Raw genomic sequence first — 72,089 nt, forward strand, 5'->3', positions numbered from 1 at the left:
CCTTCTCAGGCTCAGCCCGGTGCTCCCAGTTGACATTTTAAACAATCTTTAGCCAAATACAAATTTCTTTAGTACATTTTTTATCTGCTAAATTAATTCAGGAAATAGTTTTCACACTTGTTTCACCACTATAGGTGTTATATTTGCAGACTCCGATTACATACACTATCTTCACCAATTTTGCAGTTTTTGCCAATAATTTATTCATCATTGTTCAAGGCCCACATACCATGTGGTGTCAAAGCTAATTTCATACTTTTAGGATTTTATTATGGCAAGGACACGCTTGTAGTACTCAACTTTTAGTACGAGTGAACTTACAGAATGGAGAAGAAGACAGAGGATTACTGACAGGATGACGCAGAAAGACTCATTTCTACCTGCTTAAGCCAAACTACAGAAGGGCTGCCCATTAATTCATTCCTGTCAAACTGGAACAAACACTTCCGGTGACACACTGAAAGCTTGGTTTATGACTCTAATGGATATGATGTTTACACTTAATGAGATAAAGTGAGGTATATCAAATAAAATGCATCAATAATTTGATGTTAAGAAGGAAATACTACGAGTGACAGAATGAGCACCCAAATGATCCTAAAACATTGTTCCAAACAAAATGAATTTAAAAGAATGAACATACTGAAACTCTGCACTTGAAGCAAAACCACGCAGCAACAACAAGAAACACAAAACCACAGCAAAACATAACAAAAATCAAAAACAAGACATAAGGCATACACACACAAACACAGAAAAACAAAACTGAATGACTGCTTAGCATGTAACTTAGAAGAATAGATATAAAAAAGAACATAGAGCTATACATCCAAAATACTACTGTGGGAAAAACTAGCACTGAATTTTGAGGTCCTCAGCATCCACTAGCATAGTAACGACTGAGTAATTGTTGTTGTAAAGACACAGGTTTTTTTTAAACTAAGGTTTCCCCAAACATATTTAAATTCAGAGCAGTTGGGTTTTGCCTAGGATATATTTATTGCTGTGCGTTTCAGTGATTACTTAACGAAAGAACTCTTGTTTCTTAGTACATATCTACGATCCCGCCTTGGTTCATCTTCGTACCCATTTTGACATAGTGGGTTTCATCTGTATTACTGTTCAGAGTTTTTACAAACAGGTCTATTTATTTTCTGATCATATCAGTCAGTAGGAGGCCAATGATTTTACACAAAAGTAGAGAACAAATTGTTTGAATGTAATATTCAGTGCCAGAAGTGTGCCAATTCCACTATGACGTTTAACTAAGTGTACCTACGGAAGAATGGTTGCTATGTCCTTGAAAAAAGAATATTTTGCCCACTCTTGTATGCTGCCTGTCCTGTCGTGATATCAAACAAATAATATGTTCTTGGTAAATATTTTAAATGAATTAATGAGGTTGAATATAAGCCCTTTCCAAATTGACCTAATAGTTTTATTCCAGTAACATTTAGAAGAGCTTTATTAAGCAATTCAAGGATATTTTAAATACCAGTTGCTTTAACAAATGACTCCCCAGATTATACTCCTAGCTTCATATAAGTTCTCAGAAAATAATTTTCTCCTTTTGTATCTATATGTTATTTAGCATCACTTCTGTCTCCTTACAGCCTATTATAATCATGGTTCTATCATCACTTATCTCAGTTACAATGTACCTAGAGCCCAAAATGGGAAGAAAAAGGTCCATTCAATGTGGATTACAAGCCCTTCTGGATATGAGAAGGAAAGAAGTTTGAATATTCTTTCAATGATGTATTACTGGAGGTCTGCAAGTATTTATGTGGTAGCATGTATGAGAGTATGCATAAGATATTTGTCTTGGAATGCATGTTATGATATTTTTATATATCAACTTAAAAGAAAATTTAGAACCATGACATAAAATATATTACAAGTGAGAAGTGAAGCTTTATAAACTCCTGAATGATTTCTAATTTTTTTCTGTATTTTTATGTAACCCACAAAAGTAACTATCAACAAGATAAATAGATCGCTTGATTAAAAATCAGGTTTTAAATCATATGGGATTTACAGTATTTGTTGCAGTGATTTTGAAAGAATTGTGTAATAATACATTCAGTTTCAAGGAAAACGGGTAATAAATGTTCCAATTTGCCAGACTTTATTTACCAAAGAAAGCTATTAAATAAGAAAATCAAGAATTCAGTTTTAAGATTCTCACATTCAATTTAATGTCAGCAAGCTGGAGAACGCTAAACTGCCATGATTTCTTCCAGCAACGTAAACCTAGAATATCATGTAACTAAAAACAATAGTGAACTTTACTAATTATTTTAAATACTGCACATATAGCCTCTGCTAATTGAATATAAATGCTGTAAACTAAGATATATGGATAATACCTATTAAATAATTATCTTTGACATTGATATTAAGAACATAGTTGCAAAATGTACAGAATATGAATATATATACATATATATCACTTTCTGGCCTCATAACTTTTTATATTCTTGTCTTTTTGTAGCGGAAAAAAACTTCTATAATACACTTTCTTTTTTCTTTTCTCATTAAAAATATATCCATTTTGGAGGTACTTAAAAATACAGGAAAATGGAAAGAATGATGAGAATAATATGAGAGACATTCACTACTATGTTATATTTACCTTTAAAGTTTTTATTTTTAATTATTCTAAGGAAAACAATTACAAACATATTTGAGCTTTTCCAAATCTTTGCAACCAAATCTCCTCTTTCTTTTCCTGGAGAAAACGTTATTCATGAATAGTACTCCTTAAATGTTTTTGTTTCTATTGTTGTTTTTTAATAACATACTTATAATATATCTATCCAGAAATAAGTTCAAGTGCTATCTTGTTAGTTTTAAAATGTATCAAAAGAGGCCCTGTCTTTTTAGTCAACATATATTTTTTATCAACTTATTCTTTGCAATTAATATTGCATCATATTTTCAAAACCATTCATACTTTCCTCTAGCTAGATGGTGTCCTTTGATGCACAAAATTTTGATGAAGCCCAATTTATTTATTTTTTCTTTTGTTACTTGTGCCTTTGACATTGTATCTAAAAAACCATTGGTAATTGCAAAGTCATAAAATGTACCCCCACGTTTTCTTCTAAGTTATATTGTTTTAACAGTCATATTTAGGTCTTTGATCTAGTTTGAATTTATTGCTGTATTTAGCGAAATATGGATCTAACTTCATTTTTTGCATATGGATATCCAATTGTCCAGCACCATTTACCAAAGAAACTATTCTTTTCTTATTGAATGGTCTTGGCACCCTGTAAAAAACCAACTGACCACAGATGTGTGGTTATTTTCTTGAGTTTCAATTCCATTCCGTTGATTTATATGTCTATCTTTATACCAGTGCCACTGACTGGATTACCATAGATTTGTAGTAACTTTGGAAATCAGGATGTGCAGGGCCTCTAATTTTGTTATTTTTCAAAATAATTTTGGCTGCTCAGGGTACTTTGCAATTTCTGTGAGTTTTAGGATCAGCTTTACCATTTCTGAGAAAAGGGTCATTGGAACTTTTAAAGGAATGGCATTGAATAGGTACATTGCTTTAGGGAGTGTTGCCATATTTACAACATCAATTCTCTAAATCCATAAACAGAGGATATCTTTCTGATTGTTTAGGTTCTTAATTCATTTCAATAGTTTGTAGTTGTCACTCTACATGTCTTTTACTTCCCCAGTCATATTTATTCCTAAGCATGTTATTTATTTTGATGCTATTGCAAATGGAACTTTCTTAATATCCTTTTTAGATTGTTCAATGCTAGTCTATATAAAATGCAAGTGATTTACACGTGTTCATCTTGTATCCTTTAACTCTGCTGACTTTGTTTATTGGCTCTAACAAGTTTTGGGTTTGGTTTTGGATTTTCTTTTTCTTTTGTTTTTTTTTGAGGAAGGTTAGCCCTGAGCTAACTACTGCCAACCCTCCTCTTTTTGCTGAGGAAGACTGGCCCTGAGCTAACACCCATGCCCATCTTCCTCTACTTTACACATGGGAGGCCTACCACAGCATGGCGTGCCAAGCGGTGCCATGTCCGCACCCGGGATCCGAACCGGCAAACTCTGGGATGCCGAGAAGTGGAACGTTAGAACTTAACCGCTGCACCACTGGGCTGGCCCCTGGATTTGCTTTTTGAGTTTTGTTTGTTTGTTTGTTTGTTTGTTTTTGGTGTTTGTGCTTGTGTGTAGGTGTTTGTGTGTCTGTATTCTTTTGCATGTTCTATACATAACATCATATCAACTGTGAATAGAGATAGTTTTACTACTTCCTGTCCAAGTGGAGAGTTTATTTTTGCTTTTCTTCCTCATTCATCTGGTTTCACTATCCAATACAATGTTGAATGGAAATGGGAAAAGTGGGTATCCTTGTCTTATTCATGATCTCAGAGGGGAAAGCTTTCAGTCTTTCATATTAAGTATGATGTTAGCTGTGGGTTTTGTTATAAAAGCCCTTTATTGTGTTGAGCAAATATCTTTCTATTCCTATTTATTCCTTTCCTTCCTTCCTATTCTATTCTTTTATATCCTTTCTATCCCTAGTTTATTAGTTGTTTTTATCATGGAAGGGAAATAAGTTTCATCAAATTCTTTTATTGCATAAATTGAGATGGACACATTTTTCTTTTTGTTTTGTTTTCTATTGAGGTGTTCTATTATGCTGAGGTAGTGTATTTCAATTGAATCACCCTCGTATTCCTGGAATAAGTTCGACTTGGTCATGGTGTATTATTATCTTAATATGCTGCTGAATTTTATTTGCTTGTATATTAGAGGACATTTGCATGTATAGTCATGAGGGATATTGGCCTGTCATTTTCTTTTCTTGTGGTATCTTTTTCTGTCATTGATATCAGGGTAAAGCCAGCCTCATAAAATGAGTTAGGAAATGTTCAACCCTATTCTGTTTGTTGGATGAGTTTGAAAAGGTCTGATGTTACTTCCTTTAAATATTTGGTAGAATTCACCATCAAAGCCATCTGTGAAAAACTGTCACAGCCAAACGGAGCTTAAAGAGACATGACAAGTATATATAATGTGGTATTTTGTGTAGAATCCTGAACCCGAAGAAAACCCACACTAGGTAAAATCTAAGGAAATCTGAAGAAAATGTGGTCTTAATTAATAATAATGCAATAGTCTCTCATTAATTGTTACCAATGTACCATAGCAATAAGGGTTAGTAATAAGACAGTAACTGAGTGAGAAGGTATATGGAAACTCTCTGTATTATATTCAATTTTTCTCTAAATCCAAATTTGTTCTAAAAATACAATATTTTTAAAGAGCTACTTATCAGATGTGAAAAGTATCTCTATCATTTGCACATATACATTATTATTAATAATACTTTTATTATTTTAATCTCATATGTTCAACATTGGTGGTATCTCACTCAGTCTCAAATATATCCTAAATATTGAGCGAATGTAGATTTAAAGATGTGCTATAAATATACTTGACATGAAGAAACATTTGTTTTGCCTGTTGTGCTATAATGATCACAGCAATATAAAGTAGCTCAAAACCATAACTTCTTTTAATCAAAGAAGTGTTTCAGTATAATTTTGTAATAAAACAAAAGGTTATATATAAAGTCAAAATGGTAAAACACATTTTATTCCTTTTTAGTTTGTGAATGTCTTTGCCATAGTAAGTTGACCCAAAGTAGCCATGATTACTATAAAAATTAGAAACAAGATGTGCATTGTCACAATAATGATTGGATGTTATTGCAAATGTTAAGGATAATAATGTTTAAAAACAGTGCTAATTCCTGTGTGCTCTATAGGGAGTTCTTAAACGTACACACATAATTAAAGTTAAGATGCTTTTACACCACATGCTCTCTAAAGGAAAACACACAAAACATTTTTGATTAACGACTAAGGCAAGGCAGTAGTGTATACTGAATTCTACTATATTTATTCATGTGTCTATTTTAGATGATGTATTTTTTTGTCCCATGGTGAACTTAACATATACAAATATCTCCTCTTCCACTCCCACACCCCACCTCACACCTCCAGTGTCTTCTTTGACTTCATTAATGCTCTTCAGAACTAGTACACATACCCAATTCTCAAAATCCATGTGGCTTTTTATGATTTTGCCCTCCTCCTTCAGCAGCCCTGTACCAATCACCACTCTAACTCTTAATTTCACTAGTAATTTTGAACCCAAGTCAACAGAAGCATAATTTAATGAAGATATGTACACTTTGAAGTCAAATAGCTCTGAGTTCAAATCCTGCTTTGCTATTCACTACATCTGTGTTGAGAAAAGTTTCTTTAATTTTTCTCAGGAGTAGCTTCATTACTTTTTAAGTGAGAATAAAACTTTGGTTTATGATACTCAATCTAAAATGCCTACTACTCCAACTTTAACAAATGTCAGTTTCTTTTCCCTTTTCTTTTTTAAATCTATATTTTCAGCCCTAAATCCTAGATTGATCACATTCACCTATCATTGTTTTAGTTGTTCTTGCTGTTATTGCTAAGAATCTGTTAGATATTGCCAAAGGGAAGTACCCTGGGTAGCATTAAAGACCCATGGTCTTCAAACCAACACTCCTCTTTCTGACCTTCAGAAATCCTTTTATTGATCTCTACTTGTCCACCTAGCACATTCCAGGCATTTCCTACTATCTGCAAGTTCCAAGTGCTATCTTTACCCTTTCTTTTTGGAGATGATCCTATGTTGTACTTTACTGGGAGTTTGGAGGTCACCTGAAGAGATAACTTGAAAATTACTACCTCTTTACCTAAAAATGTATTTTCACTCATATTCACCTACATAAAAATGGCATTATTTCTACCATCTGGGCTTACATGGTGTGTGTGTGTGTGTGGCTTTGTTCTCTACTTCCGAAAACAATCTTGCCCTTTAGTATTAAAACTCTAAGAAAACTAGAGTTTTGTCTATTTTTTAAATTCATATATTCCTATGTTTAGGACCGTGCTTAGTGTGGAGCCAAGGCTCTGATTTTGTAATGACATGCCTATAGTTATTTACTTATATAATTATAAAAATTAGTTATACGTTTTAATAGTATACCTGTCATGTTTTCTCTGCTCAACCAACAGCTACAATCTTCATCACAAAAGAACTTTTTCTTTTCTCGTTTTAGCTCCTTTCTTTAGTTGAGGATTTGCTTGAAATACCAGTCTATAGTCACTTCTGCATAGACTTGAATTTATTAAGGTTTTGTAATCTGTTTTGTCTTCTGTATTCTAATAAAACTTCTCTCTCATAGTATCCTAAGAGGTAAAAACTAAAGAGTTTTCACAGATTTATATACTTTGACCTCTGCAGTTATCAAAACTTTTAAGCAGAGGGGTTGTAAGAAATAAAAATCTTTATGATAGAATCATTTTTGTACTGAAATTCATCAGTCTTTTCCTTTATAGTTCTTTCTTTAAAAATATGGAAAATTGTATTCTCTTTTTTATGTTTATAGTGAAGTTCTAAATTCAGTAGGAATTTCTTTTGGAGTATTGTACTAGATACAAACATGATTTTATTCTTAACCAAATTGTTTAACTGGTTGTTTTTAGAATTAGTAGTAATATTTTACAGAAAAGACATTCAAATACTTCTATTAATTAATTATAATATATAGTGCTTATACCTTGCAAAAACATTGAGGAAAGAATTATATTTATAATTCATAAATTATTCAATATTAATTCAAATCTACTACCAAGAGAGAACATCTTACTTTTCAGCTTCATTAGACCATAAATGGAACATAAGATTTCATTTCTTGTGTAAAAGCTGCCAGACACTTATTTTCAATACAAATGGGCAATGACAAAGAAACAAAATTTCGTTTTTGACTTGTCAGAAAGACCATCTTCTCTGGGGAAGATGTGTGACTTGAGTCCTATTAGAATTCTTGAACTGAATGGTCATACTTTCCAAACAGGTGTTATTAATTATAGATAAAGATATAATTGAAAACTATTATATTTATGGCAGGAGGAAAGAGAATTTCCTTAAAACAAACATGGTATAATTAAACATCAACCAAAACGCAATTAAAAATTTCAGAATTCGACACTTTTATTTATTTATGAATATATATTTTCTGTTGGTATTTGAAAATAATTTGCATATTTCACTGTTAAAAATCCTTGTCCAAAGATCAGTAAGTGAATTGATTTTTCTTTTCATGAGCTATAAAATTGAGTTGAAAGCTTTTTGTAAACTTCATTGTATTTTTGTTTTCTATTTTTTAAAAGATGACATTTTCAGGAATGTTTAAATGTAAATTTTATAAATAGATTCTTATTAAAATTTAAATTAAATTACCAGATGTTTATGGTTTTATATACAGATGAAAAATGCAAAAGTTATAAATTATTAATATTAAAAGCACTAAACAATTACCAGCTGGATCATATCTTGCTATTATAATCTGATAATACACAAAATATATACTTACATATATAGATATAAGTATAAAATAAATTTAATTATATTAAACAAAGGTTTCTTATATTTTTAAACCAAATATATATATGTAAATTATCTTTACCTTTTCTCAACTTAAATGAAAAAATACGTACATACATAAATAACATTTAAGTACTCAGAAATGAACCCATTCTTACTTTTTCCTTATTTTAATTCATGTTTATTTGTGATCATAGTGGCACAGGAATAGAATACAGAATTTTAAATTCTGAAACTTGAACATACAACTTAGCTCTGTACTATTTTTAGTGCCTAGCTTTTGCAGTACATATCTGATTTATGACACAAATTCTGCATTAGTCTAATCCACTAGACACTGACATAATACATAGGTCCCTGTCCCACTACAAGTCTCAGATTCTTCAGAATTGAGACGTAGCTAAAGTTACAAGCAAGTACCTATAGCATATGCATTTGGAGTAATAAAATGTCTATTAATACATTTTAGTAAACTTTTTCTTTAAGTAGGATTTGATATTTCAGTTGCTAACTTAGTTAAAAGGAAGTTCCAGGAAACCCACATGGCCTAATTTACAAATATAAGAAGGTTTGCTATGAAATGCAACCTTATTGCAAAATCACCCCCAAATGGGCAATACAGCTGGCATCAGGGCTATTTAATTGGGCAGTTTGAAGTAGACATCTCCACATACTGGCCCATACAATGGTACAAGGGTGACACATAAGAAATATTTGAATGCTTGTTGGATATACAGAGTCCTTATCTCCACTCAAAGTTTCTGCATCAAAACTTTGGGACTGATCATAATGTGTATATTTGGGGAGTACTTCTTTAGCAGACATTCTACCAGCATTTGGAGGGCATCTTAGAAAATATGTTATAGTATTCAAGTATAACTGTTTCTTGCATACTTATGTATTGTGGTAATTATGTCTTGTCAATCGTGTATCTCAATATTCAAAAAGTAGATGAAGAAAATATATGCGATATGCTATCTGGAGTGCTCTCTCTCTTTCACACATACACACACACACACACACACTCACACTTTTTTTAATGAAGTAATTAGTGGTTAGATTTTTTTTTTTTTTTTTTTGCTTTAATAACCCAACTGCTTATTTGGCATTTATTTCTGGATCTCACTAGTTATTTAAATCAAGGAGTATGTAGTAATACTCAATTCAGTCAAATTATCAACAGATCATTTTCTGAGTGAAAATTAAAAAGTTGGATATTTATTTGAAACAATTTAGTATAGTAGATATTTTGAACATTTTCAGTATCTCTGAAGAGATTATTTGTGATTATTATAAATTAGCTATTTACTATCAATGTTAACACATAGTTTGACAATACCAATTAATCAAGATTTCCTTTTAATCCATGATTTTGGAGTGTGTTTATCTCTTCATTTACAGTGCATAGTGCTTAGTATTATTTTGGCAAATATAAATATTCAAAGCCCTTCAGAACACCACCATAGTAAGGACACATCAGCATCTTTCAGCTTCGTTATCTCATAATTGGAAGAAAGGATGAGATAATCACAGTGGGCCAAGAGACAAGCAACCCTCAATAGTCTGACTTCTGATGTAAAAATATGACAGGCATATGTCATTGCTGGTATATTAAACAAGAGGTAATCATGAGGATTCGATGAGAAAAAAATAGTTGTTTCAGGTGAAGTAATCAACAATAAAGGTAGTTCAGCCAAGTGGAACAGAGAGAAAATTAGTCAAGGGCAACCCAGGCAAGAGCCAAAACGAAGTGAAGTTCATGAAGCTGAAGCTGAAAGTCTGCAGTGATAAGAAGTCAATCCTGCCTGCAGGTCATATTGGTAAAGGATAAAATCTCAACCCCGGGTTTTACGTAACGGTGATGGATGGTTGTTGGCACACAATGAGGGCGATGGGAGATCAGGTAAAATTAGTTCCATTGGAACATAACCCTTCATAGCGTTTAAAGAATCATAGTCTCTAACTCAGTGCCCTCAAGGTACCTAACTTCCATGAATGTATTTTGGTAACTCGGAGAAAAATGATTAGGTAAAATTGATCCATCAAGGAATTGAAAGAGCCAAATGTAAAGCCTAGCTTCATCTTCTAAATTGCAGAAAGGCTAATTGGATAATGGATGCCAATTGTCTTCCCTTGACTAAGAGCTATGCCTGCCTTTCAATTATTATACCATACCCCTGGTGCACTTTTTTGAGTTGATGCAGTTTTTTAATCACGTTTCTTTCTACGTGTTATATTGTTGTTTTAACTTAAGCAGTGCCTTCAGCGTCATTGTGAGTCTTACATGCGCCACTAGATTGAGCCCCAATCTAATACATCCAAAGCTAACTCTAATTGATCATCTTCCTCTGACAGTGTTAACAAACACTGTCCCTTGGGTACAGGGACAAACACATGGCCATTAAAGAGTTTTATGTTGTCTGCTAGTCCTCTGCACATATTTCTTATCACCTAATTCCCTGGTGCTTCTTTTTTTTCTTCAAATAATGCAGGTAGATTTTTTAATTTTCCCAAATAACACAAGTGTATTTTTCTTTTAGCATACTGGATACTGTTACAGACTGACAGGTTGAGTGGTCCAAAGCATCATGACCATCCTTTATTGACATGTTCATAAAGGGCATACTAATTTCATTCAACATTAACTTAACTAATATTACAACGGTCTCCTCAGAGCCAAACAATTTCATACCCTTGGAATATAGTGCTAAGAAGAAAGCATTGCCACTCATAATCTATTGAAAGAAACAGAAGATTTCCAATTAAAATACAATGCTGAGAGTACTAGAAAAGAGGTGTGCAGATACATGCACCTAATCCTCCCTCCAAATTGCTATGAATAATCATTTGCAAATTGCCTTGAATTTCCTATAGGAACTAAAGAAATTACGCTTTCTCCAATATTTTGTACAAAATAACATCCATACCATTAATCTTTTTCAGGACTTCTCCTCAGTCTTCTCTAAAAACACCTTTCTAGTACAATTTCTGTGCTACTTCCTTGCATAAACCTTTTTGTAAATCCAACAGTGGACTACTGTTCTCTATCTGCTTTCAACCCACCCCTTATGTTAATATATTTCCAAATAAGCATCATCCCATTGGGTCTGGCTCAAATGGTTACTTTTCTTGGAATCTTTTCCTAATACCACCTATTGCTGCCCAAATCCTGCTAAATTAGCTATACTTCTCTCTTGACACTTATCACATGCCTGTTTAATTACAGTTTTTTGTCTGTATTTTTAATCTAACACGGCATAACTTACTTAAATGTAATAATAATGATAATTTTAAAAATAATAATAATAGCATCAACTTTAAAAATAATACCAGCTAATCTTTATTGAGTACTTATCAGGGATGTGAAAATATTGTCGTTGGAACATCTAGAAACTTTACTTACGAAGTTCCCATATTAGAGTTTATTTAATCAACCCAATGATCACAATCAGTAAATGAGGAAACTAGGGTATGAAGAGATTAAATAGCTTCTCAAAGTGACATCTCATCACTTTTTCCATTTTCTATTAGAAGCAAGCCACAGGTTCTGCCCCCACTCAAAGGGAGAGGATTGCATATGAGTGTGAATACCAAAAGGTGGGGATAATCTGGACCATGCTAGAGTCTCTCTGTCATAGCCCATCATCTAACCCCCAGTGATCCATGTCCTTCCCACAGGAAAAATGCATTCACCTCCTCCCAAGGTCCCCAAGAATCCCATCCCATTAAACCATCTGCTCTAAGTCCAGATACTTATCATCTAAATCAGATCCAAGTAAGGATGAGGCTCCTTGGGTAGACTGCTTCTCAGCCTGTCAATCTATAAAACTAAAGAAACAAATTGTCTGGCCAACACACAGTGGTGGAACAGTCAAAGGATAAGAGGTATAGGCATTTCTGTTCAAAAAGAGTAACAATGATGATAAAAAAGATTTACTGCTCCACAGTGATTTTAAAATGGAGCCAGGGAAATGTTACGTGTTCTTTGATTAGATTTCAAACCCTGGGAATAATTCTCTGTGGTTCTCCCTCCTACCTCAGTGTTCTTCATTCCAGCCTCCCAGTCACCCTTTCTCTTCCATGAGAGCAGCAAGTATTGGTAGTGAAGTAGTTTCATCAGACTCCTTCCTGCCTATAGAATTTCAGAAGTCTGAAAGCCACTTTTCATTTTCCACTCTCCTTGTTCCTTTTAGGCTAAGCTGGTAGTGTTTTTGCTAAAATAATTTTCTCAAAAACTGCGTGGGTCTTCTGTGGATTTCATAGAAGTTCACTCCTTTAGACAAAAACCATACCCACAAATCACTCCTAGATGATCCCTCCTCTGTCTAGGACTAGATGCTGGGAGGACTGAGAAGCAAAGTGATCAAGCTTCCTAGAGGCCCTATTCTTAGATGGAGAGCATCTATGAGACGAAACCTCAGACTCTCTAAAGGACCAGTTCTGTGACTAAATGCTCAATTGATCTTTTGAGGTGTTAGCAAAAAGGTGGACAGTCACACCCTCAGGTTTTCCCTAGACAAGGTTTTATCTAAAGATGATGCTTTCCTGACAAGTCTTAGAGACAATTTGTTAATTATAGCACCTTTCCTCATCTGGAATAGCTCAGATTTTTCAAAATTATCAAGATCTTTTTAAAAGTTTTTTCCTCAAATTATCTTTCTCTTCTCCCATTTTACTATAAGCACAAAGAAGAAACAAGATAGCATCTCCCACCCTTTGCTTGGAGATACCCCTAGCAAAATAACTAAGTCCCTCACTTACATGCTCTGCTTTTCACATAACTGCTGAGCGTAGTTTCCCTAAGTTCTCTTCTAGTACTTTGCAAGGGTCTCCCTTACTCTACTTTCTAATAAAATGTTCTTCACTTGTTTTGGAGCCATCACTGGCAGTGCCCTTAAAGTTCTGATTTATAATTGTCTGTTTAAGGAAATTTAGTCTTTTTCTGTCGTACTTTTCAAACATTTGCCAGCCTCTGTCCACTGCCCCATTTTTAGTTATTTGTTAGAGCAACCCCTCACTTCCAGGTACCAAACTCTGTATCTATCGCTGCATAACAAATTACCACAAGCTTAGGCTGCATAGCATAGCACACATTTGTTATCTCAGAGTTATGAGATACTTAACTGAATCCTCTGCTCTAATCTCCCCCACGAATTCAGATAAGATGTTGGCCAGGGCTGCTGTTTCATTTCAGGCTTGGCTGGGGGAAAGATTTTCCATCAAACTCACATGATTGTTACATGCGGAAGAATGGAACTGGACCCCTAACATGACTCACAAAAATGAACTCGAAGTGGATTAAAAACTTAGACACAAGACCTGAAACTTTAGGACTCCTAGAAGAAAACAGGGAAAAAGGTCCTTGACATTGGTCTGGCAGTGATTTCCTGGATATGACACCAAAAGCATCAACAACAAAAGCAAAGATAAACAGTTTGACTACCTCAAACTGAAAAGCTTCTACACAGCAAAGGAAACAATCAAAAAATAAAAACTAAAAGGCAGTCTATGGAAGAGCAGAATATATTTGCAAATCAAGTATCGGACAAGGGGCTAATATCCAAAATATGTAACGATCTCATACAAGTCAATAGCAAAAAACCAAACAATCCGATTAAAAACTGAGCAGAGAAACTCAAAGATATTTTTCCAAAGAAGACAAACAAATGGCCAAGAGGTACATGAAAAAGTGTTCAATATCACTAATTATCAGGGAAGAGCTACTCAAAGCTGCTAAAATGGCTATCATCAGAAAGACTAGAGATAACAAGTGTTGGCAGCGAGGATGTGAAGGAAAGGGAACCCTTGTGCACTGTTGGTGGTAACGTAGATTGGTTCCACCACTACGGTAAACAGCACAAAGTTTCCTCAAGAAATTAAAAATTGAACTGCCTTTTCCTTTACTTCTTTAAGAGCAGAAACTGGGCCCAAATCCTGCACCTATTTGCTGTGTGGTGTTTTAGAGCCTGAGTTTTGATTATTAGCATCCAAGATTATCTGAATTATCTAATAGTACTACGTATAGCTTAAAAAATAAAAAAGCAGATAAGATGATAAAGAAGATGAAGTGGTATACTTTCTGTGATTCACTGATGTTAAAGCAAAGAAACGAGTGAGAAAGCAAGAGAGAGTGAGAGAAGGAGAGATGGCAGCGAGAGAGAGAGAGCAGAGAGACAGATAAATATTCAAATCTAATATTCCACCATCGGGCTCTCCAGAAGTGAGAAGTGAAACTGAATTGTCCTTAATGATGAAATAAAATGCAATCATCTTTAAAATTAAACGACTCTTGGGCTAACCTATATTATAGTGTTTTACATAGGCAACTGAAATACATGAATCAGCCATTACCCCCCATATTCCTGAAGATTCTTATCTTTCATATGTTCACATTTTCTGTCACTTTACCTGATTTTTTCCCTTTTTATTTCTGGACCAGCTTCACAGCTCATTTGCTTGCAATACAACATAATTGGTTTTCTCCTTGACATGTTCTGAATACATGGTTTTATGTTAGAGTTTGAACAATGGGGCACATATCTCTGTCTGCCCAATAAACCAAATTTATGGCAGAAAAGCTTGATTTTTTAGCTTTCATAGACAAGGAGGGCAATTTATCTTTTGCTTCCATTGAATTCATTTCACATATTGGGGAAATCTGTTTTGGACAAAGCAAAACTTTTTTCCACCCACTTCCTCTGGGCCTTTCTTCATCAATTATCCCTTCATCAATTATTCCAGGGACTCCTTTTGGAACATTTTTGGCCTTCTGAGACAGTATACAAGACTAAAGAAAATTCTCTTCCACTGTAGCCCCTCATTTCCTTTCTCTTGCCAATTATCTGTTCAAAGTAGTAGACAACAAATGTGTCTACTTTATGCCTGTTCAATAAACTCTTATAATGAAGGAGAGTAATGAGTTGATACCATCAGCTCTTGGTCATCCTTGATTCCTTGTAGCATTTGATATTCATGACCACAATCTCTGACTTTGAAATATCCTCTTAAGTGCAATCTTTTTTCTAGCTTCTGTATCATGGCTCATTCATGTCCAATTGAATCTCGAATTATAAATCTGTCTTTGGTCCATGTCTCCTATATATCAATCTCTCTCCGCTTTCTCTACACAGTCACTTCTAAGTATCACCTCTCTCTTGTTAATTGATAACATGGGTAACTTTGAAATCTGTGGATAGCTCCACTTTCTGAGCTTTAGTCCAGAATTGTCAGCTATCCACTGGAAATTTCACATCAGGTGCTGTTATCTCTAAATTACATATGAAAGAAAGAACATGTTCTCAAATTCATCCTCTCAAATTTCCCATCATGGGAAATAACACAGAGGCTATCACTCTTCCACTGATGACCACGCATATCAGATACAAGTGCTACCTGCAGAATATCTCCGACATCTACACCCTTTTGACATCCTTCCAACATTCGTCTTTGCTCATTCATCTAGTCATGCATTAATTCATTATAGTAGGTATTTTTTAAGTACCAACTGTGAGCAGACATTGCCTTAGGTTCTGGGACATAAACACGAATAAGATTGTGATAAGACATGGTTAAAATTTTTAACAAGCTCACCTATCTGGCATTCAGAATATATTATTACATATAATATTTAGTGGGAATTTTCCTATTATTTAAAGTAAAAATAATATAACAATCAAAATAACAGTATAAAATGCATCTCTTCATCATTTTTCATGATTCTAATCATTGAGTGCATTATATCTTATATTCTATTTTAACCAACATACTTTGTTTTGTCCAACATATATAACCAGCATAAATATTTTCCTCAAATCTGCACGTCTGAAGTCAGTATTTCTTTGTATAGTTCATTATTTTAATGCAACAATAACTACTAAAATATTAATTATCAATTAGCATGCATTTTCATAATTATGTAGCAATTGGTGAATTTATATATTATATAATTTGGTATACTTATCTATATTATAAGACAATGTTATATTATTTCTATATGTGTGTAGACATATGCATATAACATATACACATTTATCTTAATGCATAGAAATATGTATGTGTGTATTCATGTGTAAAATGCACAGATTTTGGGGCCAGCCAGTAGTGGTTTCCGTGCTCCACTTCAGCAGCCCAGGATTCGCAGGTTCAGATCTCGGGCATGGACCTAGCACCACTTGGCAAGCCATGCTGTGGAAACATCTCATATAAAATAGAATAAAATTGGCACAGATTTTAGCGCAGCAACAATCTTCCTCAAGCCAAAAGAGGAAGATTGGCAACAGATTTTAGCTCAGGGCCAATCTTCCCCACAAAAAAAAAAAAAACAGATATTATCCAAAGTGGAGTTAGTAAGACAAAATAAATGATTGAGTTTATAACTCTATCCTTTGTGAGGTACAGTGTCACTAGGAACGTATGAGTAAAGTATTTTTTCTGTTACCAGTGTTGCCTTTCTAGGTCTTATATCCACATTTAGTTAAAGTAATAACTGGTTGCTTTCTTATTGCATGATTTTGTTATTTTATATATTTATATTTTATAATGTGTGTGTGCCTTTAAACAGCCTGGTTTTGCAATGGCTCCATCATCCAACCTAATTATCATGAGTATACTTACAGTGACCATTTCATTTCCTGAAAAACCCCTATTTTAACACTGAAAGAACAGAGTTAAAATTCCAGAGGATGTCTTTTAAAGAGGGTCTTCACTATCTTCTTCAATTGCACTTGTTCAATTTCATGTCTGACTGCTAACCTACAGAAGGTAAGGAAGGCGATATCTTATTCCTCTAATACAACAAGCACGGACTACATCCCATGCTTTGCTTTCGGTTTTCTCAACCTCCATGCCACTCATTCCTCTCAGTGGATTATAAATACATTTGTCGCTTTTAATTCATCTCATAAGGAGAAAACTGTCACCTATAAAATATTCTATTCTCTCTTAATTAGGTTAAAATCTTCTTTTTGTCAGTGACTAAATGTTGCGTGTTTTTTTAAAGTGCAACATGACAGCTAACACCTGGCCCAAGAAAGATGGTTAATAAATGTCTACCTCTTCAACGATTTTAGTCATTAAGATCTTTTTCCACCATTGGAAGCATTTTTTATTTTTTTACTTATTGTAATGTTAATGAGACAAACAGACTTTAAGCTCATAAAGGCAGGATGAAGTATGATAGTCTGCTGCTATAAGTATTGAATACATATTTCATTATTGAATTTGTGTAAAATCATTATAAATCTTGTGAAACTATGTTACAGGCCCTGTTCTAATGAAATTAGCTATTTTAAATCATTTAATCTTCAAAATAAATGTGTCATCTAGTTGCTATTAACCCCATTATAGAGATGAGGAAACTGGCCCAGAGAGGTTAAGTAACTTGCTCCAGGTCACACAGGTGGTAAGAGGAGAAGTGGATTTCAAATAGCAGCAGTCTAATGTCAAAACCCATGACTTAGTCATTCTGCCCAAGTTGCTGATCCAGCCCAATCTGAATTTCTAAAAATAAATTATTAAAAACATTATTAATTTTTAAGTTGTTAGGTAAAATTAAAATTCCAGTAAACTGTATTCATCCTTTAATCACATTTATAAAAAGTAATCAAAACAATTACATCATCAACAGCCTGAAAAGCCTAAAATTAGAAAGAAACAGGACAAAAGTGTGAAATGATAATTTTACAAATGTAGTATTCACCAATGCAATAAGTACGAGAGTCTATACATTATTCATTATTTTTAGAATTGGGACAAGCAAGCTTAGAATTAAATTAAATTAAATTAAATTAAATTAAACATTCTTGTTTTAATGATGGCTCAGTTTCTGGAACATTACCAACACATAGAATAGTTCAATGATTAAATGTTCACATCAACCTGGACAATCAGAAAAATTAACAGGCCATTTATTTTTAAATTATACATAAAGGATGTACTCGAAGCTACTTTATTTCCCATTAGTTCTAAAAGCATTGAGGGTAGAAGAAGAAATTTAGCCATATTAGCCATAGCAGACAGCTCAGAGCAATGTAAATACACACATAGGCCTGTATGTAAATCAGCATTCAGAAAAGAGATCTTATTTTAATCAAACACATATAAATTAAATGTGAAATCATCATTAATTTTAATGAATAAATCACAAAGATATAGAGGATTTAGAGACTTTCTACCCGTAAATCTTTCCATATATCCATCCCACCATGCTCAATCTATACAAATTACTTCTAACTACAAAGACCTAAAACAAAAACATATATCAATTAAAGAATATAAAAGGAAAAACCCACAACTTATTTGAAACTATGATTATATTTAAAAGTTATTTGTGTCCGAATTGGAATTGACTCTCTCCATTTTTTACAGCAGGCAAACCCAGAATACAAAAATATGCATACAAAATTTTGTAAATGAATTGTGTTAAACTTGTTTTGGAGACTCATATTTAAATTTAATAAATAACGTAGTTTCTGTAAAGACTGCGTGTACAAATTATGTCTTTAGGAAACCATAAAATGAAATATGTGGTTCTCTTCATTTGGGCAGAGCATGGTAGAGAAAGCTTACAAACACAAAATGTTTAGGACAAAATTATACTAATCTTTCCATATACTTTCAAACAGTGATTTAACAGCCTTGCTTCCCTAGGTGTTAAATAATTTTTGGAGTAAAAGACAACAGTCACTTCTTCATGTATTCCTTTATTCAGTAAAAAACTATGTCTTTGGCAACTCTGTGTGTGAAGCACCTGTTAGCACAAGGTGAAAAGCCTCCAAATGGGAATATACAGCATTAAAGTTACATTCTCAAAGGAGAGCTATGCACCTAACCTGTCCATTCTAACCAGCAGTGATTTTCCCAGCATTAACAGCTTTACATGTGGGATGTGTGAATGTGTGTGTGGTGGGCGTAGTTTCACTTACCTTACTGATACACACTAAAGGTCAAACAAATCAAGGCAATACAAAGGGTGCCACATTGGTTGTCATGGAATTTTTTTCCCACCTACATACAAATTAATATGGATATGAAATTTTATTTATTTTTATTGAAAAGTGACCATACCATATGAATGTGATTATATTAATAAATAAAAATCAAATGTCCCACTTTCCATGGGGAATTTCTGAGGTTCTCAGCAGGCAACAGTGTACTATGATGGATGATTACATAATAAGAACAGAAAAGTGTTTCTAGATATACAGGGTTGGAAGATTTACCAACTGACCAGTTTGTGACCATTCCCTAACTCTACCCAACTTGAGTGAGAATTGGCAAACTGCACCAAACTCCCATATTTTATGCTAAGAATTTGAACGTTAAGAGCATGAGTCCTTTGGCTATATTAGTTGGTGGTATGCTTTACTATGTGGACTTCAGATCGTTCCAGAATACAGAATACTTGATAAGACATGACTCTGCTGTCTGCTCCCTTTGCCACAGAAATATTGTTGGAGTCCAACAACTGAATACATATATAAAACTGATTCAAGAAAAATGAATTCATAAAGGCATGGAACAGCATTAGCGAACGATATCTGGAAGAGAAAATGCAGGTTTATGCTGTTTCACTTATAAATGGACTGTCTAACCTAAGAGTCTGGAAGACACCAGTATGTTAGAGAAGTGATCAAAAATCCACATAAAAGAGCACTGTATTTCCACTGTTCTCTGTCATAACTGGGTTCACTACTTAGAACCACATACATTCAAAGATAATTAATAGCAACTGATAATTAGGCAATACCATCACAGATTTGAAAAATAGTATCATTTACACAATTATATATTTAATTAAGTTACATAATAAATAAACCGATAGCTTGTTTTAGGGTATAGAGTTGGAACTATATTGAGAGTTATCCATTTCAGCAAAATAAAAAGGAACAAATGGAGTAAGTGGTGGTGGGAGGAGAGGAGAGAGCAATAAACTGTCACGATTCATCCATCCATTAACATATTCATGATCACTATATGTGGAGCTCCTGCTGTGTATGGGAATCTTGTGAATTGTGTGAATACATAAATGAATAAAACGGGTCCTGTCGCTCCAGGAATTCACTAACTACAAATGCCTGCAAAGCATTCATCACATCAGCACAAGGTTCTACAAGCTGCTCACACAGAAAATGAATATGGAAAGCAGAACTTCAATTTACCAAAAATATTAATTTTTAGTTTGAAAGCAAGTCTATTTCTCTTAGCTAGAAGGATTTCCTGGAGAGTTTTTGGAGTGTATCTATTAATTAAGAAATTCTGCAGAAATTAGTCTTACTAACAGATACAAGCTGATTGAGGAACACCTGCTGTTGGGCATCTACCCAAACATGCTCCCTCTGGGAAGAGCAGAGCTGCCTCAGTGTCCATGTCACTCATCCACGTCAGACTCTTCCAGAGTCCATTTTTATTGGGGAAGATAAAAGAGTTCCAGAGAAGTCCTATGGTGGGTCTCTCTCTCTCTCCTCAGAGGCATACATCCCAAGTTGGAAATATACTTTGTAAGTGTTTTGATCTCCATATTTTATACACATGGTGAGTAGACTGGGTGGAATGATGCCCATCTCCAAACAAATCCTGGTCCACTCAGAACCTCAGAATGTGACTTTATTTGGAAAAACTGTCCTCCCAGAAGTAATTAAAATGAGGTCTTGCTGACTTAGCCTGGGTCCTAAATCCAACGGCTGGTGTCCTTATAAGAGGAAGAGAGGACACACAGAGTCACAAGCTGTAGAGGGAAGAAGGCCATGTGACAATGGAGGCAGAGATTAGAGTGATACAGCTGTGAGCCAAGGAACATCAAGGATTGCCAGCAAGCACCAACTACTAGGATGAGGCGAGGAAGGATTCTTCCGTGGAAGGAGGGAGAATAATCATGCCAATGCCTTGATTTTGAAATTCTAGCCTCCAGAACTATGAGAGAATAAATGTCCATTGTTTTAAGCAACCCAACATGTGATACTTTATGGCAGCCCTAGGAAATTAATGTAGCAGGATTGGGAATTTGGGTTGAAACTGAAATTAAAAGTTGCAAGTATTTTAACTAATTATCTGAAATGGAAAATCTTCACCACAAAAAGAAAATAAAAGAATGGAATCCAGAAAATAGTAGCTTTTAATATGTTACTGCTTGCTACTGAAACCTAAAGACTGAAGATATGTATTATAAATATATTCCAAACATTCTTGACATAATCCTCCATGCCTTCATCTATTTCCTTGAGGGTTAAAAAGCTTAGCTACGGTTTGAAATACTTCATAAAGAAAAGCTTACAGACTTAGCGTTTAATGAGACTATTTCAGGAAACAATGTATACTTAAAAGTATAAATCAAGATTTAAACCTAGCTTAAAGGATTTCTACCAAAATCACAATCAGTTTATGCAATATTCATTAGAGTTTAACACATTGAGGATAAAAAATAAAAAGAAAACCTACACAAAGTGCTCGTTTTCAATTGTAGTAATAAGGAAAAAAGGAGATTGGCTTCTTGTCCCAAGAGAAAGTGTTTTGTATATTTCCATTTTTGTTGTTTATTTTAATAAATCAAGATTGGGGATTTCCAAAACTCTAAGGCAACAAAAGATTCTTGAGTTAAGCTTTTGAAACGGAAGCCTCTCTTCCTGACGAGAGTGTGATCCTCTGAGCTAGGAATATAGAGTGTGCTCCATGTCAGAGAAACCAGATGCCACGCCAGAAGGGTGAGTGAGAGGTTTTGGGACCACTTGTCACTCTCTGCCATGAGGATATGGGCTGTGAGGTGCATTTCAGTCTACTCAGGAAAATTGGCTAAGGTTTTTATATTTACCTGCATCTTGTATGTCCTTTTCTCTCTTTCTTTCCCTTCCTTCCTTCCTTCCTTCCTTCCCTCTTTTCTTTCTTTCTCTCTTTTTCTTTTCTCTTTTTCTTCTTTCCTTCCTTATTTCCTTCCTTCCTTCCTTTCTTTCTTTGCTTTCTTTTTCTTTCTCTTTTTCTTTCTTTCTTTCTTTTCTTTCTTTCTTTTTCTTTCTTTCTTTCTTTCTTTCTTTCTTTCTTTCTTTCTTTCTTTCTTTCTTTCTTTCTTTCTTTCTTTCTCTCTCTCTCTCTCTCTTTCTTTCTTTCTTTCTTTCTTTCTCTCTCTTTCTTTTTCTCTCTTTCTTTCCTTTCTTCCTTCTTTCTTTCTTTCTCTCTCCCTCCCTCCCTCTCTTCTTCTTCCTTTCCTCCTTCTTCCTTACATCCATCTTCCTTCCTCCTTTCATTTTCTTAAAATATTTTCTCTCCTCATAACACCGCTTCATTTTCTTTTGCATTAGGAAGATGTTCTGCCTTACAATTTAGCATCTATTACACAGTCTTGCCCAACATGCTTTTTATTAATTTTATTTCTTCCTTTTTAAAAGTTTTTCTACTCAATTTAACTCCTATAGCTTTAACATTTAAGATTTCAGGGACAGCCCCAGTGGCCTAGTGGTTAAGTTTGGCACCCCTTGCTTCAGTGGCCCGGGTTCACTTCCCAGGCATGGACCTACACCACCTGTCTGTCAGTGGTCATGCTGCTACAGTGGCTCACATACAAAAGAAACAAAAGAGGAAAATTGGCAGCTGACATTAGCTCAGGGCAAATCTTCCTCAGCAAAAAAGAAAAAAAAAGATTTTGTCTAACTTTTTTTAAGTTTTACAATTAATTCACTGTTTTAAACCATTAAAAATGCTTTCTATATTGGTACTCCTGTAATAATTAGTTTAAAAATATTTAATATGGTAATATATTTATGTGATTTATCATTTATGGAGTTATACTCTGAGAAGACTCAATGCCCTTTCTGTGCCATTCCTCCAATTTTATCCTTCTTATTTTCTTGTTTTTTTTTCCTCTGTGTGTGGAGGAAAATACACACACACATGCAGACACATACCCACACAGACATATAAACTGTTGACAGAAACAAACAAAGATGCTATTTCTTAGATCAACTCAATATCTTGCTTGAGCCATCTTTGCTCTACAGTCATTTTTATATTGTCTCCTCCCCTACTCCTCAAGCTTAGCCGGGCCCCATCCTGCCTGAAACTCTTGTTCTAGCTGTTCCTTCTGCCTCAAATGGCCTATGCCCGTGTATGCACTTGGTTAACCTTTGCCTCCTTCAGATTTCCAATGAGGTCTTGTTACTTTAGTTAATACTTAGCTTCTATTCTCTCTCTGGTTCTACTTTTATTTTTTCTTTCATAACACTTAGTCACTTACGAGATAACTTATAATTTATTATACTTACTCTTCATTGTCAGCTTTCCCCACTGAAATATAAATTCCAACAGATTGGGAGTCTTGGGCTCACAGGTGCAGTCTGAGTCCTAGAATGGTGTTTAGACCACATGAAGTCCACTTACATATTTTGAATAAATGAGTGAATGAATTCATAATTTAAAAGAGTTTAACCCATATGTCAGTTGAGTACTATCCACTCCTAATAACTAATTTATATTAGCTTTAATTTCTTTTCATAATCTATGAGATTTGATAAACCTCTCCACAATTTCTTCAAATATGAAAATTTATAAGAATTTTGATAGCAGTTTTTCTCAAAAGTGTGCAATGAATGATAATTTGTATTCCCTTCTTTATGATTTTGTATTTTCTATGTTTATAGTAATTAGCACATTTATTCTGTTTTATTTTTATCCTTATAAAAGCAATATTTGTTTTTAACAAGAAAAGAGGCACATAATTTTTCTGTAAGTGGGAGAAATCTATCCAATTAAACTATTTATTGAAGCACTTAGATGCTTAAGGCTTTACCTTCGTAGCTGTTCATTTCACTTTTTCAAAGTCTTTTTACATTGAATTTGTAAAGTTCTAATTTATTATAATCGAGCTATTCATTTTCTTATAGCTGAAACATCACTTTCACATCTGATAGTCATGCCCAAGTCATCAAGATATTTAGTTGTTGTGTTTTATTTATTGGACAAATGCCTAAGGTGAAAGAAATGGCAGTTTGAATGCTCGGACTGAAAATTTAAATGTATGATTGAACACTGCATTGTACACTATGGAATAGATAAGCATCAAATGATATAGTGATTATAAGATTCGTTAAGGACTACCATTTGTTCATTAAAGGGTAGGAATGTTAGTCCCATTGGAAAATAGATTCTAGAGCCCTTGACACGTCAAATGTTTGGCAAATATTATATTTCAATTTAATGGCAGAGAAATCATCCAAAAAGAAAAATAGCAACAGTATGGGACTGATAAATTAGTGAAGACTTTCCACTGTCAACATTAATATATAACCATCAAAGAACTAATATTTCAAAGATGATATGGTAATTGTGAATATTTGTTTTTAGTGTCCAGTCTTACATTATTCTAATAAACAATAAAATAAGTCACTTTAGGTCGTTTTGCTAATGCTACATGACACCCATGTCAGAAGGAAAATTGTTCATCACGCTACCCCAGGGCAGATCCACAGGAATGATATTTTAGTTCTTGTGGTAATTTTATGGGGTCTTTTCCAGCTTGTAATTGCATAAAATGTCAAGAAAGAAAATGCCTCTAAGTAAAATACAATACGTATCAACTCAAAGAATTACATAAAAAATGCTAACTTGCTTTCCCAATGTGGGTAATAGCTTTGCTTAAGGGTACTGAGAGCAGAAATGGTATTACATGTTGTCAAGAGGGCAGAGATTGTTGAAACACGCTGCCTCATAAAAGAGAAACAGAAAGACATCACTTATAAAAATAGCTGTATGAAAAGGGAAAATGGAAATATGCAAACTAAAACTCCACAACATATTTTTACCTTTGCAATTGTATTTTCAGATGCCATAAGAAAATCGTTATTTCAGACTCAAACTATATAGGTAATAGGTTAATTTTACATTTAGATTAGAATAGTTTTACTTGTTAATTTTTTCATTGCCATAAACAACAGTAATTAATCAATATACTACTTTCTGGGGCAAAGAAAGAAATAGGAATTCTCTGTATTGTAGACCTAAGGGAGTTGATAGAGATATGGCAGAACTCTTATTTAAAGAATTAGTTAAATAATTAGATATTGATCATGACAGAATAGAGCAGATCTAGGATTGCTCACAAGTGTCCAGCCTGGGAGACTAGATAAGTGATCATGCCATTCTCTGAGATAAATGAAAATGATATAATAAAATGTATGGGCCAAAGTGGATTTAGATGTTTATAGAGCAAGCAGGAAGGACATCTAAAAGTACAGGTGTGGAGCCATGGAGAAAGACATGGGAAAGAAATTATTTCAGCCACTAATTAGAGAGAGAGGAGGCAGAGAGTCTAGAAGAGAGAATCGGGTCAAAGAAAGAAGCATTTCAACGTTGTACTCATACGGATGTATCAGCTGAGGTCACAGATTTTGCATAAATTAGTTCTTCACAGTACAGGTGAAGAACCTGAGAAAATCACTATTGACAGAACACCAGAGTGGATATACAAGAGAAAAATGGATAACTTAGACTTCATCAAAAGTAAACATTTGTGCTCATCAAAAGTCACTCTTAAGAAAATGAGTAGAAAAGTCACATTCTGGGAGAAAATATATGCACAATATGTGTCCAAAAAATGACTGTCATTTAGGACATATAAACAAATTAATGACAAAAAAAGAAGCTCCCAAAATGGGCAACAATTTGAACAAACACATCATTAAAATATGCAAATGACCAATAAGCACATGAAAAGATGCTTGACAGCATTGGTCATCAAAGAAATGCAATTTAAAACCATGTTAAGCTACAAATCCCTCAGAAAGCTAAAATTAAAAATATCAAAAGTACCAAATGTTGAAAAGTATATGTAACAACTAGAATTCTCATCCATTGTTAGTGAGATTGCCCTAGAAATTAATTACTATAGGCATAAAAATCTCTTATAACATACATAATTGATTAAGGATGAAGAATCCCCTAACTTTACAATTGTCATGACATTTTCATTTTTCTTTTCATATCTTAACTTTAACTTTTCACCCCTGATTTACTATAGGAAGCTTCGGTCTCAACACCACTGGTTGCTTAAAGTGTAAGCACACATAAGAGAGCCCTCCACTAACTTAACAAAAATTTCCAATAAGACTGGAAATAAGAGAATCTTGAGTTTTGTTTGTTTGATAGTTTGTAGGTCTTCTGTGAATTAAATTTGTTATTGGAAAAAAAATTCTATTTTATGTCACCAAACCCCATGCCATTCAGATCAAAAACTGGTAATTTCTCTCTTCATCCCAATGGTTTCTAGGCACTTTATCTAAATTTTCATGGCATTTTGTATTTCTATTTTGTTATTCAAGCACTTATCAAGCTCCCCCTTAAACTGAAAGTTCAGTAAGTGCAGCATTCTTATTTCCTTTACACTTACAGTGATTTGGCCCCCAATAATTTCACTTAAGAAAGAATGAACCTCTTAAAGATACACAACAAATCTTATACATCTACCCTTATGTCTTCAAATGGTAAGCACACATATATCTGATACACGCATGGATGGAAAAAGTTCAGCAAACATTTATTGAATGGATGAGTTGATGAAAAAAATCCCCAACTGTTTGTACTGGACTGTTAATTTCTCTTTTTTCCAATATATTCTATAGCTCCATTGTATATAAGATTGACTAGTTCTATAAAACATTTAAGACTATTAAAAAATAAAAATATAGATTAAAAGAATTAGACAAAACTATTTACACTACATCCATAACTCAGCCAAAGTTCAGGAAAGTAAAACAAAATTATTTCTGTTTAAATATTAAAATAACTTATTTAGATTGAGAGTAGTAGTTGTGATAAAATAGCTTATGAGAAATTTCTTGCAAAGAGTTGATTAATTTGATTGTTTTTTCCGAGATGATAATCTGAGTTTTTTAAATTTTTTTATATCATGAGAATGGAATTCTACATTTTTATATAATTAATCCTATTTCTTAACAGACATTTGTTGTTTGCTTACCCCGAGCTAGGTACCATACATGCTAGGTGATGGGACAAGCTGATGAATGCAGACACAATATTTGTGAGGAATGAAACAGTAATCTAGTTAGAAAGATATTTAAACAATGATTTTCCCACTGAACTATATATATCAGATCAATATGTAAAAAGATATCTGTGTTAGGCAGAATTCTAGCATTCCTACCTCTACCCCTAAGATTTCCCACTCTAATCCCTAGGGCTTTAAATATGAAACGGAGCATCCTAAGTATGGTGCATTACATGGCAGAGGATTTTTCAGATGCAATTAAGGTTACTAATAATTGATTTGGGGTTAATCAAAAGGGAGATTATGTGGTTGGTTCCATGGATACCGGTTTGCACAAAGATTTCAAATCTCCAATTACATGAACCCATTAAAAGCATAGATATTCTTTGGCTAGAGGACAAAGGTGAAGCCAGAAAGGTTTGAAACCTGGGAAGGATTGATGTGACATTGCTGGCTTAAAGATAGAGGGAGGCATGTAATGAGGAATGCCATGGCTTCTACAAACTGAGGGTGGTCCTTGACTGACAGCAAGCAAGGAAAAAGAGACCTCTGTCCTACAACCGCAAGGAACCGAATTTGACCAATAACCTGAATGAGCATGAAAGTGGGTTGGTCCTGATTTTAGCTATGTGAGACTGTAACAGAGAATCCAGTTTTGTCCTGTCTTGACTTCTGGTTGCAGAGCTATGAGATAACTAGTGGGCGTTGTTTTAAGCTGCCTAGTTGTGATGAGCTTTCATGCACCCAATTGAAAATGACTACAGACTCTGAGAGGATAAAATAGAAGGAAATTGTATTGCTTTTAGAACCAAGTGTCCCTTCACTGCAGAGAGGAATTTTTAGCTGTCTTAGAGGAAAGCAATATTTCCTCAGTTAGAAAAGTCTTATCAATAAGACCAGTGGCATGACCAAAGTCACGAAGAAAAATGAGTACAGCGCACTCAGGAGTCATGCACTTGTATACTTGATGAGGATGCTTAGGGTTGAATGGCAGGTGAGACCTCTAAGGTTGGTTCAGAACACTTTGTGAAGAGTCTCAAATGCTTTGCCAATAAACTTTGACCTCTCAGCAATAAAAAGTCATGGAAGGCTTTATTTAACTACTTATTTTTCAGAGACGTGGCACGGTTCTGATTGAGAAAATCACCACTAGCAAAATGCAAGGATTGAAATAATGAATGTTGTCATTTTAAACTAGATAATATGATTTAGAGATCATCAACTACAAACAGAGCTACACAGAAATTATAAATATTTGGGGTTCTTTTGTAGAACTGTGTATCTATTTGATTTTATTTTTCTGCACTCTGATATCTTTGTGTACAGTTAGCATGTGACCTTGAGAAAATTAAAATTAAACTATGCGTCCATATAAGGTATTTTTGTTATTATTATTGCTACTAAAAGTTGGTACACCAAAACTTGATGGCATAAACAAGAAATATGCATTAATGCTCGTTACTCTATGAGTCAGCTGGAGAAATCTTTGAGTCACAGCTGGGCTCATTCATACATCTGTATGCAGCTGTGGATGAGCATCTAAGCTGACAATGGTTGGACTCTCTCACACAGTTGGCTGTAGGCTATTAGACAGCTTCAGCTAGTAAAACTGATTCTCCTTCAATCGTCTCTTATTCTCCTACAAGCTCTGCCTGCCTCATTATGCAGACTAGCCTCATAAGTGACAGAACATCACTACAGCCATGTTCTTTTGGAAAAAATAAGTCACAAGTTTCACTCATATTAAAGCCCTTGGGAGACTGATTTCACTGCTTGATCATAGACAAGCAAAGTCACGTTGCAAAGACTATAGAATAACAGTTTGACTCATGATCAATCTGTTAATGTATATTTTCATGTAAACCCCTACCCAGTGGTTATAATGTCACAAAACCAAATGCTTTCAGGATCAAAAGAATAATGTAAGATATGAAAAGACCGGAGTGATAGGGACGTGTGGCGTCTATGGCAAACTGGGGAGCGGATGGTCCATGCAAAGGTATTGTCGACGACAACTTTCAAAACGATGTTCTAGCCAAATAAACACCTTTGAAGGAAAAACTCCTTCAAAAGAATTTTGGTTACAATATCCCTTATTAAAGAAAGACATTTTTTATAGAATATTAATTTGAACCATATAAGTTTCTGATCTAAATACTTAATGGTTTACTGTGTAATATTTCACTCTATAGACACAATAAATTATTCAGTGTAATAATTAATTGTCTTTTTCTGACAGTCTGAACCCCATTCCTTATCCCTGACTGGCTTGCCATTATTTACTGTGAAACAAATTCTTCAAGTATATAAATTTTAGTTCATTTCTTCTGGGGAATAATTTTAACCAGACATCAATATCAACATATTTCAAGATGTTTATCCATCATTCTCTTTTTCAATTTTACCTTTCCATTTCTTGATATAGTCTTTTTGCTGTTCTACTGATGGCCAGATCTAATCAGAACTGCAAAACAAAATGGTCAGTACACTTAACAGTAATATAGTACTAATGTTGAGCATATTTCATTTGGAAACAGTCCCATAATAGCTTATCGTTACACAAATGCTTTGATGTCAATAGTGGACCCTTAAAAAATTCCCTTTTATCATTTCTTTCTTTCTTTCTTTCTTTCTTCTTTTTTTGCTGAGGAAGATTTGCCGTGAGCTAATATCTGTTGCCAATCTTCGTCTTTTTTTGCTTGAGGAAGATTAGACCTAAGCTAATATCTGTACCAGTCTTCCTCTATTTTGTATATGGGATGCTGCCACAGGATGGCTGACGAGTAGTGTAGCTCTGCACCCAGGATCTGAACCCGCTGCCGAAATTAACCACTATGCCCCAGGGCCAGCGATCCAAAATTCCTGTTTAATATGTATCTAGAGGAGCTTGATATAGTCTCACTTGTTGATTTTTACCTTTGTTGTTTTTGCTTTTAGTGTCATATGCAAAAAAATCTTTGCCAAGACCAATATCAAGGAGCTTCTTCCCGTTTTCTTCTAGGAGTTTTACGTGTCGGGTCTTAAGTTTAAGTCTTTGATCCAGTTTGAGTTAATTTTTAATGAACTCGAGTTTATAGGGTAAGATTGTGATCTGATTTCATTTTTCTACTCGTGTTTATCTAGTTTTCCCAACACCATTTGTTGATGAGACTATCCTTTCCTCAATGGGTGTTCTAGGCTCCCTTGTTGAATATTAGTTGACCATATATGTAGGGGTTTAATTCTGGGCTCTCTATTCTGTTCCACTGGTCTATGTGTCTATTTTTATTCCAGTACCATACTGTTTTAATTACTGTAAGTATAGTTTGAAATCAGGAAATGTGATGTCTCTGGCATTGTTCTTCTTTCTCAGGATGGCTTTGGCTATTCAGGATCTTCTATACAAAATTAGGAGTGTTGACAACAATACTATATTTTAGTCAACAGCCTTGCTACGAGACCGGATCTTAATTATTCCCATCACAAAAAAGAAATAATTATAGAGGTGCTAACTATCACAATGGCAATCATGTCACTGCATATAAATGTATCAAATCAAGATGTTTTACACCTTAAATTTGCCCAGCATTATGTGTCAAATAAATTTCAATAAAAAATAAAAGTAATATGTACCTAGGTGAAACAAACATTACTATATCTTTTTACTATATTGAAAGTTGTATAATCTAATGTTAACGGATGGCCTACCAGTGGCTATAGCCAATAAAGAATGTAGTAACTCTGCGTAAGGCAATATGGACCATATAACACATGTAAAAATATTAGCCCTGTACTTATATGTCCCAAAGCCATTTGATTATTCTTTAAACTCTAAGAGATCTACATCTAAGAGACATGGAGTAAAGCATTTCTCTTATTGGAAACTGGCATATCTCTTATTAATCAATTCTTCCTCCTCACTAGGCATACTACTATCTTTATTGATTAATATTAAAAGTCATACCTGTTTAAATAAGAATTTTCTTATTGCAAGTCTGAGCCGTAGTTACTGCACAGCTACTGAGATGAATCCATTCAAGGCTGAACAGTTTTAAGAATGTCTATATGTTCAGATAGGAAGGTTTCTGACTTAGTATTATCATTGTTTCAAATATTGCTATGAAGTATATTAAAGTGACTTTTTGTAATTCCTCGTGATATCATTTTGACTACAGAATATAGGGAATATAGTTAGCTAAAGTACTTAAAATGGTAAAGAATTATCACTGAGTTCACATTTCCAGGACCTCAGTTTATTATGAGGGAATAGAGCAAAAATTCAATTTTCTACAGTTTCACTTTGCAGTTTTTCTAATGCTTGGGGGAAACTATGTTGGCACACTGGGGGAAAAAGAAAAGACATTTTTCCTAATTTCCTCTCTTAAATCTGGCTGAAGGCTGCTTCCCACTTGTATAATTCACATTGATTTGACATGAAAAGCAAATGTCCCATCATTATAAATTTATTTTTGTTACTAAACCACTTATTTAATATAGTACTTAAATTTATCTTCTGATTTATTTGGACCTATGCCAAGCTGCTAATAAATTGTCAACATATCTGCTATTCTATTGTCCTTCCTCCCACTTGCAAACTTTAAGATCTTAATTATTAATACACTACAAGTGTAATGCTCTGTTTTGACTTCTGTAGTGCTTATTGGGGCCATGTTCAGTGTCTCTTCCAGTCTCTGAACATAGAACCTTCTATTAGGGGTTCATACTTCAATAATGTCCAAACATTAAAAGCTGTAATTTTAGCAAGGGAAAGTTCTTGTGAGGATATGATAATGTAAGACAAACACCACACCCCTTAGCAGAGCTGCTAATTACTATCCTTCTTACATGAATCGTACATAACACTGCTATAGAATCAGAAAATCATAGACTATTAGAGAGGGAGAGATTTGTGAGATCTGTGCCAATCCAGTAATATTATAGAAACTGAGGGCCAGAGACCAGAAGGGACTAGTCAAATGGAACAAAGATTAGAACGCGAGTATCAGCTAAATCTAAGCCTCTATTTTCCACAAAACCATTTGGGAGTTCCAGTGGTTCTAAGTATTTATTCTTCACTTTCCTTCTGTGAACCTAGAGACAAAAATCATGTCATGAGACCACTGGAAATTTCCACAGTAATGGCGTAATGCTGTCTGTGAAATATGAACTCAATGATATTGCTGATAGTGTGTAGTATTATAAGCAAGGTGGTTTTTGCTGATATTCATTTTTGTATTCATTGACATTTAATCAATGCTTTGTTCTGAGATACACATGTCTAAACACTTTGTTGTCTCCTAGGATATGCAACCCGTTGCTGACACGTGAATTCTGTCCCAAGCAAAGACATGATTAATTGATCCTCATTGTCAATTGTTTGGCAGTTCCATAGTAATAACCCACAAATATTATTTACAAGTACCTGTAGAAGATGATAGAATATGAACATTTTTCTAGCTTTTATTATATGCCATATACATGAAAATTGTTTGATTTGTATTTGGCACATAGTAAAATTATTATATTTTTCAGCATTATATTCTCCCCTGTGGTGTCCGTTTTATAGAAATTTGTCTTTAATATATTGGAGACAGTGTTTTTTGCAAAAGCATACACTGTGATAATGCTATCTTTTATTCATGCCAACAAGCAAATGTTTCTTATTTTTTTAATTATATGGAACTAAAAATTTAAAAAATATTTTGCTTTTTAAAGTGTCTTTCTGAGTAGCAACGCTGAGTCTCCAATAACTATCTTGACCTCCATTGAGAATGCTGTCAAGTTAAAACATTTAAGTAATTCATAGAGCAGTTTCTGCTTGAATGTAGTTTCTACTTCTATTTTCCTGCAGCTTATTGCCTAAGGAAAGCAAATATCCCACCAACATTACATGATGCAAACCCCAGACACACAAATAGCACTGCGTATAGGACATGCACTGCAAAGGGATATTGGGTACATAAGTCTTACTTTCAAGACTGTAGCACATACACTTCACTTGTGGGAGTAACCACTCCACTGGTTTTATACACAGCCATTGATGCTTATGAAGAGTTCTAATATTTCTAGACAGACACTAAGCAGTCATAAATCCATTTAATCCATTGCCACTAGCCATTATCACTCCTCTCTCTATATTCCACCTAGGAATTTAAGGGCTATTATTTAGTAAAGTACTCGGACGTGGAAGACAATCATAGAAGAAATATGAGGGAAATCTAGAACCCCTGATGGGACCAGGTGGAAAAGGAAATAAAGGAGAGACAGTTCTATTTAGGAAGGTGTTACAGGGATATCTTCCAAAGCCAGAAGAAAAGCTTGCAATGCTGGAAGCTTCGGGAATTCCCTGCTCTGTTACCCCCTCTAGGACCTCACACCCTCAGGAGACCCTAGCCATGTGACTCACTTCCCTCTCTGACATGAAATTCCATTCATCACTTTGATTTATTAACATAACCTATTAGGGAAGAGGATTAAGCAACGTTGGATGAGATTTGGATGAAATGCATAGCAGCTATTTGTAATAGTCAACACAGGCTTCCATACAAAAATGTCAACTGCCAACAACTGGTATAATCAGGCAACACACACACACACACACGAATTATCCTAATATCACCAGATTCCAGAAAATGTACACCTTAAAAAATAGAATAAGATCTATATAGAAATTAAGGGAAAACAAAAGAAGTTATAGAACGCAAAGTAATATTTTGCAGGACAATAAGAGTTTTAAATTTAGAGAGCAAAGTGAATGGAGGAGAGGAATTCTATTTAAAAATCGAATAAAATTTTCTCAACCTGGAAAAAGGAAAACATCTTCATGTTCTAAGGGTCTGGTGCTGCTGAGCAGTATAAATAAAAAAGACTCATGGTTAGATATATTCTGGTGAAATTTTGAACAGTAGTAGTGAAAATGAAATCCTAAAAGTTTCCAAGGCGAAGGCTATGACTGTGAGATATACATTTCAAAACTATTTACTTTTAGATGGCATTTAAAGCCCTAAGACTGGATAAGATCATCTAAAGAAGTTATGGAGAAAGAAGAACAGACTCTGTGTTTGAGCTCTGGGGAACCCCAAAATCCAGGGGTTGAAAATATAAATTATGCAAAATGAGCTATCCAAGAAAACTGATAAATAACATGGAAAGTGAAACCAAGATTACATACTCAACTCATAAGTGCGTATTTATGTGTGTGTGTATATATATATATATATATATATGTATATGTGTGTGTGTATAGTGAATATACAATTAAAGAGTGATATATATGCATAAAGATAAAAGTACTACATATATATATGTTACTGCTGAGGAGTCAATTAATATAGAGACAAAGAATGAACAAGTGGAAAAGATTAGTTTTACTGGACTAATGGGAATTACATTGCATTCTGATAGGATTGTAGTAAAAAAAAAAGAGATCGTGAAGTGTGAAGAAATAATCACTGTGAGGTGATTGCTTTTCTTCTGTTTTCCTATTATATGAACCTCTCATTTTCAGATCATTTAAGGGTAATTTTATTATTTTATTTCCAATAATTATAGTTTTTTTCGTTGCTTAGTTATTTTCACCAGAACTTCCAGATACACAATAAAATTTGTAAAATTGATAATCCTATGTTATTTCCAAGGGTTCCCCATTAAGCATTTTGGCATAGATATGGCTCTATATATGTTCTCTACGTTCCCCTGCAATCCCTGATAAGTTGGGGCCACGTGACTGTTTCTGGCTAATGTACTGTGCCGATTTGAAATATGTCACTTCTAAGCAGAAGCAGTTAAAAGCCAATGTCTCTTGCATCTCTCTTTCTCTGCCACTGAAACCTTAGAACCTATGTTTTGAAATGGCTGCACCACAACTTTGAAGAAGCGTAGATCCCTGCATCCCTATTTGAAGGAGTGCTTCATAATAGACAACACAGCAAGCTCCAACTCCTTGCTGTCTATGGTTATACCAAAAATATAAAGACACAGATAGGTTGAACACAAATGAGTGGAATAATGCTGCATTCATTTTCTACTGTCGTGGAACAAATTCCCACAAACACAGCATTGTATTGCAAAACTTTTATTATCTCACAGCTTTTGTGGGCCAGAAGCTCAGGCGCGGCTTCACTGGGTTTTCTGCCTTGTGTCTCACAAAGGTGTGCTCATAGTCTCGTCCATAGGAATGGGCTTCCATGTGGAGGCTGCACTAGGGAAGAATCTGCCTCTTCAATAACATGGCTGTTGGTACCATTCTTTCCTTACAGTTGTAGGATTCAGGGAAGTTTGCTTCTTCAAAGCCAGGAAGTGAGGAGACGGAGACTCTAGCAAGACGGGTGCTACACAATAAATCTTGTGTATGGAATCATATACACCCTGCCACCTTTGCTGCATTCTATTGGTAAGAAGCAAGTGAAAGGTTCTGCCTGTATCTAAGGGAAAGGACTTCCACAAAGGCAGAGATACTTAAAGTCTGTCTGCCAAAAAGATATAAAATCTGTAAGCATAAGAGGGCAGGAGTGGCTGTGCCAATATCAGATGAACTAGACTTCCAGACAAAATGTATTACCAGAGATAAAAAGGGTTATATCATAATGATATTGGGGTAAATAACAGGATGATATAAAAACCATGTGTGTATGCACTTAGTAATAAGACTTCTAAATACTTGAAGTAATATTTAGCAAAATTAAAGAGAGAAATTCAAAAATTCCACCATTCAATTAGAGATTTTAAGACTCCCTTAAGCAATTACTAGAACCAGTAGTCAAAAAATCAGTGAAATCATAGAAGACACAAATAACATCATCAACTACCTGGACCTAATTAGTATTTATAGAATACTATATCAAATAATGCAGAATACACATTATTTTCAAATTCACAAGATACGTTCACCAAGTTAAATCACATCTATCATGCAAAAAAAAATGTCTAAATAAAGTTAAAAGGAATGAGATCATAGAGAGTATTCTGCATTCTAACCAAAATTAAATTTATTTAAAAATAAACAAATAAATAACAATAAGAAACTTAGGCAAACCTCGTATATTTTTTTAAAACACAAGCACTTCTAAATAGTGTGTGTTGAAGAAATCACAGGTAATATTTGAAAAGATTAAGAATTGAATCATAGTAAAAAATCAGCATACCAAATATTGTGAGATGCAGTTAGGATGAAATCTGTAGCTTGAAAAGCCTATGCAAGTAAAGAATGAGTGCCCAAAACCATCAAAGAACTAGAAAAGTAAGAACAAAATATCCTCAAAATGAGAATAAGGAAAGAAATAAGAAAGACCAAAAATCAGTGAAATAAAAAATTGAATAGCAATAAAGACAACTAATAAAGCTAAGAGCTGATTTTTTGAGATTGATAAAATTGATAAACCTTGAATAGATTGATCAAGAAAAAAGAAGACACATATTATCAATACTAGGAGTAAAAGCGGGTTTACCCTACAGATCATGTAGACATTAAGCAGCTGGTAAGAGAATATTATTGGCAACTCTATGCCAAAAAAATTAGACAACTGGATTTATACAAAATGTACACATTCCTTGAAAAAAATTACACTTACCACAAGTGACACAACATGAAACATAAAAAGAGAGTAGCCCCATATATTAAAAACATTGAATTAATTATCAGCAAACTTCCTTCAAGAAAGCACCAAGCTCAGATGGCTTCAGTGCTGAATTCTATCAAACGTTCAAGGAAGAAATGGCACTAATCTTCCACAAAGACTTTCAGAAAATAGAAAAAGAAAGACTACTTCCTAAGTTGTTTTATAAAACCAGCATGACCATAAAATCAAAACCTGTAAAAGATATTGAAAGCAAGTAGGCAAACAAACAAATCCCATAGGCCAATATCATTCATAAGTATAAATGCAAAACTCCTTAATAAAATATTAGCAAATTGAATTAAGCAATATAGAAATATAATACTATACAACAACCAAAAAGAGTTTATTCTTGTAAAGCACGGTTAGTTTACATTTGAAAAATCAAACAATGCAGTTCATCATATTAATGGAGGAAAAGAGAAAAACTGTGTGATTATTTCAAAAGATGACAATTTTTTGAATATGAAACCAAGAATATAAGAAAAATTCCTCAGTCTGAAAAGAGCATTCCATGAAAATAAAAGTAACGACAACACATATCATACTAAATGGAGAAAAATGGAATGCTTTCCCCATAAGATATACGAAAGACTTTTCAAGTTTGGATATTTTAGAGGACCCAAAAGACTCCATGATAGTCAATTGTTACGTGTCTGAACAAAATGCACTACATTTATATTTTGCTCAAATGACACAATGGAATTGTAAATAAAATAAATAATTCATATTAATTTAGACTTTTAATATTATCTTTTTAGTTAAATTGGTTAACATGAGACAATTTTAGTTAGGAGAAATTCCAAGAATATATTTATAAATCAAGAAGTTACGAACATGGTGAAAACAACAACCAAAGTTTGATTAAAGATCTTTTTCCCAAAAAAGCTGCTACTGTTATCAGATATGTTTTTAACTGGGTAATAATGAGAAGTATTTCAAATCTTTTGTTAACTCAGCAACCACAGAATCTTTATTAAAACATGAAGGTAAACAGAATTTGCCACCTCAAAATATATCTCTATGGTGTAAGGTTTATTTTAGGCTAATTATTTTTAAGAAATAGTAGACATAGGAAAAGATTTTAGGCTGATTATTTTTAAGAAATAGTAGACATAGGAAAAGCTCTGAAAACTCAGTAGAAGTTACCCTTTGTAATAGACATTTATACATTTACAAGGGAAATCTCCATTTGTAAGGGTGTCTCCCTCTCTGTACCAGGAAGAGAAAGATGACTCAAGTCTTTGAAACTCTTATCAATGGAGAAGGCAAAGACCTAAACCAGCATAAGGACCTCACCCTTACTTACTGTGCTTTTCCTAGTCACCTCCTATAAGTGGCTCCCCAGCATCTTTTTTTTGTCTTTAGCTGGAGATGGTGTTTAAGGTGGTAGCTTGGGCCATTTTGGGAGTTACTCAGTTTTCCTGGGTATCTCCCATGTCTACAGGAGGTATACGTGTTATTAAACTTCTGTTTGTGAAGCCAGGTATCCTAGGGTTACTGTTAATATTCAATAAGGACATGATTACTTTTCAACCTTGTTCCCAACACAGACATAGATGAAAAGAGGTTAATCTTGTCAATTTGCTGTTTCCTTGTTTATCCTGAGGGGTGACTCAAGGATCACAAGGACTTATGACCTTGTTTTGCAGAAGAAAAAGCATGCCTCCGAGGAAGTTACAATCACCAGATAACCAGTCCCAAGCTGCCATTGATGTCCAGAAGTCAGATTGCCCAAGGGCTTAACTGGAGTGAAAAAACACAGATTATCCCCCTGTTTCTCTGAAACTCCTCCTGCCAAGCCCCTTAGCTCTATAAGACCACCTGCTTTCTTCTGTTGTTAAGGAAGATTTGAGAGAACCTATCTTCCCACCTTTTCATTTTGGCCAATTTGAATAAACCTTTCTCCATCTCCAAGCATGATGTCTCAGGGATTGGCTTACTGAACATCAGGCACACAAATTTGAAATTAAGAGGCTGGGTATAGTTTGTTTTTCTCCTGTTAATCTGTCTTTATTACAGGGGTCTCAGCCAAGAACCTAGAAAGGTAGATGGAAAATTATTTTTCCTCCCCCTACAACCACATTAAAATTTCCACAGCTACTTAAGATTACAAATTAAAATATGGGAAGAGGAAGGCAGTGTATTTGAGAGTTATCAATCTACAACAGACAAAAAGGAAATGTTAGGACTTTGACACAATATGTTTGCAGTCCTTTACGGAAGAGATCCTGAAGAACATTGTGTGGGGGGTGGGCTTGGGGAGAGCTAAGCAATTTGAAAATTTGGGCTAAGTAGACTTGTTCCAAGAAAAACATATTACATTGAAAATATTTAAATTCATCAGTCACTGGTTATCCAAGTGAAAGGATACAAAGATCACTCAACAAACTGAGAATATCTTAGAAATAAAATTTGACTTTTATAAAATTACCAAAGAAAATAAACATTTATGGTAGAAAAGTATATCTTGGCTTGATGAATTTTTTTAAAGCCAACTGATGAACAGCTTCCAAAAGTGAATGATACTGGAACAGGTCCCTGGGACCTAGGATTATGTATTATAAATCAATTTCTTTAATTATTTAATTTTTTGGATTTTCAACTCCTTAAATCCCCAAACATTTGGAGTAAAATCAAGCATGAAACTTTGTGGAAACTTTCCTGAACCTGGCATGGAAGTGCTGACTCTTTCAGTTACTAACTCTGAGATGCCGCTCTGAAAAATGAACATACTATTACCAGTGTTGATGGGGTTTCTGTGAAGATGAAATAAAGGAATCAGTATGAAATGTATAAGAAACTGTGCGGCAAATACATGCTTAATAGTTGTTAGTTTACATTAGTATTATCATTATAATTAAATCTGTGAGGCTTCTGCTTCTGCAGCTCAGTGATTTTCCCTCGAGATGCAACAGCAGCAGAACAAGGTCATTTATACCAATACGTGCTGTAGGTCAAATTGTATACTGCCTACTTCAAAGTTTTTATAGAATCAAGAAGGATAATGCATGGGAAAGCACACTGAATCTATAAAAAAATTATATGAATACAAGATGCTGTGACTATTAAAAGTACTCATTTTCACATGCTTTCAGAGAATACACGAGACCAAAACCTTGGGAAAATGTGAAAAATTCTAACGTAGCTGTAGAAAATACAAAAAATCCTGAAGGAGAAGGAAACTTCTAAAATGTATATAAGATGGAGTTACAAATTCTAAATTGCACTAACATTTGACTGTGCAAAGAAAATATTATATTGAAGGGGAGCAGAATATGCTACCCCAAAATATGCCACTTGGACTATTTTAAATTAAAGTTACTTGAGAAACAGCTGGTGCAAAAATGATACTCTGACACTCCTTGTCCGCCTTAAAGCAGGAAATAAATCTCCCATGTGAAAGGGACCCTCCCTGTACCAGGAGAGTAGAGGGCATCCTTATCACCAGAGACAGGGAATTTAGTGCCAAGAAGGCTGTATAAACCAACCTTGTTACTTCACTAATTTCTACTCCAAGCACAAACCCCTTTGTCCTGTCAATTCTTTACAAATTTGTTATTTCTTTATCTAACAAGTATAAAAGCTGCCAGCTTTGGGCACTTATTTGAGTCTCATATTTTTGTGGGACTCCCACATGCATGCAATTAAATTTATTCTTCTCCTATTAATCTGTCTTCTGTCAATTTGTTAGGCCAGCCAAACAACCTAGAAAAATTTTTCTGCCCCTACAATGGCTTTGACTAGTCTCTAGCTAATCTGCTTCTATCATGATCCTGCATGTCCTAGTTAACAGTGAAAAAAAAATGTATATAACTTTTAATTCAATCTGATTTTAATCTCAGTCAGATCCAGAATTCAATCATTTCATTTCTTCTTAAAAAAGGAGAAGTGCCTTCAGCCTCAAACTTTTCTGCCTTCATCCCCCTACCTTGCCCTTTTCATAGATGTATCCGGGTGTACATGTGGAAGCATGCTGGTTCCCTGTGAATTGGGAGGTGTGGGATTTGTTGAAGAGTATTTATGACTCTCTGACTTCCAGGGCAATGTCCTATTTCTCCTTGGCTAGAGTAGCATTTCTGGCTGTTAAATATAGTCTGTCTTTTGAGATCAAATAATCTTATTGGGATCATTGACCTAACACCTTGAAGAGTCAGCTATTCCTCAAGAATTTTTCTTGCTTCAGACCCTAGAGTCTGTGTCATGTTCTCCATTTGTAGAGTTCCTGATCTGGAAGAACATACCTAAAGTTTGCTGTGCCTAACCTTGTCCAATTCAGTGCCCATGCCATGTGGAACTAAGACATCCCTGGAGCTTGGCTCACTCTTCATCTGTCCTCCCTTCTTCACCCTCTCCACGGGGCTGGACTAATCCATGTCTATGAGGTATCTCTGCACAGTAGTTTCCTCTAAGATACCAAACAGGAATCCAAAATCATGACTCCACCTGTGCCTCCCTTGTCTAATAAAACTTCCCATCTCTACCCCAAGGTGTGGAAGGGGGAACGTTTGAACAAAAATATGACAGTTAAGCTCCCGTGACTCTCTTCTCCTCTTACTTTTTCACAATTATCTGTGGGTGAGTCCTTCTGTTTCCTTCTTTTCTGGCACATTCTCTACTTACCAGCAAATCTCCTGGCTCTGATGACATGTGTAAGAGGGTATCTTCTCTATAGAAGCAGTAAACTCTATGAACTGGGTCTTCTAGGCCAAGATTAAATAGAAAACTTTTTCTCAACAAAAAGGAGGGCCTTAAACACATCTTATTTTTTCATCTAGAAACATTTACATTATTTCTGTAATATTTCTAATCCCCAACCTTCTATAATCCTTGTGCTCCTCCTCCTCTTTGAATGAATTCAGTAGAGTCTTAATCTTCAACCTCTTCCCATGTGCTCAACCCAAGACAGATGAAAAACAACAAAAAAACAGTCATCTGGGGCCCACCAGAATGGAAGTTTTATTATCAGAAAAGCAAACAAGAAAAGCTGCTTCATATTTTTTTTAAATACCTTCTCTTACAGAGAAGTCATTACTTCATGATTATGCATGATATCTACTAAAACTATGGATATGATCTTGGAGAAAAAGGTTGAAATAATATGGAATTTGAGGGGAATTTAAGAAAGTCAAATCCCATATCTGTATATGTGACAGTTTTTGAAAAATCACTTAGAAACATAAATCCTGAGAAAATAAAACCTCAATAACAAGATTAAATTGTGCCTCTTCCCATTAGGCAATCTAATTTCTCAAAGTAACTGAAAATACCATAGTAACTTTAGAAAAAATAGTATACAATCAATTTAACAAGGAAAACCAATTTCAGAGAACCTACTGCTGGGGAAGGTATATGAACATGAATCCTCAATTAAGGGGAATAGGAGACAGCGAATCTGTTGAATCATGGTAATTTTAGTTCTATAATTTGTGCTAATTAGTTGCTGGGTTGCTTGCTGTCATGTAGATAATTAATGATAAAAAGGTTTATCCAATTAGCACAATGGCAAGGTAAATAGAATTAAGCTCCATGAGGACATGTTCGCCATGTATTTTTAGCCCACAGAAGAGTGTCTAGCTTAATGAGTCTTAACTGGAACACTGAATGAACATTTTTTTTTTTTTCTGAAGAGATAATACAAGTTGTTGTTTCTGTGTTAGTTCTCCACTGTTACTTTGAGATGTTATCACAATTTTCTTCATTATCTTACAGTTCCGTAAGTCAGCATTCTCACAGAGGTTCCACAAAGCTGAGAAGTCAAGGTGTCAGCAAGGCTGCGTTCCTTTGTGACGTTCTGGGGATGAATCTGCTACCAGGCTTATTCAAGTTGTTGGCAGAATTCAGTTCTCTGTGGTTGTAGCACTCTGGTTTCCGTGTCCTTGCTGCATGTCAGCCAAGGGTCTTCTCAACTTCTAGAGGCTACCCAAATTCCTTGGCTCATAGCCCTCCCCCTTCATCTTCCAAAGCCATCAACATTAAATCTTTCTCATGCTTTGAATTCTTCTGGTCTTCCTTTCTGCCTCCTTTGTCTTGCCATCCCCATGTGCCACTCATCTCTCATTGGCCATTTTGTCTTCTTCTGCTGCTTTTAAGAACTCACATGATTACCTTGAGTGCATCCAGATAATCTAGAATATTCTCCCTATTTTAGGTTGAGCTGACAAGTAACTTTAATTCCATCTGCAAAGTCTATTTCAAGCAGTAACTGGATTAATGTTTGATTGAATAACCAGGGTATAGGAATCTTGTCAGGAAGGCATCTTTTGAATTTTTGCTTACCACAATTAGCTTATGCATTTTTTATTCCATAATCAATGCCAGACAACAGGATGCATGTCACAGTAAAAAGATGAATGACTCATAACTCTCAATTTCAAATAATAAAGTCCAGAGACTGAGAGACATATGCAAACAATCTTTAAAGCGAAATGTATTATAAAAACACTTGTGTATGCATATCAATTACAGAGGTATAGACAAAGTTCGATGGAAGTAGCAAGATGGTGCTTGAACTCTTGGGAGGGTCAGAGTGAGGAGAAACTTGACAGAGGAAGTATGATCTGATTTTTCCAAAGAATATAGAGTTCAGAGTGTGGAGAAAAGAGGAACTGGGATTCCAGGGAGAAGTAGGTGCGGAACTGTGAGCTGTTAAGAAGCAGACACTATTTGGAAAATGGTAGGAGACAGTGCAATATCAACATGACTAACAGAAAGAGTGGAGAGACGGGGAGAGGAAAGAAACGACATTGTAAACAGAGATTGGGACAGATTTGTAAATGCCTTGAGTACCATTGCCAAAAGATCATGAGAAAACAATGGAGATCAAAATCTATAACTCTAGATGTGTGTGTGTGTGTGTCTGTACGTGTTTATAATAGGTATGGCAGTTTTGTGCAGTATAGACTGGACAAAGGAGTGCTTAAAGCTGAAAATTGAAGATAATATTTTTAAAAATTAAGTATTTTAATAATAGAACTCTCCAGGTTAAAGTTCACATGTTAAGGTAGTTAATTCATTTTTTACTTGTGAATGACATAAAGTGTAGATTCAAAGGGAATCCAACTGACTCTTTGGAGAGAGAGTTTAGTATGGAATCAGATTGGCTTCTTTCTCTACATACTGCTGTTTTCTTTCCCCTTGCTTATATTGCCTGTGGATATTTATTGCTTTCATGTTTTAGCTCTTTTCCTGTTTTATTTGTTTACATTAAGAGTACCAGATTTTGGAAAATAATCCAGTTATGCACCTACTTTCCCCTCTTATACTGCTGCATCAAAAATTTACTCAAATATCAAATGGCACTGATTCAATTCATTGTTACTGAAGCAAGCAGAAGATTGCCATCAAGTAAATTTTGGTTATAATTCATAGTCATGGGAAGAAAAAGGATAAGACAGTTCAGGAAAATGGATGTAAGTAAAGAAGCACCATTTTAAATATATATTGTCTGTTTACAAATGAAATGGTTCTCCCAGAAAATTATTTCATATGGATTCATGACAATAACCACCTGCTATAAATTGATGTGATGAGTACTTGGATGATGGTCTTGCAAACTGATCATGGCTAACATCAGACACCTTGCACAGAAGAGCATAAACAAACACAGAGTCACAGCTCCTTGGCCCCATCCCACATGCCATTGATAAAACTGCGTATAGCCTCATTAAGGAGCAGTAAGAGAATAATACATTTCTTTTTATAAAATATTAAATTTTTCTACATTTATCTGACTTAAATAAATGTATCTTGAGTAATTATATTATAATTTAAATAAATAAGTACAGCTTGTGACAATCTAATTTCTTACATGATATGTAAACTATCTTATTGACTTAAAAATCTTTCTGATTTTATTGCAAAATGATAGCAATTAAAAAAATAGAGAAATTGTTAACAGGATTTAGTATTCTTAAAAATATATTAAACAATAAAAACAAAAAGGAGCCATCAAAATCTTGTTAAATATGCTTAAATTTGTCAACAGTGTTGTTACTTCATTTATTCAACAAGCAGTTATTGAGTGGTACCCTTCCGAGAACTGAATTCAGCATTGTTCAAAATAGTGTAAATACATATTAGGGGGGTCAGAATAAGCAATATAAAAAATTAATAAAAAATTATAGTATAATAGACAGTTGTAAGTACTACAGAGATTTTGAAAGAGAAAGCAGGGATATGGGATGTGGATTTTGTGTGTGTGTTTCAATGGTGTGGGAGGGCACAGGAGTAATGCAATTAGCAAAAGTAAGGAAGGCTAGACTGAGTTGGTGACATGTGGGTAAGACCTAAAAGAGCATTCCAGAAAGAGGAACAGCAAATATAAAGGTCCTAAGAGGTTGCCTATTGAAACAAGAAACGGTAAAAAAAGCCAGTAGAGTTTGAACAGAGCAAGGGAAGAAGACAGTGGTGTGCTGACAAATTGACTCTCAAAAAGAAAAAAAAGGCTATAATTTTTAGTGTTTGTCAGTTTCTGTTGTATAAATACTTGCACGATGACCGATTTCAAGCTAAAGACGTGATGTGGAATGCGGGGGTGGGATGAGATGTACACGACAGGCTATCATGAGCTGGTTCCAGTGGTTTCAGCACTCCGCTGGAAGAGAGTGTAAGGACATGGGGTCAGGTTAAGGGCTGAGTGGGAGTGAGATGATGTCTGGGCTTTGAACCATGAAAAGCCTCGATGTTTTTCTCTGTGTAAGATGGGAAGTCATTGAATGGTTTAAAATCTGCTTGATTCACAAAGAATATAATTTGAAAGTATAGGAATCATAAATGCGCTGTTAGAGCTTATGAAATATTCCTTCTTGATTAAGTATGACAGTATTTGTGAAAATTACACAAATTCAAATTTTAAACATCACATGCAGAACCAGATTAAAAGGTGAGTCACTCGGGGACAATTTATAAGAGGCATATAAGGTGCCAGTTAACTTGATTTTTAATTGATTAAATCTAAAAGAACTATTAGTTTTCACTTCCCTCGTCACCACTAAATGTATATTGAATTCATATTTAAATGGTATAAGATAGAAGGAGAGCCAGCTTTTTATCTTACTTGCTTTATTTCCTTGGTCAGGAAACGTGTTACGCTGAAAATCACACACATATTGCTTTTACCTCGCTCTTCATTTCCAAGAGTGTCTATCTGAAAACCTGGCATTTCTCTAAGCCCATTTCTTATTTCATTCCAGCTGTCCTTCACTATTTGGCGGTGGTCGTGAAGACTGTCATCCAAGGTGATTAATTTTATCTTCCTTATCTCCTCACATAAAAAGGCATTCTCATTGGTTAACCAGTCTCACTTAAATCTTTGTGATCTCAAGGGAAGATGGCCACCTTCGCCAAGGCCAAGAAGCTGTGTTCTACGTCCCTTCTCTTACCATTTGCCTAGGGACCTTCTTCCATCACCTAGTGTAACACAGTCAAATATAAACATGACCACATCAACGCAATATTCACAAGGATTTTTCTCCATGTTCCATAGAGCTAAAGCTATCTCCTTGTCTTCATGACAAAGCTCCTAAATATAGAATAGAGGTTTTGATTCTACTCGTTCATCACTCGTCACTTATCCTTCCACCGCCATTTGTCTTCCAATCCACCATCTCACTGGATTCTCTTGACTAAATCACCAAGCATCTCCCAATTCTCAAAATCCACATGGAAATTTTTAGTCCCTCTTTTCTGACCACTTTCTGGTATTTCATCAACTCGACTGCCTTGTATCTTCTAATCCCTTCCCTGATAATCACTTGCACCTGTTTTTTCTTCTTTCTTTCTGCTGCTTTTTTTCTGATTATTTTTCCTGTCTCTTCTCCTTTCCCAACCCTTAAACATAAATGTTCCCTAGGGTTGCATTCTCTGTCCTATCTTTCCATATTGTGTACACTCACTTGATATATTCAGAATTCACTTATCCATAAACTTATTTAAATATCTAAGTGGAATATTTCTTCCTAATGTCTTCTACAAGTTCCAGAACCTTATTTTTAACAGGTTATGATATATGCCTATTTAAAATGGCCAACAGATACACAAAAAGGTGCCCAGTATCACTGATCATCAAGGACATGAAAATCAAAATCACAATGAGATATTATCTCACACCTGTTAGCATGGCTATTAAGAAGACAAAAGGTAAGTGTTGGTAAGGATGTGGAGAAAAGGCAACTTGTACACTATTGATGGGAATGTAAATTGCTGCAGCCATATGGGATACAGTACGAAGTTCCCTCAAAAAATTAAAAATAGAAGTGTCATATAATACAACAATTCCTCTTCTGGTATAAATTCAATGGAAATAAAATTATAATTCAAAGAGGTATTTTCACCTCTGTGTTCATTGCAGCATTGTTCACTATAGCCAAGATATGGAAACAATCTATGTGTGCAATGACATATAAATAGAAAAAGAAATTGTAGTATATATACAGAGAGATAGAACGTACAGAACAGTGACCATAAACAACAAAATTGTATTATCCTCATCAAACTTGCTAAGAGACTAGAACTTAATTATTCCAACCATTTAAAGGAAATTATAACTATATAATGTGATAGAGGTGCTCCTTATCTCTACAATGGCAATCATGTTACAATATATAAATGTATCAAGTTAATATGTTATACACCTTAAATTAACACAATGTTATATGTCAAATATATTTCAATAAAAAATAAAAATAAATAATATAAAATAAATAAATAATCTTGCTTAGTATACACCATCCTTTGTGATATGGTCCAATTTCTTTTGTCTCAGCTATTGCCCCTCTTCCACTCACCTTCACTCTTAGGAAATGGAACTACCTGTAATCCTGAAAGGCATTCTTTTATGGCTATTTTTATTTTCTATTCCTTTGTCTAGAGAATACATTCTTCCCTCACCTACATGGCTAATGTTTATTTACCTGTGAAAACAAAAGCCTTCTTTCAAGAAAAATACATATGCTTAAATATCTACTTAAAGAATACAAATAAATGACCATTTGTATTTAAAATAAGGGAAACTCAGAGCCGGCACTTCATATAAGGGAAAGGCTGCAAACTTGTTTTTCTATTTCAAAAATCATACTAAGACTCAGATACTATTAATGTAAATGACTAATCCTATAAATATTGTGATGAAAATCTTGAACTTTAAAAATACACAAAAATTATGATCATCCAGACAAGATAAAAAATGAAATTATCCATATGGAAAAAATAAAAACAGGCTGGTTTTAGACTTGATTTCAGTACATTACAAAAAATATATATTTATATACATTCTTAAACATAGGCTTGAGTTTAATGTGATACCAGCAAAATGGCATATTATTTATTAAATTATTCTGAGATTATTTAAATATGTGGAATCCATAAACAAAACTCTTGACTTACATCTAACATCAGAAAAAATAACTACCTTTAATTTTAAAAATCTTATAAGATTTATAAAAGAAATAAAATCTTAAAAAAAGGAAAAACACAAGTGAATATCAGCATACAGCTAGTCGAAATAATTCTTTCAATATTCATATGTGAAATGCAGAAGAGGAAAAATTGATGGGTTTGGCCAAATAAAAATTAATAAAATTTACATGATAAAAATAAACAAAATTAAGATAATATCTTCTAATATAAAATTGGGCATAGTTCACATCAAAAGACATTTCACAAAAGAAAAAAAAGATTTGATTCAGCGGGAATAAGAAAATTATATCAAATTTAATTTCCCACAGCACTCACTATAGCATTGCAACTGGTGTAGCAGGCTCACAGCAACTATAGCAATGTCAATAAAGAATTTCTAGTGGTTTCCCATGCCAGTGGTTTTGATGCCACTCTTCATTGATTTAATAGTCACCTAAATTTGTTTCCACTTGTTCAAAAAAGCTAATGGTTCTAGAACTCAATTTAAAACAGCATGTACCAAATAGTATGCCCAAATTTAAACTGGAATTTTGTGTGAACCACTTTATATTTCATAACTATAGAACAAGGTGTAGATAAAGGTACAGGCTACATAATTTTCAAAATCCTAACAGAAACAAGTAAGTGAAACAAATTTGCTACAAATATAAAAGTGGTTAATAGCAACAAGAAACATATATCTTATATGAAAATGTATTAATACTTAGCCATTATGATAGGCTAAATAGTGCCCCCAAAAGATGTTCATGCCCTGATCTCCAGAACCTGTGAATATGTTACCTTACAAGACAAAGGAACTCTGAAGATGTGACTAAGGATTCTGAGATTGGGATATTACCCTGATTATTCAAGTGGGTCCAGTGAAATCACAAAGGGTCCTCATAAGAGAGATGAAGGCAAGTCAAAGTCAAGAAAAGTTCTGAGTATGGAAACAGACATCATGAAGGAGAGAAGATGCCATACTATTGGCTTCGAACATGGAGAAAGGGACCAAGAACCAAGAAATGCGGTGGCTTCTAAAAGCTGAAAATGACAAGGACATGAGTCTCACCTCAGAGCCTCCAGAAGGGACTAATTTTGCCGACATTTTGACTTTAGCCTAGAGAGGATGATTTTGGATTTTGGATCTCAGACTATAATAAAATTTGTGTTGTTTTAAGCCACTGAGATGTGTTTATTTGTCGAAGCAACATTAGACACTAACACAATTTAACCTTTTAACTTTGAAATCAGAATGCCTAGTTTCAAAATTAGAGAGACATGATTTTAAGTATAAGTCATCTCATATGTGGGGAGACCCTTTATAAAGATATGTTCTTGGTTTCAGCTTTCATATGAAAAAACAGAAGTCATCACTTTCATCCTCACAAGAGAGAAGATGAATAAACTGAAAATTAATGAATTTTCTTAGATTCTTCAGAGAATTGAAGTTACAGGACAAGCTGCCATCTGTGATTTGAGGAGGCAGGTAAACACTGAAACTCATAGCCAAGATCAGTTTACTGCTAGAGCAAGAACCAGAAACTGCTAGAGCAAGTAACTGGTGGGCAGATTCAAAAGGCAATTTTGATGATTTGCTAGAGGCTGAGAGTGGATTAATTTGAGAGTTGAAAACTCCTGGGGTTCCTGTCCTAGGTGACCTCTATATGATCAGGGGTTTTACCTACACGACCCCCACTGAGTTCTCACAATGAAGATTGAGGAAAAATCCCCTCTGGTTTCAGGCAGGGGAGGGAAAAATAACGATTTTGAAATATGCCCAGAACATTCTTCATAACCACGATCTTCCCTCAAAAGGAAACTATCAGAGACTTATCAGACCAAGGGGAGGAGCAGTTAAACAACTCTTGTCTCCACCTCCAGACTTCCTGTCACATAAAGGGGAGAAAAAAGAAGCAAACACTTCTGTAGGTCATGTTCCCAGGACTTAGGACCACTAAAAAACAGAAGACCTAAAATCAATAGTATATGCTTCTCCCTTGGGCAACTATGGAATGAAGAGCAAAATAAAATGTAAAGAAAGTAGAAGAAAAGTTAAAAATAAGAGCATAAATCTATATGATTAAAAACAGATAAACAATGGAGAAAAATCAATAAAAGCAAAAGCTAGTGTTTTTTGAAGAAGAAGATTAGCCCTGAACTAACATCCGCTGACAATCCTCCTCTTTTTTTGCTGAGGAAGATTGGCCCTGAGCTGACATCCACGCCCATCTTCCTCTACTTTATATGGAACGCCTGCCACAGCATGGCTTGATAAGCGGTGCCTAGGTCTACGCCTGGGATCCAAACTGGTGAACTCAGGGCCACTGGGCTGGCCCCTAAAAGCTAGTTTTTTGAAAAGATCAATAACATTTATAAACCTACAGCTAGGATAAGTAAGAAAAAAAAAGAAGACACAAATTACTAATTCCAGAAGTGAAAGAGGTCATCATTACCGATTCCATGAACATTAAAGGGATAATAAGGAAATATTATGAAAAGCTCTATGGTTACAAATTTGATAACTTAGATGAAATGGACCAATTCCTTAAAAGACACAAACTACCAAAACTCACACAAGGGAAAAAAACATTATTCTGTATGATACTATAGTGATGGATACCTGATGTTATGCATTTGTCAAAACTCATAGTTGTACACACAAAAAGGGAACTTTACTGTAATCTATGAACTTTAGTTAATAATATAACAATATTGGCTCATTAATTGTAACAAATGTGCTACAGTAATGCAAGATGTTAATAATAGGTGAAACTGTGCAAGAACTAATATATAGGTACTCTCAATACTGTCTGCTCAAATATTATATAAGTTCAAAACTGTTTAGATTTAGTTCTGAACTGTCACTTAATTAGGAAAAGAAAGTATATTTCTGGATCTCCTTGAATTTGTCTTTTATTGTAAACAAAATTTCCGCTAACCAATTATTCGATAGTATCACTACCAGAATTCTGGTGGCAAAAGCTTCCTCCTGTTTTAATGTACATGTGACCCTTATTACCCTTAGATTTTAAAAAAATCTTATTTGTTATTACAATTTTTGAATATTTTCAACTTTCTTGCTTGTTTTTCAATTTTTTATTTAGTATATAAAATCTTAGTCTTTTCTGCAGCAGGAACAGATTCATTCAGTGGATTACACTGATTTCATTCTGGCTACTACTTAGTAGGAAAAATCAAAGGAAATGAGCCTGAGCATTAATGCCAGAAATGCATTTGGTGAAGGTGACTGGCTTGATTTGTGACGAGTACCTTGCATAAGCTCCCTGAACTTAATTCAGACCATATCTACAGACTGCAATTTTTCAATCAATTGTGCTGGGCTGCAGCATCTGACCAGACTTCTAAACAAGGCATTGTCTTGTAGAGAAGCAGGCAGTCTCCTTGGTCCTCCAGGGAATTATCTTTTGAAGTGGATGTGGCAGCTGCACTAAAGTAAAGAATTTAATGGAGGGAATGAGGCCAAGTTGGGAAAAGTGGAAACAGAAATATGCACTCCAGACAAAGCAGCAAAAGTCATATCACCATTTGAATTAAACAGAGAATTGAGGTGCTAGATTTCTTTTGACCTGTTTTTTTTTTCTTTAAATATAGGTGGCAACTGGAAAATCAATCTTAATTACAGCACTTCTGTAACAGTCAAACATTATTATACCCCAAAAATGTGCAAATCTAAGTATTATTTAAAAGTCCATAAGCAAGAATCCATTGGCAAATGAACAGAAGCTGACGCAGATGAACAGCTAACGTGCAATGGGACGTGAAATCTCCTAAGGCATGCTGGATACCGGGATGCCCAAGGGGAATGAGATATAAATATGGAGACATTATTTATTTTCAATGTAAATACAAGCTTAAAACTTGTAACCACACATTTGTGACATCTAGTTTTGTTTACAAAATAATCCCATCTGGGAGTCTTTCAAACAAACAGCATACACCCAGATACAACTGTCATTTTCCTCGTTTTATAGGAGGAAAGGAAAGCAGGGGCTTGTTTATCAACCACAATGTTAGGAATGGCATGTACCTAACTGTGGACTTTTGATTCATAGAGTGAGTGATTTAACTAATGATTTCTAATTAGACTGTCTCCAGAAACTAAAGGAGAGCATCAAAATAGACTCCAGAGATTAAATTTTAAAATCAGAATGATAGTATATTTCTTATCAGTAGCATAGAAATTTATATTAAGTTGAAAAAAATTCTTAACATTTCGAGAGGAAACTGCTTTGACAGGAAATTACCCAAGAGCCAGGTACGGGGTACTAAGAAGGGCATGTAAAGTTCACAGCCCAGGGGCACAGGCTCACTGAAAGACTGGGACCTAATCACAGGACTACAGAAGGCTTCCTCTCTCCCCACACCTTACCAACACATCACTAGAGGCCTATTACCAGCATTCCTTTACCTGGTACATCATGTCCAGCTTTCAACAAAACATTACAAGCCATCTTAAAAGGCAAAAAACATAACTTAAAGAGACAGATCAAGCATCAGTGCCAGATTCAGACGCGGCAGGGATGCTGGAATTATCAGACCAGCAATTTAAAACAACTACAATTAATATGCTGAAGGCTCTATTGGAAAAAGTAGACAGTATGCAAGAACAGATGACCAATGTAAGTGGAGAGATGGATCTTCTTAGAGGGACTCACAAGGAAATGCTAGAGATTGAAAATGCTGTAACAAATGAGGAATGCCTTTGCTGGGCTTTTCACAGCTGAGGGAAGACTCTCTGAGCTTCAGGATGTGTTAACAGAAACTTCCAAAAGTGGAAAACAAAGGGAAAAAAGATTGAAAGAAATAGAAGAGAAGATTTAGGGACTGTGGACAACTATAAAAGGTAGAATATACGCATAATGGGAATGCTAGAGGGAGAAGAAAGAGAGAAAGAGCAGGAGCAATATTTGAATCAGGAGTGACTGAGAAATTCCCCAAATTAATGTCAGACATCAAACTACAGATCCAGGAAGCACAGAGAACACGACACAGGATAAATGTAAAAGAAATATATACACCTAGGCATATCACATTCAAACTGCAGGAAGCCAAATATAAAGAAAAAATCTTGAAAGAAGCCATAGGGAAAAGCACCTTTGCCTTCAGAGTTTCAAAGATAAGAATTACATCTGACTTCTCCTCAGAAATCAGGCATGCTAATGCGGAGTGAGGTGAAATAGTTAAAATGTTGAAAGAGTAAATTTCAGCAACCTAGAATTCTGTATACTGTGAAATTATACTTCAAAACTGGGGAAGAAATAGACTTTTTCAGACAAACAAAAATTAAGAGAATTTGATGCCAGTAGACCTGCGGTGCAAAAAATGCTAACGAGGTTCTTAAGAGAAGGAAAATTACATACATCAGAAACACAGATCTACATAAAGAAAGGAAGAGCATTGGAGAAGGAATAAGTGAGGACAAAATAAAACATATTTTTAAAATTCTTAATTTAACAAACAGTTTAAAATAATAATAGCAATGATGTATTTGATTATGCAGGTGGGTGTAAATAAATATGTTGATATGCTTATTTTCAATTATGCATAAGTTAAATGAATGATGGCAATGATGCAAGAGACAGGAGGAAAAAGTTAGGAATATTCTATTATTATAAAGTACTTGCACTACCCATCAAGTGGGATAGTTTAATGTAAAAGTGGATTTGAATTAGTTGTAAATGTATATTGCAAATACTAAGGAAACCACTAACAAAGTAAAAACTAAATAAATAAATAAAATCTATTAAAAAAAGTCATCCATCGTTTACCTGAAATCAAAATTTAACTAGGCATCCTTTTTGTTCATTTACTTATCCTGTGAATCATGTGAAATAACTTACAGAAAAGCTGTATGGAAACTTCATACTTTGGAACAGTTTGTAGAGACAAGGAAAGAGGAAAACTGTACTTGTCAACCCTTTCTTATCTCCAGTCTTTTGTCAAAATATTTTCCATGGACTAATAATGCTCCTATACTTCTGAACTGTCACTAGGCTCTTTGGGGCAGCAGTTGAAAAAGCCTGGAGGTGTCAATTGTCTATTGTCTTTGTCCAGGTGTGGTGGAAGTTGCCAAAGCCCCCTGGAGGCTGGTCAGGAGGGGCCTGAGTGATGGAGCTGCTCACTTTTGCTCTCAGGTATGCACAGTGGAGGCCAGGCCAGAGTCCAACTTAGAGAAGGCTAATTTTGTCAGTGTTAGGATAATAGATTATAGAGTGGCTCAGCTTTCCTTTGAGCAAATGTCTGATTGCTCAGAGAAAATTAGGGCCAAATAAACACAAGTACTTAAACTTGATTAGATCTAAGTAATTACTTGGGGGTTGTCATGAAGATTAGGTGGGAAGAGTATGCAAAACACAATATATAACGGTTGGTACATAGAAACATGTGTAACATAGGCATTATTATCACTCAGCCATCATAGAGTCATAAACTGTACTGTCATAAAGGTACTGCATGCCTTTACATTTTCAAAAAAAAGCCAATAACCAGAGCTGTGAAGATTTGGTCATAGTTATGGAACAATATAAAGATAATAATAAAAGCATCATTGGATAGAACAGAGGTCAAGAGGTGAGGATGTTGGGAAGGGTTTTAGAAAGTGTGCAATACTACTAAATCCTTCATCTTACATAGTGAAGAAGCAGAAAATTTATCAAGATAATTTAATTATAGCTTAAATTCTAAATTAAAATGTAAACTTTAAAGGTAAAAAGTAAAATAACCAAATATAATGAATTATACAGAGTTTAGAGGTAGGGATTTAGAAGGAGTATAAACGTCATAAATTTTTCATCATTCCTACTGAAGTGTCATTATACACTGTCCAAAATGGTCAGTGTAGCAATAAAGAAGCAGGTATATTATTAAGAGGGGGGAGTTAAATTTTGGGAGGGGAGTCAGGAAGAAAACATGACTTTGAATATTTTTACTTTTTATTTATAACTATTCTTTACTAATGAATCATTATTGTTGGGGAAATACAATTAAGAACAAAATCTCCTGCCAACTCAGAAAATCTCTCCACACAAGTGGACGAGAACAGAAAGTTTTATTATTGAATAATCGTTAAACCAGAAGGTGATGCACATCACAGGCAGTTTGCGAAAAATCACGACAGAAAGAAATCTCGTCCTTTCATGTGTCCAACTAGAACGACCCATTACATCCATGTTCTCAATATAAACAATAATGAGTCTGCAAGTAGGAGAGAAATTGATGACATCGTTTGTCACATATTGTTCATCATAAATCCACCTGGTAAATAGATGGCCACTTGTGTTTGCTAATTACCTTTTCTAAAGGAAAAACTAAACTTCTAATATATTTGTGAAAGTATTCAGATTTGCAACTTGGAGTCAGGCCCTCAGACTCCTACTTCCCTGTTGAAACTAGGAGAGAAGGGTGCTATCTTCCTATCATTTCAAAGAGATGGCTTCCAGGTCCTTGATAAAAAATTCTAGAGTTATAGAACTGCCAATTGTTTATTTAGCTTTTAAAAAGATTTACATGCATCTCAAAGGGGCAGACAAAGAATTCACAACAGCAATTCAGTAAGTGCTCTAAAAATAGAGAAGGGAGATGAGATCCTTTTCTTGCTTCAGGGATAATTTTTTTTCTTACTTATGATTTGTATCCACCCTTATATTATTTACACTGCCCTTCTTGGAGTAAAATATGATATAATATAATATAATGTAACATAATATAATATAATAATTTAATTTTGAATTCAGATTAAGTGGCATTCAGGAAGAGGTATAAATATTATTCATAAGTGTCACCATCATTGTACAGAATCAAGAGATATACTTTTATAGAGATGTAAACATTCTGTTTACATCAACAAATCTGACCCCTGTAGTTGGGCTCATCTTTTATATTTGCTATTATGGAATGATATTTTTCAGAAAATGACACAAACCAGGATTTCAGTATGTCTTCCCTTAATCTTTGTGAATTACAACATAAATAATTGTTCTCCAAGTGCAGCAGTAGGGGGGTGACTTAAGTGAAAGCTTAGCCAACAGAGAGCAAAAGGAGGAAGCATCAAGAAAGATAACAATCCCGTACTGACCTTGGTTTGGTTTCATTGTTGTCTAACTCCCACACAAGGGACTGTCTGAATTGAGTCTACAGTTGTTCAAGCCAGCAATATTTGAGGATCTTTTCAAGCCCGGAGTATTTGAGGATCTTTAAGTTTATTCCTTTTTTCATCATGTCTTCTTATCTGAAGCGCTCTCTATAGAGGTGTTCTTGAGAAAAGCACGTCAATTGCAAATCAGTATCTGATGTTTGGAAAGTCTGGGCCGGAAACTTCAAATTTCTGATATGTATTGGACTGTATTCTTTCTATGTGACATCTTAATATTTATGACATGTTTTCCCAGTTAACTGTTGCATGGCCTAGGTGATCTGGGAGATGGCTACCTGCATCTTAGGGACACATGCTGGTCTCTCCCCTCCCGTTAATGAATGTCATTGATATAAATTTCAAACCATCATAAGTATATCTACCAAATGTGGTCTAAAGTCCAAAAGTCCTTTAGCTATTTTCACATGTTGTAACAGCTAACAAATAGAATGTTTCCCGTTTTGTATAGAGGTTATATTTTAAGAGGTCGATAAAAAACCTGCAACAAATCCACCGAATATTGTCAGAATGAAGCACTACATTAATATCTAAGATAATACCATGACACTTCAGATCCTAGAGAGCTATGTTGACACCATATTTGATTATTTTTAAGGAAAGTAGAAGGTGTAGATACGGTTTGGACTTTTTCTATTGTACAGATGTCACCTGGAGATTTTCAGTAAAATGTCCTCTTCAGAGGGGAAAAATAATTGTAATTGTGGGTGTTTAATCCAAGACCTTTTGTAATACTGTTTTCTTACTATTAAAGTTACATTTGCATTGAACATTTACATAACTGGTTGAAAATGGCAAGGTGCGTGAAATATGTATAAGTTCCCTATTTCTTTAAAAGTGTGTGTTTTGTTCCTTTTATCACCTACTGACAAGAAATTATCCACATTCATTCACTCTGCCAGGCACTTGTCCTCTTCAATGAGCTGGAGGAAAATGGATCATTTTCATCTTCGTGTTCTTTCCAAAGTCTGCTTGTAAAAGTCAACCCTAAAAATATCACTTGCAATATAACTTTGGTTTTCTTAATCTATGTAACATAGTGTTTATATTTCAATTATGTGGGATCCTACTTGCACTTTGAATGAAGAAAACTGGAAAAAAGCATTGCTTGCACTCTGACAACTAGAAAAATTCAGATAAGATGATCATCATTTTCTTTAAGCAATCAAAGAACCAATTTTAAAATTGCCTAAAATCTAAGAGGAGGCCTTACAAGGAGAGACCAATGAGTCTCTGGCTTCACTCTGGGAGGCCACAGTAGGAACCACTGCCTGGAGCCATGCAAACAGCTAAGAACTCAGGACTTTTATCAAACTATTGAAAGCTAAGCGTGGGCAAATATGAAACTACTGGCCATACAACCCACACTCCATAAGGACTGTTATGACAGTGTGGCCATGAACACTCCCTCCCCCTTAACCCCAATGTGTTCTAGGAAATGGCTGGCCACAGAAAATTCTTGGTTCTTAATATTGAACAATCTTCCCTCATTTAAAATGTCTTGAAACTGCTCACTGGCTCCACTACAGAGAACGAAGGAATAATTATAACAACTTATCGGCTGGCAAAACTCCACCTTAATAGAATATTTGCCAACCAAAGACTATCTTAGTTAATACCATCTTTGTGTGTGTGTGTGTGTGTGTGTGTGTGTGTAGGGGATCACAATTTGTCACCCCAAAATGTATTTCTTTGGCTTGATTATTTTTAACAATAAAAGATTCAGAAAGAAACTGACTTTTCCAGTTCCAACTGCCTAAAAGAATTAAAGATGAAAGGCCTGTGCCAGGAAGGAGCTGTCATAAATAACTAGGTGTGGTAGACTGAGAGGAACTTAGCAAGGCCCATTTTATCAAAGTTCTCTCTCAGGTCCCATTGTCTATAGATGGCCCAGCAAACATTTGTTTACCAAACATTTGCTTTGCCATCTCCATGTGAATTGCCTTCCTCCCCTTTGAAGTCCCGAACCACTCCCTGCCAATATCCTCTTTTGTCTTTAAAGATGGTGTTTAAAGTGGTAGCTTCAGCCACTTTACCCAGTTACTCAGTTTTCCTGGGTTTCGCCCACGTATACACATTAATAAATTCATTTGATTTTCTCCCGTTAATCTGTCTCAAGTCAATTTAGTTCTTAGACCAGCCAGAAGGACCTACAGGGTACAGGAATAGTTCTCCCTCCCTATATTAACTATAAAACTCACTTTCCTCTCTAATGTCTTTGAATCTTTGCTGAAATGGAAGTAACAGCAGTTGGGTTCTTTTGCTGTTAGTTTATTAAATAAGCAGCCTTTGCTAATTTTGTCTCAGACTCTATTTTTTCTTCAAGAATGTAGAAGAAGCTAGAGATATAAGAATTTTTTCCCATTTGTGGTCTCTTTTCCGTACACCTGCATAGAACGTTGAAGAGAAAGATTAGGGCAGAGAGGGAAACCAGAGAAAGCCTCCCTCATGGTGCAAGCATGGAGAGCAGGGAGAGACTTACCCAAGCAGGAGACGTGAGAAGATCACCTGGACTCTTCTCCACTACACAACAAAAACCTTGAAAGTCCTATTGCCCCAGGACACCAATAAAGATGGATTTGGGCTGGGAAAATGGAGGAAAAAAAACAATCTTTCTGCTTAGGTGAGGGACAAGAAATAGTCCTGGTTAAATGAGGCCTGGCAGATACCTTGATAGCATTCTATGTCTCACCCCAGAAGGAGAGGAAAAGGAAACTCTTTTCAGAACAAAACTCACCAGAGATATGAGGCTTAGTGTGGCTGCCATGGAAACAGTGCAAATCACTGAAGAAAAGCTATGGAGCTAGACCGTGGATACAGGGCCTGCCTAGGACTAGCTGTTACCCCACCTCTCTTATCCCCTAAAAGTAAGGTAGAAAGTACTGACTGACAAACAAAAGTCTGCCACCAAAGGAGGACAAAAGTGTGAATAGAGATTCATTTTGATCTGCAGATGTGCAGTGAAGGCCAATAGCTGGAGGTAGAGCTGGAGTATTGAGAAATATCCTCTGATACTTCCAGCTGTCATACTAAGTACAAGGTAAGGCTGGAGAATTATGAAGCTGGTGGTACAGTTGGGTGATAATAGCAACTGTAAAACCCAAACCCAGCTCAGTTCTTCACTAGATTGAATCAACCTCCCATAGTAATGGCCTCGCATCTGGTACCAGCGAAACTATGTCTAGTTCAGGGCATAAATACTATTTATCTCAATCTCTCTTCTTTGATAAATGACGTCTGGCCTTCAATAAAAAATAAGGTGACACAGGGGCCAGCCCCATCATGCAGCAGTTAGGTTCACACATTCTGCTTTGGCAGCCTGGGGTTCACTGGTTTGGATCCTGGGTGCAGACATGGCACCACTTGTCAAGCCATGCTGTGGCAGGCATCCCACATAATGTAGAGGAAGATGGGCATGGATGTTAGCTCCGGGCCAGCTTTCCTCAGCAAAAAGAGGAGGATTGGTGGTAGATGTTAGCTCAGGGCAAATCTTCCTCAAAATAATAATAATAATAATAATAATAATAATAAAGTGACAAAAAAAGCATGAGAAAACAGTAACAATGAACCCGCTGTCAAGAGATAAAGAATCAACAGAAGTAGACTCAGAGATGGCCCAGATGTGGAATTATCACACAGAGAATTTAAAGTAATTATGACTAATGTGTTAAAGACTCTAGCAATCGGGGGAAAATGTGTATGAATGTGGAGGATTTCACCAGAGAGATCAAAATTGCATGAAACTATTAATTAGACATAACAATCTAAAAAACTGTAATAGTGACGAATAATACTTTGGCAGACTCATCTGTTAACTTGACATATTGGAGGAAAATACCAGCGGATTTGAAGATAGCTCAATGGAAATTACCTAAAATAAAATGCTTAAAATAAAAGAGTAAAAATATATGTACATTATATAGATTTTCAAAGAACAGACACTAGAATAGTTATAATAGTGGTAGGACAATGCCAAACATTCTACCATACCTATAACTGTAATCCCAGAAGAAGAAAGAAGGAAGTTTAAAGAAATAAGATGAAGAATGATAGCTGAGAATTCTCAAAAATATTGAAAAATAACAAGCCACATATACAAGAATCTCAGAGAACCCAAAACAAGATAAATTAAAAAACAAACAATAAAAAAAGGAGAAAATACCTATACAGATAATTTTTAAACTGCTCAAAACTAATGATTAACAGAACATCTTGAATGTAGTCAAAGACAGACTATACACAGAAGAACAAAGATAAGATATTGAGAAGACTTTTAGACACTAGGAAATCCAGAAGGCCATAAAATGAGGCCTTTAAAATACTAAAAGATAAAATCTGCCTGAGTAAGCAAAATAAGCTTTCAAAAATAAAGAAGAAATAACGTATTTTTATAAGACAATCTAAAAGAATTTATTGCTAGCAGACATGACAAACAAAAAATTTTTAAAAGTGTTTTTCATGGGGAATGAATATGATATAAGATGGAAGCATGGATCTACATAAATAAAAAAGATATACTGAAATGATTAAAATGAAAGTAAATATAGGAGATCATTTATCTCATTTTTAATTGCTCTGACAGATACTTGGCTGTCCAATATAAAACTAGTAGCAATTTTGGTTTATGGTGCTACAGACTGAACATATTCCCCCAAAATTCATATGTTGAAATCCTAACTCTTGGTTTAATGGTATTAGGAGATGGACCATTGGGGAGGTAATTAGGACCTGAGAGTGCAGCCCTTATGAATGGGATTAATGCCGTTATGAGAGAGCTTGCTTCCTCTCTCTGGTCTCTGCCTTGTGAGGCTACAAGAAGAAGACAGCCATCTACAAGCCAGAAAGTGGGTCTCACTAGACATTGAATCTGCTGTCACCTTGATCTTGGACTTCCCAGCCTCTATAACTGTGAGAAATAAATGTCTGTTGTTTAATCCATCCAGTTTATGGTAATTTGTCTCAGTAGCCTGAACTGACTAAGACATATGGCATGTATAAAAATAAAATATTTGACAACAACAGTACAGAAGATGGGAAGGAGGAGTGATAAATATACTTTTTTAAAGTTTTAAGCCATGCATGAAATGGTATAGTACTTGAAATTAGAATGTGATTTATTAAGGAGGTATATTGTAAATCCTAGAGCAACCATCAAAAAATATAGAAAGTATAAGTATAAATTATGAACCAATAGTGGAGATAAAATGGAATCATAAAACATAATTAATAATAAAGCAGAGAGAATAAAAAGAGAAAATAGACCAAGTACAGATGTAACAAAGATAAAACAACTATCAAAATGGTAAATTTTTGTCTAGTCATATATAATCACATTAAATGAAAGTGATCTGAACAAATAGTTAAGAGACAGACTCCTTGATTTGATTTAAAACAAAAAAGACCTAATTAGAAGCTATCTATAAGAAACTCACTTTAAATCTAAAGGAAAAGATAGATTAAAAGTAAAAAGAGGGCAAATAGTATACCATGCAAACACCTATTAAAGTGGAAGTGGCCCTAGTAATACTAAAAATGTAGATTTCAGGACAAGTAATATCAGGTATAAAGAGAGATGTTATGTAATAACAGGGAGGGCAATTCAACAACAAGGCATAACTATCACATATGTGTACCCACCAAAAAATGAGCTTCAAAATATGCATTGCAAATACTCACAGAACTGAAAGAGTAATAGAGAAACCCGTAATTATAGTTGGAAAATTTCATACTCTTTCTGGTACTTGATATTATTTTATAGACATTAGAATTGCTAAATTCAAAACTACAGATGATAGCAAATGTTGATGTGGAATGGGAACACTTTAGCAACACCTCAGTTTCTGATGGAAAGTTTAAAATATTGCAAACACCTTGTACAACCGTCTAGCAGGTAGCAGTCAAGCTAACAACACAGCTACTCTATGGAAAGCAAGCCCATTCATTGATGTTTTACCAAGATAAATGAACACATCATTAAACAAAAAGACATTATAGCGACAACATTTTTCATCATGCTAAATTCCAATGTGCATCAAGAGGGGAACGGATCTGCGAGCTCTGGTGTGTCTATACTACTCAGCGTGAGAAGGAATGAGCCACTTACAGACATAAAATACTGGATTCTCAAAAACAGGATGCTGAGGATCAAAACCAGACCCAAATGAACGCAAACTGCATGAGTCTATCTGTGGAACATCCAAGAGGAGGTAAAGCTGATCTTGGCTGATGAAAATAACACATTATTTGTCTTTGAGAGAGCAAATTTGCTGGAAAGATGATGAGGTAACTTTCCAGTTACATGTAAATGTTTCATCTTTTCCTTTGGATATCGGTTGCACAGGTACATCCACTATCAAAAATTGTGGAAGTGAACATTTTATGTCTGTGTATTTTATTGTGTTAAAACATTTTTCAATAAAATTATCTCAAAATTATAATTTATGGCAGAATTAATAAATTTTGAAAATAAGAAAATGTATGGAACTTATTAAAAGTTAGGGGGTATTGCTTTTGACTTGAAGGAACTTACAAAATCTTTATTCAACAATTGTATTTGAATGTGATCTGAACATAGATGGTATATTAACAGTTTCACTTGGGAGGAAGATGTTACAGCTTAAGAGAATAGTTAGGTGAGATATTTTATAAGCATTTAAAGGTGGTTGAGTTGCATAACTTATTAAAATATTAGAACTGGTAGCAGTCAACTCACAGGGATATAGAGTTTAATTCACTGTGTCCAGGAAAAAGGAGTTCTAAAGTTGGCTTTAAAATACACGTGAGTACTGCCTTCTGCACATATATCTAGGCAATAGGTCAGAGATCAAGATACACATTTGGAATTTGTTTTCTTGAATTTTAATGTCTGAAAGCAAACAAATCAGTATTGCTAACTAGAGACCCAAAGATCTCTATACAGATTAGCTTTTAGAAAATATGAACTTTTTTCTGTTCAGACACAGAAATAAAATTCTGAACATCGTCAGAGAGCAATTAAAAAGAAAAATTTCAATCCAGCCAGCCATGATTGCCTAGTGGTTAAAGTTCAACGCACTCTACATCAGCGGCCTAGATCTGGTTCCTGGGCTCTCAACCATTCATCTGTCAGTTGCCGTGCTGTGGTGGTGGCTCATGTAGGAGAACTAGAAGGACCTACAACTAGAATATACAACTGTGCACTGGGGCTTTGGGGAGGGAAAAAATTAGAGAGTGAGAGAGGAAGACGTACCCCAGATGTCAGCTCAGGGCGAATCTTTCCCAGTAAAAATAAACAAAGAAAAAAACCGTAAATCAGTTTATAAAAACAAAATTCAATGAAGCCAAGAACAATAAAGCTTCACATAAATAGTAGCTTTATTTATATTTCAAAGACCAATTAGCTCCAATTAATTTCCTAGCACCCTAAAAACTTGCCCTTGTCGCTCTGGTACCAGTGCACATATGTGCCTCAAAAACCTTTCCCAGTGAAACAGCTTCTAGTTTAGCATCTCTTTCCCTCTTTGAGAAAATATCATTTTTTCTCACTTTTTTATCCTGCTAAATGCACTGCCATTGTTCATCACTGTATTTGACATTCTGGAGTTTTGCTCAGTACTGTATCATGACCATGTGGTGAGGGCTTCAGATGGCGAATTAGCCAATAGTCACAAAAGCCGTCTCCAGCAAAGACAGTAGTTTTGCATCTTCTGCAACATTACTGCAAAGTGCTTGGATTGTAATAAACCTGCAAGTAAAGCAAATATTCATGCACAACACTAAAAATCTTACCTAAAAATGAGGAGGCATTATCACATATTTATTCTTTACCAACAGTTTCATTAGTTTAACTAGTTTTTGAAACTGGTAATTAATTAATCCCTGTACAATGTTTTAATCAACGCATGCTTCTTTCTTTCAAGCCCAGATACTAACTTCAGTAATTAAATTTTAAAGTATGTGTTGTTTTTATGCTGCTCATACCTTTGATTATTGTGGAAAAAAAATACAGATGGCACTAAAAGTGAGCGATAGTATTTCAGGTAATTCATGTAGGTATTCAATAAATTTTAGCTATTGTAATTGTTTATTAATTGCACTACCTTGGGTAAATAAGTTAGTATATTTGATTCTTAATAAAATAATAGCCAGGGGGCTGGCCTGGTGGCGCAGTGGTTAAGTGCACACGTTCTGCTTCAGCAGCCTGGGGTTCGCCAGTTTGGATCCGGTGTGCAGACATGGCACCGCTTGGCAAGCTGTGCTGTGGTAGGCGTCCCACGTATAAAGTAGAGGAAGATGGGCACAGATGTGAGCTTAGGGCCAGTCTTCCTCAGCAAAAAGAGGAGGGTTGGAAGCAGATGTTAGCTCAGGGCTAATCGTCCTCAAAAAAATTTAAAAATTAAAAAAAATAAAATAATAGCTAGAACTTGCAACTGCACACATATTATTATCTGCCACTGAAAAATATAATCATATATTTATATACAAATAATATACATGTTATACACACGTAATTGAGTAAGAAATGAATAACCTTCATTCTACATACATATCTATTGCTCTTTATCCTGCAACATTGCCATTCTAGGCCTGTATCAGTACAACACATTCCAGGTTGTCACCATCAGTCTCCATGACACTTGCACTGTGCAGCTTGGTCAAACTCCTGATACATAATGGAACACTATAAGAATTCAAGGGCTTTATTAGAATCATCAGAAAATATATCTGTATCACTGTGCATGATTAAATATACATAGCTATATATTTCATATGGAACATATTCGCTTATAGATACCCACCAACAAGTAATTACTAGTGACTACTATAAAAAGCTTTGTTTTCTGTGTCTTTTACAAACATGAATAAATATGATGCATATTCTAACCCTTAGGGAACTTGCAATGTTTTGAGGGAGACACAAATTGAATGAAATCATTAAAATGCAATGAAATAGTAAACAAATTTAGGTAGACTCACAATAATCAATAGGAAAATTTAATGGGAATTTTCCTGTAGAGATACTATAGTATATTTACACATTGTCACAAAAACTATGTTAAAAGTAAATAAAATGATGTATTAAACATCAGGGTCAAGTTCGAAAAGATTTATAGAATAGGAAAGTGAAAAAATGAATAGGTCTAAAGCAATTAGTATAATGATACAAACAGCTAGGAGCTATTTAAATTTATTTTAACAAATAATATATATTTGAAATTAAATTTAGTATTATTCATTGAAAAATATCAATTGTAAAATTCTCAAATAATGTCCATTAATATAGATATAAATATGTATGTATGCTATTATTGCTTTTATTAAAAATGCTTTTGCACAGAATATATACATACAACATTAGAACAGAATAATGTGACCATAACAGAGTCATGGAGAGTGAACATTTTATATCTGACAAGGACAGGATTACCAAACCTATGGGGAAAACATAGACAACACAATCCACATTGTCAATTTGCTACTTATATAGAAAAAAAGTTAGATCCTTACCTCTTCCCAAATACAGCATAAATTTCCAGATCCAAAGACCGGAATATCGACAGGAAAACTGAAACGTTTACAACAAATCATGCATATGTGGGTTAACATTTTGTGAATTGAAAAATATTTCTCATTGTTTGACTATATACACATTAAACAACATTTTGTGACGAATGCTTCATAAAGAGGGAAGTAACAAGCTCCAGAATTGGTAAGAGGGTTTTCAATACATATCAGGGTTAACATCCAACCCCTATTAGAAATCCTTCAATTCAATAAGAATCCAATGCTTCAGTTCATAAGAAAATAATACGATGCAAAAATGAGCAAAATATGTAAATAGGAAATTCAAAAAAGTGGAAGCCAAAATAACACAATTCCAATAATCAAGGAAGTGGAAATAATATCTCACAACACAATATCGGCAAGAAGAAAATGCTAAGCATAAAGAATTGGAAGGAAACTGGAGAAAAAGGGATGTCAAACAGTTTTCACTGGGGTGTAAATTGGTACTAAAACTTTAGAGGGGAATTTCTGATATTTAAAAATCTGAATATGTTTATATATTATGACTGAGCACTTCAATTGTATAGCTTTTGAGGTAGTGATCTACATATTTAAAAAAGATCTTTGTATTAATATTTTCATTATAATATTAAAAATCAAAAACTTGAAAACAAAATGTAAATACATTTTGTTGTAGTCTAGCAATGGAAATTACAACGACATTAAAGTGAGTTAACAACACAGATCAAAGTAGATTAGTAACATCAAAATATTTTTAAGATATCTGGTAATTAAACACAACTCAGCGACCTAGACTGGGTAACAGAATAAGAGAAAATGTTGCTATACAGGACATTAATGAGAACATGGGAAAAAATTGGAATACATATTGTGGAAGAAATAATAGTCTTGCACCAATATTGAATTCCTAATTTTGATAATTATACTGTGGTATGTAAGGAATTCCCTTTTTCTTAAGATATATACACTGAATTTTCAAAGAAAATTGTCACAATATCCTTAACTTTATTTCAAATTAGTCGTAAAAAAAAATACATGTGTTTATGTGTGTGTGTGTATATGTGTGTAGAAAAACAATAAATGAAAAAGCAAATGTGGGAAAACGGTAAAAAATTAGTCAATCAGTGGGTACCCTTTTGCAAATTATAAATTTTAAATAATAAAATAAAATATTATAAAAAGTTAAAAATGCAAGTTGTAAAATACATATTTCATGATACAGTTTATTAAATATCTAAATATGTATCTGGTAACACTACATATTACTTATGAATGCATACACAATTAACAGACTTGAAGAGTTTTTAAAACAGTAAGTTTATGAGTTTTTTGCTCTGAATGAGCGGCATATAGCTTTATGTTGTATGTTTATTTATTTTAGAAAATTTTTTCTTTGATGTGACAATCTAGAAAGTTTGCCTCTTCTTCATTCTGCTCTCTAAATCAACATGAAAAATAAGGAAAATGAAGCAAATGAGGAACAGAAATGAAAATTACAGGTTTTAATGATTTTTTGAAACTCCTTTATTCCCTGAACACAGTATAAATGAAGATGGGCTGCCAAGTTCAATGACTATTAGCTCAGACTGGGGGGGATGCAACAAGAGCACTCACATCCCAGGCAGAGCTTGCAGAGCACAAGATTTTCCAAATTAGGAAGCACACCCTGGGAAGCAAAAGCCATTCTTGAAACACAGATGAACTGACTCTGAAAGTCTCCCCCTGTGACATCTGAAATCACAGAACAGCAGAAGGATCATTCCTGGAGGAGACCAACAGACTTATTTGGCAAGTTTCAGTCTACTAAGGGCAGAGACTTATGTTAAAAGCAGCTGGCAGTGAATTGCTGCTGGATACCCACACACAAATACACACACACACTTTGTCAAAAGAGCTTCAGAGTAAGTCAACATGATGTCTTAACCCAGATCACTTGCTATCTCCTTTCTAAATTGCTTTGCTGCAATAAGATGGGTCAGGAAGTCATGTAGACACAGAGAGATGAGGAAAATAGGATCAGCGTTCAAAATATTGAAAAAATAATGAGGTAAGGAATACTGAAAACAAAGAGCACTGGAGACATATTTTGCCTGTCAGCAGGTGAAAATTGTGACTAAAAAAAATTCAAGAACATGCATTCAAAAACCATCAAAGAGTGTGCTCTATACATGCAGATATCAAATCAAAATTATAAGGGTTAATGAAGAAATATTAACACAAAAATATGAAAAGTAAGTTAGCTGATCTAAAGAGAGATGTAAAAGTAAATAATTAAGTCACAACTGAAATCAATGCCATAGAGGAAGCAGCAAAATAGAACGGCAAAAGACAACTAAGCACGATAGAGATTCCATTGTAACTCTAAAAAGAAAAGTAGCAGGCTTTCTACATGCTCCAGGAAAAATTACTGGAATATAAACTCTAGGCAAAGGAAAAAAACGGAAGCTTTTAAAATAATTATCTGTGAAAATAAAAATAGTTCTTAGAGTAAAATATATTTAAAGAATAAGAAACATTAAATAATTAGATGAAAAATATTTTTAAATATTTTTAAATTAATTTTGAAAGAGAATGTATTTTTCATATCAACCCTAATCCATCTATTGTTACAAAAACAGTCTCAATTTTTGGATCACACAGCAAAACCCAAAGACGTGCTGCATTCCAAAGTCATATCGAAAATAAAAATTCTTGAAATGGTTGAAAGTAAAAGAATGGATATCTCAATACCAGACAAATGCAACAAGAAAAAGAAAAGATAAATGATGATATTAACACCAGAGACCTTAAATTCTATAGAAAGTCATTAAATGAGAAAGGGAAGGGACCAATAATTGTTGAAATCCACAATAAGTAGCCTGCAGTCATTAATATGTCAAGTCCCAAATATCATAGCATCAACATTCATGAAGTAGAAACTACAGAGCATACAAGGAAAAGTATCCTTCAGATATTTCAGCTCATGACAGATAATGCAAATAAAGTATTAGGTAATAATATAGTTAATTTAGACAATGTAATAAATAGTGAGATGTAATTCACATATATATAAAAGAATTTATGTGGGAAACACCTTTCCATGTGCTTGTGGAACAATCACAAAATCTCAAAGCACTGTATTGTGGGGACTGGAATTGGCCACCCCAAGATATGTCTCTTTGGCATGATGATTATTTGAGGTTAGTTACTTTGCAGACAGGAAAGCAACTGAAAAGTAGAATTTACTTACCCTTTGTAAGAGACATTTACGTTGTAAAGGAACTCTTTACGTTGTAAAGGACTTAAATCTGCATTTGTTTATTGTGCTTGTCTGGTAACCTCCTGTAACTGGCTCCCCCCATCCCCAGAGTCCTCCTTTGACTTTCGGCTGGATATAATATTTGGGGTGGTGGTTTCCGCCATTTTGGCGAGTTGCTCGGCTTGCCTGAGCCTCTCCCATGTATACATTGACAAATAGAAATGGCAAGCAATAGGATATATTGGAGTACATGAGGAAGCCATTTGGTGTAAACCTAATTCGGCCTGAACTTCGCTATTTTTTCCAAAAGGGCCGGACTGTGGCCATTGAGCACACATTGTATATCTGCTTTCGATATTCCCTATGGCAAGAACAAAGGCACTTGAGATCAAGGTGACTTTCCTCCCCCTCCCAACATCGGCATTTCTTTAAGGATTAAGCATCTTTCCTAGGCTAGAAACTGATTGTTGTGCTTACCTGTGACCACCCTGCTTGAGATAATAGACTTGCCTCCTGCTAGGCCCACCAAGATAGCAGACCCACTACCTGCTGTGTCCATCAAATGCTGTGCTGACAGGGCAATCTTATGACTATTGTGGGAGGGACATTTCAGTCACATGTGAAACAGTCTGTTTGGGGGTGTAGGGGAGGAAGGGAGGAAGACATTTCCTCTTCCCAAATGTGGGTTCGTCTGGCCGGAGAACGAATTAAATTCACATGAGACAGAATAGCAAGAGAAAATTAAACAAAGTTTAATGAGGAACCATGGCCCGGGGCCTTTCTTCCCAAAGGAAGAAAGGGTACCGAAGAAGTGGGGTGCACAGGGTGGTTATATACCCGCTATCTCGGTGGGTGTAGCAGGAGGCAAGTCTATTGTCTTGAGCTGGGTGGGCACAGGTGAGCGCAGCAATCAGTTCCTAGCCTAAGGAAAGATGCTTAATCCTTAAAGAAATGCCAACGTTGGGAGGGGGAGGGAAGTCAGTTGCAGGAGGTTACCAGAGAAGCACAATAAAATGCAGATTTAAGTCCTTGCCTTTGGTATTGATTAAGAGTTTCTAGAGAGAAGGTCATCTCCTTTCTTCTTCCTGGTACAGAGAGGGAGGCACCTTTTACAGATAGAGATTTACCCTACAAATGTAAATGTGTCCTAACAAAGGGCAAGTTCCATTCCTCAGAGCCTCCTTCCCTGTCCCAGTTTATCAAAGGAATCAGCCTCAAATAACCCTGATGCCAAAGAGACATATCTTGGGGTGGCCATTTCCAGGTCCCCACAGGGGTATATAACCACTCTGTATACCTCACTTCCTTGGTGCCCTTTCTTCCTTTGGGAAGAAAGGCCCTGGGCCGTGGTCCTCAGATTTCAGCTCAGAATAAACTCTCCCAAATTTTCACTTATAGATTGGTTATGGATTATTTTCGTCAACAGTAGTAATCAAATAAATGTAAATTTAAAGAATATTGAAATTTTTTTAACAGTTATTCAAATTGCTAGAGTTTGGCAAGACTTTGAGGAATTCAATATTCTCATATATTCCTGGGGGAGAGAGTTTGAATTAAATTATGGAGAAAATGAAATTTCAATATGTATTATCATCTATCAAATGATTCTGATGCGAGCTCGGTGAGTAGAGGAGTTGAAAGAAAGATTTCTGGGACTCTCAAGGTCTGGCAGTCGTGCTCTTTTATTCAGAGAATAGCATGGAGTAGCATGGGGACAGGACCCATGCACAGTGAAGAGCTGCAGGCATGTGGACAGGACCCATGGGCAGTAAGAGCTGCAATGTGTTGAGGGTTAGAGCTAAATTTATAAGGCGTAGGTATGTGAGTTATTTCTTTACAAAACAAAGGAAAGATGATGTAAAAAGTCATTAAATGGTATCAGTGCCGGTGGGGACTGGTTATTGGGTGGTCTTATAACTTAGTTGAGAATCAGATCAAATTAAGTCAGGACATCCTATGCTTCCCGGAGGATGATATAGGTCAGTATGAGGGCAGGACACCTTGGTCTTTTCTCCCTGGGGCAGCCTTGATCCTCATCAATTCAGCTTCTAGCTAGCTATCTTACAGAAATATTTACATAGGATTACATACAGAGAGATGATCATTTCTGCTTTTTTAAATAATTGTGAAAGAAACAAGAAAAACAAATAGTCATCAGGAAACGTTAAAAGAGTCATTTTATTTCCATATGCTGAAATACTAAGAAGCAAAGAAAGAACAGAGGTGACTGTTTATATAGCTATAAAGTGGTGTTGACTCTATTTTGTTAACTGAAAAACAGGAGCAGAAAGCATTTACAGTATGATTTATTTGTGTATGCCTTCATAAGGATTCAAAGCAGTGTTTATGTCAACTTAAAAAGAAAACTGCCCAGCTGTTTTACTTGAAAAATGAGTTTATTCAGGAATAGCCAAAAGAACTACAATTCAAGATGTGCACACCGTAGGCAAACCCACAGAGAGACAAAGGAAGGAGCGTGCTTTTATAGAGCAAAGGAGGCTGTTCAGAATGAAGGTTCCTTGGAGGAAGTTACAGTTCATGGTGGTGACGTAATCTCACTGGCTGAGCTGTTGCTGGGTGGGGACAGGAATCTTCCTTCCACCTGCTTGGTAAAATAGTACTAACACCTTCCTGTCTGATTTGCAAGCCTACCTCTCTTCTGTTGGGAGCAACTGACTTTGCATGAGAGGGCATGAGAGCTCCCCCTACAGGCCTTCCTGACTC

The 72,089-nt window shown here is 34.8% G+C and overlaps 1 long non-coding RNA gene across 1 annotated transcript; it reads left to right on the plus strand.

Moving 5' to 3' along the window:
* Window positions 1-22,003: 22,003 nt before the first annotated feature.
* LOC139046489 (uncharacterized) lies at window positions 22,004-54,609 on the plus strand. The gene is made up of 3 exons (XR_011506593.1): window positions 22,004-22,172; window positions 46,248-46,292; window positions 54,529-54,609. It is a non-coding gene; the product is annotated as an uncharacterized lncRNA (long non-coding RNA).
* Window positions 54,610-72,089: the final 17,480 nt, after the last annotated feature.

Source organism: Equus asinus, chromosome 10, assembly GCF_041296235.1.
Source record: "Equus asinus isolate D_3611 breed Donkey chromosome 10, EquAss-T2T_v2, whole genome shotgun sequence".
Taxonomy (NCBI): Eukaryota; Metazoa; Chordata; class Mammalia; order Perissodactyla; family Equidae; genus Equus; species Equus asinus.